At 44.4% G+C, this 72089-nt stretch overlaps 1 protein-coding gene across 1 annotated transcript; it reads right to left on the bottom strand.

The window, feature by feature from the left end:
• Positions 1 to 33004: 33004 nt before the first annotated feature.
• On the bottom strand, positions 33005 to 66686 carry LOC121870489 (protein MTSS 2-like). The gene is made up of 3 exons (XM_042372322.1): positions 66394 to 66686; positions 52718 to 52779; positions 33005 to 33170 (listed from the first exon to the last, which is right to left on the bottom strand). The coding sequence occupies exons 1-3, from the start codon at positions 66469 to 66471 to the stop codon at positions 33020 to 33022; spliced, it is 291 nt and encodes a 96-aa protein (XP_042228256.1). The 5' UTR covers positions 66472 to 66686; the 3' UTR covers positions 33005 to 33019.
• Positions 66687 to 72089: the final 5403 nt, after the last annotated feature.

Genomic DNA, 72089 nt, shown 5'->3' with positions numbered 1-72089 from the left:
ATCTGAGCCCGATGTGTTTATGGCTTCCTGAGATATGAGGTGAAGGTTATCTAGCCTCACTATCTCACCAGACACTCACGACTGTAAACTATACAAGTCAAAAAACGCAAGCATGAACTGCGCTGCTTCCCTAATAGGTGTTGTGATGATTTTGCGTTTCGCCTTATAAGAGTTTATCCTACAAACTAGACCCGGCATCGAGGTAAATCTTAATCAGAAACCTTCCAACTAGTCACACTGACTCCTGCCTCGGGCCTGGCCACCAGCGCCTCCTGCTGGAACAGAGCACGTGCCTCCAGGCAACATCAGCACCTCTTGCAACCCTCACCTACACTCTCGACTCACCTGAACTCAGACAAACACACCTCACCACGACCAGCTCTCCCAAAGGACTGCAGGTATCCACCAGGAACATCAACAGCATACAAAACAAGTTTGCTGTCCTCAAAACTTACGCCCATACCGAGGCTGTCGACGTGCTCTGCCTCCAAGAACACTGTGTGACGCCGCAACCTTCACACTCAGCGGCGACACCTGTGTGAGAGCCCCACCCTCCACACCTGGTATACAAAGCGAGGACATGAACGTGGACTGTATCTCAGTCAGGAAACAAGACCCTTCCACCCTCTGGACCTTCCCCGTGACCCTTCAACTGCCGACGTACACGACATCACAATATTACACTAAGAGGAATGTCCCTCAACATCGTCACTGTCTATGTGCCTCTTTACACCTCCATCGTAGTGACAGTCCTGGTGGCACTTGACATTATTAGGGACCCGTCACGCTTTACCATAAACAGATGAACCTGTACAAGAAAGCCTCCCTCTGTGCACTTATCCTTCCTTCACTACAGGTAACTTAGCGACCCCTCAGGCACTCACACCTCCCGTCATATAAGTGTATGCAGGCAAGCATCAACTCCAAATGCTTCCCTGTTGAGCAGTGTAAGACTTTGTGCAGCATGCAATGAGGTGGACGATAAACTAGCTCCTGCGCCTGTGTAGGACAAATCTGGAAAACAAAAATGTGAATCCAGCCACATTAACCGGGCCATCTCCCCCCCCCTCCCCCTTAACAGTACACAACAAAAGCACCATCTTGTCCCGCCGAGTAGTAAATACCATTATTAAAGTGTCAATATATGGTTAGAGGTGACATTCATTTCTTAACCCCTGAAATAACCTGTGATTTGACCCGACCATACCATTTTAACTTAACCTAACCTAACCTTACCTTACCAATCTACCCTAACCTTAGCATCCTAGCCTAACCTTAGCAACCTAATCTTACCAACCTAGCTTAACCATGTCAATCTAATTAAACTTCAACAACCTAACCTAACCCAAACATAACCAAATTAACCTTACCATTCTAAGGGTACGAACACAAAGAAAACAGGTTACCCGCTTGTGGAATACCAGCGCCAACCGGTGCTAACGAGCGTCATGAAGGTGGCCAAACTATCAAGCGCGGCCGCTCATTTTTGCATAGCACTATCGAGCCAAAGAAAATCTTCGTTAGACGACGAGCTAGACATCTTTACTGTACGACAGCTGAACCACAACTACCAGAGCTGACTGCCGACGCTGGTTGGCACGGCACTGGAAACCAGCTTTCTTTGTGTGGCCACTAACGTAACCTATCCATCCTTTACACCACATGTAGCCCCACAACCCGACAGTTACACACATCGCCTCTAAGTGATCAAGGTACTGTGCGTATTAACAACAATTAATAATTTAATAATCTTATTTTCGTTTCACCTTAAGATTAGACATCCTGATGCTACATGAGGGGTGGGGATGGGTTAGGTTAACCTTAAGGTGAAAGAAGGCGGGAGTCCAATCTTCAGGTGATCCCTCCTTCATTTATACCCAGTAGAATTAGTTGACTGAGGAACCACTGCCCTCCCTTCTCATGAGTGGCGAGCATGAGGGGTGAGGCAGCGGCGGGAGATGAAAATATTGATTCAAACTCAAGTCAGTGGAAAATCAATTCACATCCAACTGTTGTGGCCGGGGAGAGAAAGGTGCTGCATGGAGGAGGAGGGAGGTGGAACAAGAAGAGGAGGAGGGAGGTGGAACAAGAAGAGGAGGAGGGAGGTGGAACAAGAAGAGGAGGAGGTGAGGAGGAGGAGGGAGGAGGAACAAGAAGATGAGGAGGGAGGTGGAACAAGAAGAGGAGGAGGGAGGTGGAACAAGAAGAGGAGGAGGAGGTGGAACAAGAAGAGAGGGAGGTGGAGGTGGAACAAGAAGAGGAGGAGGGAGGTGGAACAAGAAGAGGAGGAGGGAGGTGGAACAAGAAGAGGAGGAAGAGGAGGAGGAACAAGAAGAGGAGGAAGACAATGAGAAGGAGGGAGGTAAGGTGTGTGTTGGCGTGCATCGCAATGAACGGTTGCATGATGAATTATTAATGCATAAAGGGTGAAAAAAATGTCGATATATACTATGAAGTTGTATGTACGTACACACACACACACACACGTCCTAAGTATACATGACAACATTGCCCGGGTGTCACTCACAACACGAACGGCCACAACAATAACAACCACGACCACTTGTGTGTCATATTACTCCGGTCATGAGTATGACACCACATTACACTTCCTGCACTACACCACATGACACCTCCCCCTCCCTGTCACACCCACACACCATCACTACCTACGTGTCACACCCACACATCCTTCCTCCCACCCTGCCACACCCACACATCCTTCCTCCCACCCTGCCACACCCACACATCCTTCCTCCCACCCTGCCACACCCACACATCCTTCCTCCCACCCTGCCACACTCACACATCCTTCCTCCCACCCTGCCACACTCACACATCCTTCCTCCCACCTTGCCACACCCACACACCCTCACTCCCTCCCTGCTACCGTAGTGAACCAGCTGTTTAAGTGAACCAGCTGTCGCAGTAAACCTCTGTCCTGCATGGCAGTGAACAGTGACATTACCCACATGAATCTGACCTCTATATATATAGCTGTTAATGAATATGTTGTATTTCTTTGTGTATGGACCTCTGTCCTGCGTGGCAGTGAGAAGTGATACCACCCTCAGTGTCAAGACCTGACTGAATTACTCAGAATAGGCAAACTGTACTACAAGCTTTGTCACTAAATTTGTTAAACTAAAAAAAAAACCCTGCCTACCTGCCACCCCCACACACCGTCCTTCCCTCCCTGCTACCGTAGTGAACCAGCTGTTTAAGTGAACCAGCTGTCGTAGTAAACCAGCTGTTGTAGTAAACCAGATGTTGTAGTGAACCAGCTGTCGTAGTGAACCAGTTGCCATAATGAACCAGCTGCCGTAGTGAACCAGCTGCCGTAGTGAACCAGCTGCCGTAGTGAACCAGCTGCCACCAAATCATTGATCCGGTCCTTCGTAACACAGGTTCATTCACCTCAGCCAACACCCAGACGCTGTTGCCACCACCACCACTATACTTCTCGTGTACACCCAGACACTGTTGCCACCACCACTATACTTCTAGTGTACACCCAGACACTGTTGCCACCACCACTATACTTCTAGTGTACACCCAGACACTGTTGCCACCATCACCACTATACTTCTAGTGTACACCCAGATACTGTTGCCACCACCACTATACTTCTAGTGTACACCCAGATACCATGTTACTGTTGCCACCACCACTACACTACTACCACCACCACTATACTTCTCGTGTGTACCACTCTAGTGTACACCCAGACACTGTTGCCACCATCACCACTATACTTCTAGTGTACACCCAGACACTGTTGCCACCACCACCACTATACTTCTAGTACACCCAGACACTGTTGCCACCACCACTATACTTCTAGTGTACACCCAGACACTGTGCCACCACCACCACTATACTTCTAGTGTACACCCAGACACTGTTGCCACCACCACCACTATACTTCTAGTGTACACCCAGACACTGTTGCCACCACCACCACTATACTTCTAGTGTACACCCAGACACTGTTGCCACCATCACCACTATACTTCTAGTGTACACCCAGATACTGTTGCCACCACCACTATACTTCTAGTGTACACCCAGACACTGTTGCCACCACCACCACTATACTTCTAGTGTACACCCAGACACTGTTGCCACCATCACCACTATACTTCTACACCACTATACTTCTAGTGTACACCCAGACACCGTTGCCACCACCCTAACGCAAACCTAACCTAATCAACCTAATGCGATCCTAGCCAAATTCCTAATACTATCCTACCCAAAGTTAACCTAATCCTCCCCAGGCAGCGTTAGGGCGTTTAACCATGAAGTAAAATAAGCTGGGTTGTCTAACCTTCCGGTCATTCAGTTCTCCAGCAGTAAGGTGTAAATTTGTGCCAACTTTCGCCTAAATAGATTTAAATTAGGATCGAACAGCTGGTCGTTATATCCGGTTGTGTTGTATGACCTCTAACCTTATATAAAATAACATTAAAATGGTCAAAACACAAAAAAAAAATCAGTTGTATGACCTCTAACCTTATATAAAATAACATTAAAATGGTCAAAACACAAAAAAAAAAATCAGGGGAGACTGAGGAGTGACGAATAGTTGTTTACTGTTTGTAATACGAAGATGAACAAATTAAAGATAAATAAACAAAATCAACGTGGAAAAGAAAAATAATTATTGGCTTTAATTACCAAAATATCTTGGCATAAGAGTGTGTGTGTGTGTGTGTGTGTGTGTGTGTGTGCGTACCCTGCATCTGTGCGTGTCAGAAACATCAATAAATTATACCATATCTCGGTTGGTGTACAATTTTCCCCCCGAATCACAGGTTGGCCCGGCGATATTGACCCTAGAGTGCCAGTGTGCATGTGCCGACCCTACAGTGCCAGTGTGCGTGTACTGACCCCGGAGTGCCAGTGTGCGTGTACTGACCCTAGAGTGCCAGTGTGTGTGCTGACCCTAGAGTGCCAGTGTGTGTGCTGACCCTAGAGTGCCAGTGTGTGTGCTGACCCTAGAGTGCCAGTGTGGTGTGTGCTGACCCCAGGTGCCAGTGTGGCGCTGGCCCAGGAGTGCTGCCAGTGTGTGTGCTGACCCTAGAGTGCCAGTGTGTGCTGACCCTAGAGTGTGATGTGTGTGCTGACCCTAGAGTGCCAGTGTGTGTGTGCTGACCCTAGAGTGCCAGTGTGCATGTGCCGACCCTACAGTGCCAGTGTGCGTGTACTGACCCCGGAGTGCCAGTGTGCGTGTACTGACCCTAGAGTGCCAGTGTGTGTGCTGACCCTAGAGTGCCAGTGTGTGTGCTGACCCTAGAGTGCCAGTGTGTGTGCTGACCCTAGAGTGCCAGTGTGTGCGCTGACCCTAGAGTGCCAGTGTACGTGTTCCTCACCTACCCACATTATGCAACATTATGCCACGTTCACAGATCACCTTTGTTGCAAGAAGAATTGTGTTCAGCTAATCAATATTCGCAAGTTTGCAGTTCACCTCAACTATACATGGAAACTCGCTCTGTTGGGGAGAGGGAGAGGTTCTTATCAAATGACATGTTGATAAGGTAGCGGTGTGTGCTGGTAAAACACACGCACGCACACACAGGAAACATCGAGAAAAATTCGATACTGGCGGCTGACTGAACGGTGGAGGTCACTTAGTGCTTCCGGCTGTGTACACTCCCACACACTCCCCTGTGACTGTGTACACTCCTAACCAGACACACCAATATTAGGTCGTCATACTCTGCCACTGAACATTTTAAAGTACACACAATACGTGGCTCTGTGTGTGTGTGTGTCAACCAGCTTTCCAATTCTACAGGTCTTGACGAACCACTTGAACATTAGACAACCCTGCTTATTTCACCTGATGGTTAGCCACCCTACTGCTAATTTAATTCTAACCGAGCCTAACTTAACACTAACCTAACTTACCACTAACCTAACTTAACACTAACCTAACTTAACACTAACCTAACTTAACACTAACCTAACTTAACACTAACCTAACTTAACACTAACCTAACTTAACACTAACCTAACTTAACACTAACCTAACTTAACACTAACCTAACTCTAACCTAACTTAACACTAACCTAACTTAACACTAACCTAACTTAACACTAACCTAACTTAACACTAACCTAACCCCGCCAGGTAGCGTTAGTTTAAGTTAGTTAAATTAGCATTAAGGTGTTTTAATTGCCAGGTGAAATAAGCTGGGGTGTCTAATCTTCAAATGAAATAACGGAGATGTCGAATCATGAAGTAATCGATTTACAGTTACCAATTTATTGCTTCATAACCACGACAGACCCACAGACGGACGAGTGGCGTGACAAGAGTAAAGCAGACAAAAAAAACACCACAATGAGAATAAATTCGAGGAAGGTTGTGATTTTCTATCCACTATTTTGTCATTTCATTTTAATTTTTTAAAGATATTTTTGTTTTATTTATATGTTATAGATAAATGACATACATTACTTGTTTTGTTATATTGCGTAAGGAAAGGTTATTCGTGTGTGTGTGTGTGTGTGTGTGTGTGTGTGTGTGCGTGCGTGACGGGCACAATGCACGAGACGGGTACAGCGAGCCAGACGGGTACAGTGAGGAATCAATACCACCAGCGGGCCGGAACTACCAAACATTCGTCTAGTGGACGGGACAAAAGTTCACTTTCTCACTTAGTCAAGATACACACCCACAGAGTTAACAGAATCAGCGAAATATATTCAGCTGTCTTAATGATATCTGAATTAAAGATGGCGGAGGAGCGAGGGAGATAAGACAGTAAATATCTATTATTTTTTAGTATAATATAACACAATAAATAAACATTAACTACATTGCCAAAGAGCACCCATGTATTCTCTAACAACAGTTACATGTTACAGTCTGTGAAGTAAAATGTATAACCATACATGATACGCAATACAATTATGTCCATATTAAGGTGGGGGGGTTGTCTGTCGACCCCACACAACTACTGCTGCTTTGCTGTCACTCGGAATCAAGTATGACGATCATCCAGCTATGATACGAGTTATTAAGGATGTCACCTTCGTTGGTGAGCTCTGAGGTGACTCGAGAGGCCGATACGGGATCGGCTGGGCCGTCCACAGATGTTGCACGAGTGGAGGACTACATCTAGTGCGGGAGGGGCGGCGGCAGCGTCTTTCCGACGTTGGCGCTCTCTGCCTCATTATGCAGTCAGGCTAACTCGAAAGTATTGACACCTTCTTGTGTGGTGCTCCTCCAAGCGTTAAGGTGTGGAGTGATTGTCTCCCAGGTGAGAGGGTCGATTTGGCACTTTTTCAGGTTTGTCTTAAGACTATCCTTATACCTTTTCAGTTGCCCGCCAGCTTTACGTTTACTAATAGTTAGGTGACTGTAAATTAGCTGTTTTGACAGTCTACTGTTGTCCATGCGGGTAACATGGCCAGTCCAGAGTAGTTGTTCATGGATAATGGTAGCCTCGATGCTTCTACAGTTGGTGTCAGCGAAACAGGGGCAGGCTGAAAGAGAATCGGAGTCTTACGTACATTCACCTCAAGGCCGAAGTGTGCATACGCATCTACGTAGGTGTTCAGGATCTCCTGTAGGTCGCCTTCAGTGTGAGCGACGATGGTGAGGTCATCTGTATACTGAAGTTCAGTAATGGAAGCTGCCGACACCTTTGTTCCTGCCTGGAGTCGTCTTATGATGAAAAGACCCTTCATCCGGTACTGGATGCTCACCCCGCCGGCTAAATTGGCACAAGTAAAGAAGGCAGCCAAGAAAATAGAAAAGAGTTGGCGCCAGTAGACATCCCTGTTTTACCTTGTTTTTTACACACACACACACACACACACACACACACCAAAACCGGAGTCATGCACATCAATACTGCCACCACTCCAGTGCAAGACCCAGCAGTCACAGTGGGTGCCCATCCTCTCCAGCTGGTGCAGTCTGCCAAACTCCTGGGTGTAACTATAGACAACAAACTTGACTGGAAGGCCCATGTAAATAACACAGTCAAGACAGCCTTGTACCGTCTATACATGCTACGACGACTTAGGTCACTTGGGACACCCACCCCAGACCTGAGGACCATCTACAAAGCCTTTATTCTCCCCACACTAACGTATGCGTCACCAGCCTGGTCGTCTTCTCTCAACTCCACCCAACAACGTCAGCTAGAGAAGGTACAGAAAAGGGCCTGCAGAATCATGCTCAGCGCAGAATACTCCGGCTACACCAACGCTCTCTCCACCCTGGAAATGCCATCCCTCAGTGACCTCCACCACCAAGCACTGGAAAGGTTTGGCAGTGGACTACTGCACCACCGTCATCGCCACCTCCAGCCCCTCACCCAACTCGCGCAGTCCGCCACTACAACAAAATTCAGCCCATAAGAGCCTGCACCGATAGATATAAGAACAGCACCATCCCATCTATTGTTAAAATAATAAATAACTCCTGATTTATGTACTGTACAGCCCTGTAAATGTATTCAATGCATATTATATCATTATGTCTAAATCAAATGTAAGTCTGTATATTTTCAGCCACCGGCTGCAACTTTATTAATAAACCGTTTATTATTATTATTATTATTATTATTATTATTATTATTATTATTATTATTACACACGAGTAGCTGGTATTAATGCATTCTTGTCTTGCTATCCAACTGACCACTTCCTCCTCCTATTCTTTCCCTCCTCGTAGTATCCTCCTCGTAGTATCCTCCTCCTCCTCCTCCTCCTCCTCCTCCTCCACCACCACCACCACCATCGGGGCCCAAGGTTACCAAGGCCCTCGATAACCCGGCGCTGAAACTCGAATCTCTTGATACCCTCCACTCCTCTCACTCTCCCCACCACTTACCTCCAAATACACCTTGCACCACCACTCCACTCTCCTCCACCACTCCACTACTCTCTCCTCCTCCACCACTCTCTCCTCCACCATCACTACTCTCTCCTCCACCACAGCTCGCTTCCAGTATACCTTGCAGAACCACACCAATCTCCTCCAACATACTTCCACCACAACCTGCACTGCCTTGCCTCAATCTACCCTGTCATCTCGCGTCACTTCCAGTCCGCCCAGCTGTAGGTGGTACCTAACTTTATAGATGAGGAAGTCGAGGTCGAGTGCAGTGCTGGCCTACCTGTGTGGCCCTAATGGTCAGCCACACCTAAGGACCCAGTTTAACTATAACCAGCTACAACAACCACAACCTGTTAAAAGTCTACAACAACTACAACCTTTCACAACATTACAATCGAAACCTTCCACAACAACCAGGACCTACCACAATCCACCACCACAACTAAAATCAATCACAAAAAACACAACTAATCACACCCTATCACTAATATTCATAAGCACCCGGACCACCAGATCAAGTTGCAACAGCTCATGGTCCTACGGCAACACGATGGGGGCAGGAGGGGTGCAAGAGAGGAACTTGGGGAGGGGTGCAAGGGGAGGGCAGGAGGGTGCAAGGGGAGGGCAGGAGGGGTGGGAGGGAGCAGGAGGGGTGCAAGGGAGGGCAGGAGGGTGCAAGGAGAACGGAGGGTGCAAGGGAGGGAGCAGGAGGGGGTGCAAGGAGGGCAGGAGGTGCAAGGGAGGGCAGGGGGCCAAGGGAGGGGAGCAGGGGAGGTCTGAGCTGGGGGTGCAGGGAGGGGCAGGAGGGTGCAAGGGAGGGGCAGGGGGGTGCAAGGGAGGGACAGGGGGTGCAGGGGGGGGTGGGGAGGGCAGGGGTCTGAGGGAGGGCAGGGGGGTGCAAGGGAGGGCAGGGGTGCAGGGAGGGGCAAGGGGTGCAAGGGAGGGGCAGGGGTGGGAGGGCAGGGGGTGTAAGGAGAACAGGGGTGCAAGGGAGGGCAGGGGGTGCAAGGGAGGGACATGGGGACCCAGGGAGGGGCAAGGAAATGGGTGGGGCAGACAGGGGTCAGAAGAGGGTCATGAGGGGGTCAGAGAGAGATGCAGGGGGTCAAGAGAGAGGGCGCAGGGGGTCCAAGAGAGGGCACCCAGGGACAAGAGGGCATGGAGGACTGGGGCAGAGATATGCTACGATATAAGAAAATCTCTCTCTCTCTCTCTCTCTCTCCACCTGGACCACCCTAGACCAGTTTTCTTCACTTGATACGCCAGCAGCACTCACCTGTCACCCATCACACCACTCTGTCTACACACCTGTCATCACCTTTCATCAAAAAGTGGTGTGTTGGTGGTGGTGGTCAACAGTCAGTAAGCAGAAGTAGTCAGCAGTCAGTAACGGTCAGAAGGCAGAAGTAGGCAGCAGTCAGCAATGGTCAGCAGTCAGCAACGGTCAGCAGTGGTCAGTAGTAAGGGTGTGGGTAGGAAGGTCTTGGCTCACGCAACCTTTACTAGAGAGCGTGGTGGAGGAGAGGATGCCAACACACTCATACACTGTGAACACCTCTCACCCACGTCAAATTCGGGTCAGAAACGTCAAAGTTATGGTACTATTGTGACCTCTACGGGTGACCTCTGACCTTGAAAACTGAATAAAATAGGGAGGGGCCTAGCAGTTACCTCATAAAATTACACGCGCACACTGGCGCGCGCGCACGCACACACACAGCTCGAGTGGTCATGAGGAGGAGGAGGAGGCAGGGGCGTCGACACTCAGCTTCAAGGTTCATACCGCCCGCCTGCATTAAGGTGCATAATGCTCCATCACTCACCTACTTCCCCTCGCACCGTTACCCTTAACTTACCTGCCATCACCACACCAAAATCCTCACCACACCACCACCACGTCAACCACACCACCACGTCACCACCCTCACCACGCCGCCACCCTCTCCACACCGCCACCACACCCCGCCACACTGCCGAATGAAGCAGTCACTTATCCTCGCTTGCTTCACGGGTTAAAGGCAAGCCACATGAAGCAGTCACTGACCCTCGCTTGCTTCACGGGTTAAAGTCAAGCCACATGAAGCAGTCACTGACCCTCGCTTGCTTCACGGGTTAAAGGCAAGCCACATGAAGCAGTCACTGACCCTCGCTTGCTTCACGGGTTAAAGTCAAGCCACATGAAGCAGTCACTGACCCTCGCTTGCTTCACGGGTTAAAGGCAAGCCACATGAAGCAGTCACTGACCCTCGCTGGCTTCACGGGGTAAATATAAAGTGCAACAGTCACGCCTGAGCTGGTTCATTCATATTTCATATTCAGTCAATACTTGTGTGGTGTGACGGGCAGTCCGTGACCTTGACTACCAGTTTGCCCCGTGACCGGCCACCAGCCCGTGACCGGCCACCAGCCCGTGACCGGCCACCAGCCCCGTGACCGTCAACATAAAAATAACCTAACATAAATTAACTAAAACTTAACCTAACCACTGTAGGTAACCGTTGGGTGGTTTAACTTAAGTAAAATAAGCTAAGGCGTCTAATACCTCACACTAGACAACTTTCCTCTTAGTTTACTCCACACCGCCCCGCTGCCGCAAGAAAGCAACACCGTTTAAGGATCAGGTTAATCAGGAGCGTTGATCAACTCACTCCCACACACGCTGACACACCGCTGCTCACTCTCTGTAACACAAACAAAGACAATTGTGATCTCCACGCTCACACCACCACCTTATGAAGCTATAACTTGGTTTTGTGGATGTTTAACACAATTTAGGTCATTCATAGGAGCTAAATACTGTACGATACTACCGCAAATGTTTCCATCATATTTATACCTACATCACACCGCTAGCAACACCCCCACCCACCACATCACACCCGCCTTCTTTCATTCTGTCATCCACTCCTTCCCTCCCTCACTCAGTCTTTCCCTTCCTCACTCAATCCTTCCCTCACCTCCTCCTCCTCACGTACATCTCGTCACACAAAAACCGTGACGATGCTCACTACGGAAGCAGGATATTTAAAACGGCTTTTTACCTCTGACACTATCAGTTAGCAGGTGTCAGGGCGCGTGCTACCTGCCGACAGTCACCGTGCTACCTGCCCCACCTGCTGACAGTCCCTGTGTTACCTGCCCCCTGCTGACATTCACCGTGCTACTTGCCTCCCCTGCTGAGTCACCGTGTTACCTGCCCCTTTGCTGACAGTCACCAAAGTCACCATGCCCCTGTTGACAGTCACCATGCCTGCCTCCCCTGTTGACAGTCACCGTGTTACCTGCCTAACACATTCAGGAAGACTTAACAAACACACACACAAGGAAATAAACACAATCCCGACAAACACATAAGTGAAAACATGTTACTGACAAAAACACAACCGGGCGAACTGACACACACACCTGACAACAACACTCACCACCACTAAAAAACAATAATAATAATAATAATAATAATAATAATAATAATAATAATAATAATAATAATATTAATAATAATAATAATGTAAAAATAATAAAAATGCGCGAAACGTCAAAGCAGAAAAAGCCAGTCATTCAAGGTAACACAAACAACGACACAAAACATAATAAACAACAACAACAACTAGCAGGCAAGAATAAACAAACAAACAAACCACAAAAACAACTCAACAAACCAAAACAAACATCCGTTATTTAGTTACGTTTTTACTTTCCGTATGTAATTACCGCAATTATGGTGCCAATTAATGCACTTTCCTGCCGCTCTCGCCTCCCCGGGTGTGTGTGTGTGTGTGTGTGTACTTGAACATGAGAGAAAGAGAGTTTTCCTATGATAAAAAGTGATGGAGTGGTAATGGACAAAACATACTTCCAGTCACTACAGCTCCTAGTTAAGTGTGTCGTGTAGTGGGTGTGTTGTGTCGTGTAGTGGGTGTGTTGTGTCGTGTAGTGGGTGTGTTGTGTCGTGTAGTGGGTGTGATGTGTCGTGTAGTGGGTGTGATGTGTCGTGTAGTGGGTGTGTTGTGTCGTGTAGTGGGTGTGTTGTGTCGTGTAGTGGGTGTGTTGTGTCGTGTAGTGGGTGTGTTGTGTCGTGTAGTGGGTGTGTTGTGTCGTGTAGTGGGTGTGTTAATGTGTATTAATATTCAAACCCTGTGTTTTGGTATAACAAGTAGTGACGAGCGACAGGAGTACATCTGTGAGAAGAATCTTGTCGAGTGGTGGTGGTGATTTCAATGCCAGAATTTGCAGAGATGCTGACATTTGGCAGGGAACCATATAGGGAGAAATAGACTAGGCAAGTGTAATCCCAACGACTTACTCCTCCTCAGCAAGTGTGCTGCACACAACCTCACCAATACCGTGTTTAGGCAGGCCGACAAGTTCAAGGGTTCGTGGCAACACCCATGATCCAAACACTGGCATCTCATTGAAGACATCATTGTCAAAGAAAGAGATCGCCGAGATGTCCTCGTCACCCGTGCCGTGAGTGGCTCAAACCACTGATCATCGGCTCGTCAGGGCCAAGCTCTCACTTTACGTCGCCCCAAAACGGCGAAGGCAGCAAGCCCCCAGCGGAGGTTTTAACACTAAGCCTCTGGAGCAGGGGGTTCCCAAGCTTTTTCTAGCACGACCCCATCCAGTGTTGTCAACTATCCAGTGCGACCCCAAATCATTTCTCTAGCAGACCCAAAGGACCCAAGCGACCTCTTTGCGACCCTACCTAATGAGCCTTCCGACCCCAGGTTTGGGAACCCCCGCTCTGAAAGATCCAGCGGTAGCACATGCTTTCAGAGAGCAACTCGAACATGGGCTGATAAACAACCCAAATCCCAGTGCCAAATGGGATATTCTCGACACTTTTATGACAAAAACCTAGAGACCATCGGCCAGATCGAAAGAATACATCAGGATTGATTTGATGAAAATTACCCGGCAATCAATGTACTCGATGATAAACGTGTTGCTTTTACAAACTGGCAGAACAACCCACAGTCTCGGAGCAAAGCAGATACCTTTCTCAACAAGAAAGCGGCGGCCTAGCGGGAACTTCACAGCCTAAAGAACAACTGATTTAAAAATAAAGCATGTGAAACAAATATTTACAGATCAGCACAAGATGCGCGAATTTTTCAATTCCACTATAGCATTTTATGAGCCAGTCACTCGTGACACAGACCCCCTCCGCTCATCCGACGGTAACTCCTCCATAATTAAAGACGATGAAGGCCTCCTTCAGTGCTGGAAAGAGCACTACCATTCACTGATCAACCGAAACACCGAACTGGCTGTCCTGACTACCCAGTGTGTCCCTCAGCATCCAGAGCTGACCCACCTCAGCTATCCTCCATCCCTGGATGAGGTAGCTACTGCCATCAAGCAGATGAAAAATAAGAAAGCCTCAGGGCCTGATGGAATCCCAGCCGAGATGTATAAAGCAGGAGGACCTCTGTTTACCAGCCACCTCCACTATCTCCTGGGGAATATATGGGAAAATGAGGAAATCCCCCAATCTCTTAAATATGCCTCCATCGTCAATACTTACAAGAACAAGGGAGACCGGTCAGACTGTGGCAATTACCGCGGATCTCGCCGCTGTCCGTAGCTGGCAAGATTGTCGCCCGAGTGCTCCTAAACAGACTTCTTCCCGAAGCGGAAAACTTCCTCCCAGAATCTCAATGTGACTTTACATCATCACGTGGCACCACTGACATGATCTATGCTGCCCGCCAGATACAGGAAAAATGCAGAGAACAGCGTCATGACCTGTACATGGCTTTCATCAACCTAACTAAGGCCTTCGACTCCAATCAATAGAGAAGCCCTCTGGTAGACCCTCAGCCGTTTTGGCTGATCCACCAAAATTCATCGCCATTGCAAGGCAACTCCACGATAGCATGAATGACAGTGTCCTGCACAATGGCACCCAGTCTTGAGTTCTTCCCAATCCAAATGGGGGTTAAACAAGGGTGTGTACTGGCACCAACTTTCTTTTCCATTTTCTTGGCTGCCTTCCTTACTTGTGCCAGCGCCAATTTAGCCGGCAGGGTGGACATCTTGTACCGGATGAAAGGTCTTTTCAACACAAGATGACTCCACGCAGGAACAAAAGGTGTCGGCAGCTTCCATTATGGAGCTTCAGTATGTAGACGACCTCACCCTTGTCGCTCACACTGAATGCAACCCACAGGAGATCCTGAACACCTACACAGATGTGCATGCACACTTCGGCCTTGAGGTGAATGTATTTAAGACTCTGATTCTCTGTCAGCCTGCAGCTGGTTCAGCCACGCCTCCACCATCCATCCAGCTTAATGGTAGTCTCACCCTAAAGTTTGTTAACTCTCTAAGCCAGCTATTGCTGCACTGCCTGCTTCAGATGTATGAACTTGAGTCTGTTACTTCGAACCTTTAGATTCATTCGTATCGGTTTAATGTTTTGGTTGGTACCGAGACAGTTTCAAAAATCTGAAACAGGCAGTGCAGCAATAGCTGGCTGGGAGAGTTAACAATATTTTTGGGGAGACTGTACTACCCTCCCTAATGTTACCCACTTTCGGTATCTCGGCTTCCACCTGTCCACCACCGCGGACATTAATGGAGAGATTCAGCATCGGATCAGATGTGCATCTTAAGCCTTTGGCAGGCTCCGAAACAGTGTCTTCAGCTGTAGGGAGCCGAAATTATCTTCAAAGTTACGAATTTATCGAACAGTGATCTTCCCCACCCTGCTATATGGCAGCGAGACATTGGTCACATACAGGAGGCACCTCAAGGCACTTGAAAACTTTCACCAGCGTAGTCTACGTTCCATCCTCCGAGTTCGCTGGGAAAACAAGAGAACAAATACCAGTATTCTTGCAGCCACCAACTGTAGAAGCATCGAGGCCACCATTTTCCATGAACAACTATGCTGGACTGATCATGTAACTCGCATGCACGACAGTAGACTGTCAAAGAAGCTATTTTACAGTCACCTAACGAACAGTAAACGTAATGCTGGCTGGCAACTGAAATAGATAGTCTTAAAGACAAACCTGAATAAGTGCCAAATCGACCCCCTCACCTGAGAGACGATTATTCCACACCGTAACGCTTGGAGGAGCATCACACAAGAAGGTGTCAATACTTTCGAGTTAGCCCGTCTGCATACCGAGGCAGGCAAGCGCCAACGCCGGAAAGACGCTGCAGCCGCCCTTCCCGCACTAGATGTAGCCCTCTACAGTACATGTGTAACATCTGTGAACGATCCTGCCGGTCCCGTATCGGCCTCTTTAGTCACCTCATAACTCACTAGCCTAGGTGACATCCTTAATAATTCGTATCATTGTATCATAGCTGGATGGTCGTCATACTCGATTCCCAGTGACAGCAAAGTAGTAGGTTATGGTGGTGTCTGGAGTAGGCTAAAAATAATGGTGGCAGGTGTTGTCAGGCGTGATTACCAACAACAGGTAGGAAACAATGACCGAACTGACCATATTGGACACACAACAAGGTAGGGGAGTCGGTCAGACTCACCTACCTGGTTAAGGGTCCAATATGGTCAGTTTGGCCAAATACGGAGTCGATAGACTGTACTGCATACAATGACAGTATTATCGTAACATGAGCAGCAGTAGGAAGATGGTGCTGTGGTTGCTGTTTTAGTGGCCAGATGGACAAACCTTCACATGGGTAAGGTTATGTTGCTGGGTTGAGACGAGTTGGGTTAGACTAGGGTAGGTTACGTTAGCTTAGGTTAAGGTACCCTGGGTTAGATGAAGTAAAGTTAGGTTGGGTTAGATTAGATGAGGTTAAGTTAGGTTGAATTACGTTAGCGTTGCGTTAGGTTAGGTTAGTGCTGTGCAGTCAAAATTAAAACCCTCCAAAATTATCGTTAAGAAGGAAACTTCAGTGAAAAAAGAGAGTGGTGCCCTGCGGTGGTGCACTAATAACAGCGTCCCAGGCTGACAGCACACTCGTGTTACTTGACCCTCAGGAAGGCGACCCGAGAGGTGGTGTTGGTTGACGAGGAGAAATAAAAGTCAACACCCCCATCACATACACTTCCTGGAGGCGACAGTTTGAGCCACATAATCCACTCTTTCACTTACCTCAATCAGGGACCGGACAGTCCTACCGACATAATCACCTGCGTTAATGCCTCCAAGATGGACACAACGCGGTGTATTAGTCACTATCCTCCTCTTATATAATATAGTTGTGGCAATCAAACAAAGAAGCTACAGTGTGGTCACCACCACTACCCACCTCGCTAGAATTCTCTTTTATTCTTTATGGTTAGAACCAAAGGCTAGAGTTACCATAGGTAACAGAACACTTCAGTGGCGCCATGGTGGTGTACACCGTACACAACCATGGTAACGATATCTGTGTGGTGTACACCGTACACAACCCTGGTGACACACACCTACAGGTAACAACAATCACTGTATAGTTTACAGTAATTATTCTCCTAAACTGATAATTGTGAATGATGATGACGGCTGTTAGCACTGCCAGGCAGTCAGAGGTGATGAAACAATTTAGAATTGAATTGAAAGTTTATTCAGCCAAAAAAACACAAATACAGAGTGGATAATTATTACAATATTAACATGGCTGAGCCAGTTGAGAACCTGAGCTCTCTTTTCGGCACCTAATATATACTATACATTTATCTCAAAGAAATATTATGTAACATTTAGTATCATCTGGAATAGTACAATAGCATGGTGATAATTAGAACACCTCAATGTTACCACGGTTATCTCTTCAATATTTATTTATTTTATTTATTTATTATTTTAATAGTTTATTTTTTTATTTACATTATAAGTATATACATAAATTACAGTGGATTTGAAAACGTAAGTATAATGCTAACATGGTAAACATAGCTACAGATGTTCTAAAACACGTCGGTATCCACACAAGACTAAAAAAAATATATATCATTTTTACTAATTTTTTTGCAAGATTTACGGGGAAATAACCCAGATTTTGGATCCAGGTGTGGGTGTTCTTACATAACATTTACACCTACGAGTCTAACCAGCAGGTCTAGATGTGGGCAGAAGCGTGGGCGGTCAGCTGAAGCCCACGCCGGAGGAAGGGGAAAGGAAGGGAGGAAGGGAGAAATCACCGTGCCAGGAGGCCATCTTGTACCCCCTGAAGAACAAAAACCAACTGATACAGTACACCTCACATTACATACACTTGTTACCGCCAGCCAACACACTCCTCCCATGAGAACTATGATACGTCAGAATAACTGTATTGCATTTCTCATGACTACTCTGTACTATCTCAAACAATTTCTCCTGGCGACTACGTATTCACTCTCAAGAAATAATTTATCATGATTACTCTGAACCATTTCAAATAATTTCTCATGACCACTCGCTTCTGGCGTTAATAGAATATTAAGAGATTGATGTTTAAAGAATGAATATCACTTGACCATGTGGACCACTTAACTAAGAGGGCCACTTAACTATGTGAACCACTTAACTAAGAGGGCCACTTAACCATGTGGACCACTTCTCCATGTGATCCACTTAACCATGTGGACCACTTAACCAGGAGGCAACTTACCCATTTGGTTCACTTAACTAGGAGTGCCACTTAACCAGGATGGCAACTTAACCAGAAGGACCACTTGATTTGGGGACACCTGTTTATTTGTGTGTTACTTTTAATTAACGATAAGGCGACACAAATGAACCTTTCTCTAATCGATTCAGCTGTAAATAGCGTTCAAATATAGTGTTGAACGGAATACAACCATTTCTTATACAGCCATTTAACCTGAAAAACAAAAACAAAATAATACTAATGAACCAATTCAGCGGTCCAGTCTTTTGTATGTGTGTTAGCGTCATCCAAGGCATATAAACCAAACGACAATCCTCCCTCCCCACACGAAACATGATGATAAAATAAATTACTAATCTTTCTTAATCCCTGTAAAGACCCGGGTAATTTTCTTGAATGTATTTAATATAATCAACAAAATCTCAATCCACTTTACGAGTTTAAGGACCATAGTTATTTATAATGCTTTCATAGAGGAATAGAAGACCAGGCATCACCTCTCCCCGTTTAACGCTGTGTGTGTGTGTGTGTGTGTGTGTGTGTGTGTGTGTGTGTCTTCAATAGATGGTCACTTGGTCAGCCACTCTTGAAGTTAACGTTAAAGTAAAAAAGCACTAATGCAAAGGAAAAGAATAAAGGGAAGAGCGAGCGGTGAAAGTAAACAGTGGCGGTCTCTCACAACCCCGGATAATGCTTAAATCTATCCTGAACCTCCCTGCTGCGGAAGTGAGCAGGAGGAAAGGGAGGGGTCACACGGTAAACAGGGAAGGGAGAAGGGAGGGAGGGTAGCGGATAAGCAAGGGATGTGCAGGAGGTTGTGGGGAGAGGGGGAGGGATTGTGGGGGGTCAGGGGCTGTGGGGAGGCTGTGGGGAGGGGGGAGGCTGTGGGGGAGGGGGCTGTGGGGGAGGGGGGGCTGTGCTGGGGAGGGGGGGCTGTGTGGGGGTGGGAGAGGTGGGGGAGGGAGGAAGCAGTGAGGGTGGGAGGCTGTGGGAGGGAGGCTGTTAGGAAGGAGGTTATGGGAGGAGGAGGCTGTGATGGGGAGGCTGTGGGAGGAGGAGGCTGTGGGAGGGAGGAAGCTGTGGGAGGAAGGCTGTGGGGAGGAGGCCAAGTGGGGGAGGAGGCCGTGGGGGGGGAGGGAGGAGGAGGAGGCCGTGGGGGAGGAGGAGGGAGGCCGTGGGGGAGGGAGGAGGAGGGCCGTGGGGGGAGGAGGAGGAGGAGGAGCCCGTGGGGGGGAGGGAGGAGGAGGCCGTGGGGGAGGAGGAGGCCATCAGGAGGGAGGGAGGCCGTGGGGGAGGAGGGCGGCCGTGGGGAGGGAGGCGGCCGTGGGAGGAGGAGGGAGGCCGTGGGGAGGAGGGGGCGTGGGGAGGAGGGAGGGCCAAATGGGGGGGAAGAGGAGGCCGTGGGGGGGGTGGAGGATGCCGTGGGGGACTGTGAGGCTGGGAGAGGTGTCGTGTGCTCTCGGCAACATACAGAGAGATAGAAGACTAGGACAGCCACACCTGAAAGACATCGTGGCCTTCTGATCCGCCACCTTGACGATACAAAACATGGAACATTAGGAACCCCAGATCATTTTGCTCTGTTTATTTACTTGTGTACGACGGTCTCTCCCCGAGATGAATAAAATCATCTGGCGTTAACCAATAAAATATTAAAAGTGGCGTCCCCGTAATGAAGGGGTAAGTGGAGATAATTTGTTAAACCGTATTATACTAACCTAACCTAACGTAATCCAGCCTACCCTAACTTTATCTGATCTGACCTGACCTAACCAAATCTAATCTAAATTAAACCTAGCCAAACCTAACTTAGCCTAAGCAAACCTTACCTTAGACTTAACCCAGACAAACCTAGCCTAGCCTAATGAAACCTAGCCTAACCTAACCCAGCCTCACGCGAGAATGTGACGATCGCGTTCACCACTATAAAACAAAAGCCGTTTACCAGCATCCTTAAATTGACAGGATATACCAGGATATGATATTGCACAAGGGTGTGGGTGGGTTAGGAGGGTAATGACGTCAGAACGTTGCTAGGGTGAGAGGGTCAAGTGAGGGCGGTGAGGGGAGGGAGTCTCCCACAAGTCACGTCTGGGGTGTTACCTTGTGCTGGCACCCCAGACGTGACTTGTGGGAGACACCCAGACAGGATCACAATGTTGTCTTAAAAGGATGGCAGACAGCTGGTGTGGGTTACACATGTTCTCTCCAACGTATACTGCCCAGCGGTAATGTATACTGTACTGCACTGTACTCTCCAAAGAGCTGGCAAAGAAGACAGTGCTCCCAATTTCATGGAGCCCCACAAAGGTTAAATATAAAAGGTCCTAACCCCACACGGTCACACACTCTTGAGTCGATAGTTCTCTTTAGTTTTTCAGTCAACTGGTGTTAAGACACACTGCAGTCACCCGGTAAGGACGACACCTGTCTTGTGCCTCTTCTTGAGAGGTACTTGAGAAAACCCGCTAGTCTAATGAGGTTCAGGCGCTAGTCAGGCTAATAATATTACGTACGCATATTTTTTTTATCCTGTCACCACCAGGAGCCTCCTAAGGTAGCTAAGACCGTTACACTAGTGGTCGCCTGGCTGGCCAGTAGTCTGGTGAAGTGGGTCTTCACTCATTATGTTCTCAAGGGAAACTTTATTTAACCTTCGAGCTGTCTATTTGCTGCCACGGTGCCCTAGGTGACAGTAGGAGTGAAAAGACTGCCTGATGATCTCATGGGGTGCTAGGACCCAGCTGACAGTAAGTGCCAAGACTGCCTGATGACGTCATGGAGTACCTGGACCTAGCTGACAAGAGTACCAAGACTGCCTGATGACATCATGGGGTGCCAGGACCTAGCTGACAGTAGAGGTGCCAAGGTTGACTGACTACGTCATGTGGTGCCAGAATACCGTAAGCAAGACGCCGACAAAGCTCTTTATATTAAAAGAAGGACCAGTCACTAGATCAATGGATATATTTAACCGTTTTAAAAATGTATTTACTCAAATCCGTTTATATAAGATTATACGAGAAACTGGGAGGAGATGAAACATATCTTAGAGCTGCTGTACATCAGTGTCACCACACACCACAACGTCTCAACACATTGTCTATTAGTACTGTAGCAGTTGTTGACACACGACTCCCCGTAAACAAAACCCATATAATCTTTATAAAGTAGTAACGTGGCGAGACAACAAACACAACATAACCTTATACAGCACTTCTCTTGTTGAGAGAAACACCGGTTTAGTTGGTACCTCATAACAGTGATCTCCAAATTATATCTTTACCAGATATCATCTACAGCAGTTCATGGGTCTATACACAAGTTTAGTTTACGCCACAGATACACGTCGTTTCTCTCCCTCACAATCACCACCAAAATCACATCCTCCATCAACACCACCTGATCACTGGTCCAGACGCGGCAGTGAATCACATCCAGTAGACGTCGTGATAAGCCAAGCACCAATCATTACACGTCTGATCCTTATGCACGTGGGTTCTGTCAAGACTCCTTCCTACCTCCCCACCACCACTTCTTCTTCTTTATCATATTTTTTTTCTCCACACTTCACACACACGTACGCACTTTATTATCATGTTTCCTCTCCCCGCTTCAACCACACACCTCCTCCACGGGTTACCTTCTGGTGTAGCACAAACTTCTATCCTCTCTTTTGCTTATTTCCCCTCACAGCTGCCAACTTCCCCTTCCATTTCCCGTTACCTGCCACTGCTCTTCCTCCCCTTCCAATGCCTCCTCTTCCCCCTCCTCCCTCCCTAACACAGTAATAATCTTCATTTGCCTGTTTTAATCTCACTTCCCCTCAATCGTCACTTCCAGTACCTTCTTCAATCACTTCCCCTCTATTTGGAGTGCAAACACTCTCCCTCTCTCTCACACACCAGTTTATTGATGCTCTTCTTGGTTTCCTACCAGACCACCTCCTCCTCCTCGTCGACCATTCCCCACAACCCTCAAGTCGTCCTCAAACCCACGACCATCTTCCACAACCCTCAAGTCGTCCTCAAACCCTCGACCATCCCCCCACAACCCTCAAGTCGTCCTCAAACCCTCAGATGGTTCCCAGACATGTAATACGTCGCTGGAGGAGGAAGGTGACCCCCCCCCCTGACAGTCGCGCCACTCCAATCATACCCGCCATCATGCCTTGTGAGTCGTAATGTTATCCTGGTAAGAAAGAGAAGACTCGCATGCCTTTTATCCTGACAACTTTTGTGACGTCTTCACCACCATCTTCAAGCCTTTAATATTGCTACTCCAAACGTTCACTTCCCGGGATGGTCGACATATAATATGTACAAGTGATCGCGGGCACCTTCGTGTCCAGTGAAAGTTTGAACGCTCGTGCTTGGCTAGCGTACAGCGAATGAGGGTGCGCCAAGTCCGTAGACTTGCATCGTTTTCCATCGTAAATAAAATGTTTAATTAATGCCTTCCTAAAGAAACCATCGACATGGGACCAGATTTGTTCCACTACCATTTTTTTTGCGATTTTTCCACTAAGTTTGATGAAAAACGATTGTGCCGTTTCGGCTGCCCAGAACAGACAGACAGACAGCTAGTCCTATAGTATAATAGATTAACTAATTACTTCCTTTCAGGACCTTTCATACCACTCTTCAAATCATTTACTTTCATTTAATCTTGTATAAATAACCGGATTATCTGACTTAGTACGAGTGTGAGTGTTGATGTAGCCCACACACTGTCACTACCTTTTCTGCCGCCGCCACCACACTGCTCTACGAGTCCACCTTCTACAAAGTACAGTACAGTTCACCCACATGCAGTGTTGAGACAGCCTTCAATATACTGTATATGTAGTCACTGTGATGAAGTAATCAGTCTGGAGGTTATGATTTGTAGTGTGTGTGTGTGTGTTCAAGACTACTCACGCTCGCGGCGAGTTGAAGGTAACGACTATACCGTATATACTATATAGTTACGGGGCGGGTAAGTTATTAATTATTTAAGTCTGGAAGAGCTCAGCAAATTTGGGTGATCACGTTTGTTTGTAGGGGACAGGGTGGCGGGAGGTGCTGTTGTGTCAACACCTGCACCTCAACACCTGCAACTTAACACCTGCACCTCAACACCTGCACCGTGGCATTCGGTGATATAAGCAACCTTCCCGGCTTGTGTGTCTATAATTTAACTCCACGGACTTGACCTTTGGAATCTTCCGAACACTCCGATTTACCCTTTGTTTGCATCCTGTTTACACCTTTAGTTTCTATTGTTTACACGGTTTTCTGTGGTTTATATAATTTGTTTACATCATCTGGTTACACCCTTTGGAAGCTCTGATTTGAGATATTTTCTTTACTTCCAATGTGGTGATCTGTGTGCGCGAGTGTGGTGACCTGTGTGTGTGTGTGTGTGTGTGTGTGTGTGTGTGTGGCGACCCGTGTGTGTGTGTGTGTGTGTGGTACCCGTGTGTGTGTGTGTGTGTGTGTGTGTGTGTGTGGTGACTGTGTGTGTGTGTGTGTGTGACCCGTGTGTGTGTGTGTGTGTGCATTGACCCGTGTGTGTGTGTGTGTGTGTGTGTGTGTGTGTGCTGACTTGTACATCAATAAAGCGCGGGAAACGGCAGCTGTCTAATCTACACAGTACAGTTCACTTTCCAACAACCCCCTCAAGACTTTGTTTGTGTGTCGCAGGAGTAAGAGAACTTCATCAAGAGAACACGAGTACAAACAAACACACTCGACATAAACAACACCGAGTCACCACTATCTCGTGATGTAATATATCGTAAATTAATGCCATTAACGACAACGTTTTCCCCCTCTACAATATCCCTAAACGCTATGAGGCAAGACGTCAGAGAACAAACATTTAATTACCCCTAACTACCACTTCTCGGCCGTTTACAGTGATCACATCCGCTAACATTAAAAATAGAAAACATTAATAGTGCAGTACATTCTCTCAACATTCACTATCAAGAGACAACATCACTGAGGCAAGTCTCCTCACTAGTACTCATCTCAAGGGAGGCCGTCACAGCAGGTGAAAGTAGTGTAACATGCTGCAGGGGACAATTACCTGCGGGCGGGAGGGAGAGTAGGCAATACGTGGGTGGGTGGGGTACAACCACTCTCTCCTCAGTGTACACAAACACACTCTAATTTATCTATTTTAGAATATCTGAGAGAGAGAGAGAGAGAGAGAGAGAGAGAGAGAGATATTACAGTCCAGCGGCCATATTGACCTTGATAATGTTGCCAGAGAAAAACACACAGGAATAATCGTCACCACGACCGCTGGTATACAAGGGCGAGCTCTAGCCTTATGCTGCACCAACGACTACTGTATTTCCAATAATATCTTTAACTAATAGGATCAAAATAATGATAAAATAAAGAGTATTACATCACCTTTTACCTGATCTTTAACATGTTCTAGGAGACACAATGGTTCGGGTGTGGCTGGTGTTGAAGATGAAGGAGTACATGGGTGTTTACAGTACACAATGTAACGTCTCAAAAGTTCAATAAGACAGCAGCTATTATGGTCTCAAAGGTGGAAGGCAGCTCAGTGAATCACACGTATGGGCGGAAACTGTCCAGTATATAGGTTTGCTCAATATAACTTAATGCTGTGTTCACCAGACTTCCGACCTACATTTACACCTGTACAGTATTCCTAAATGTAAGATCACAGGTGGCTAAAAGTCGAACACGTGATATATCCCCAGACGTACTCCTCAACGCCTGGTTAAAATTAGTTCCCGTGTATTGCTGCCAGGTGTTGGTGTGTATTGCTGCCAGGTGTTGGTGTGTATTGCTGCCAGGTGTTGGTGTGTATTGCTGCCAGGTGTTGGTGTGTATTGCTGCCAGGTGTTGGTGTGTATTGCTGCCAGGTGTTGTGCGTATTACTGCCAGTGTTGGTGTGTATTGCTGCCAGGTGTTGGTGTGTATTGCTGCCAGGTGTTGGTGTGTATTGCTGCCAGGTGTTGGTGTGTATTGCTGCCAGGTGTTGGTGTGCATTGCCGCCAGGTGTTGGTGTGTATTGCTGCCAGGTGTTGGTGTGTATTGCTGCCAGGTGTTGGTGTGTATTGCTGCCAGGTGTTGGTGTGTATTGCTGCCAGGTGTTGGTGTGTATTGCTGCCAGGTGTTGGTGTGTATTGCTGCCAGGTGTTGGTGTGTATTGCTGCCAGGTGTTGGTGTGTATTGCTGCCAGGTGTTGGTGTGTATCCCTGCCGTCTATATAACAATATTTCCCATACGAGTTTGCTGGGCGAGTCTTCCTGGGATGTTGTAGACTAACTCACATCCCTAGCGTGGTCTACCAAGACACCTCATGAAGGAAGTGTACATTATCTTGACACTCGACAGGAACATGGGTGACCCACCTCCCTCCCCGGGGTACCGAGTTTCATTCTGTGTTATGCATGGTGCGTTGTGCTGTGCATAGTGAAATATCTTTTACGCATGTTACCCTTAAGTAGTGTAAATAAGGTATTTTTTTTTGTATTGATGCTGCTAAGTCATACACCAAGTACTGATGCTGGTAAGTCATACACCAAGTACCGATGCTGGTGTGACTGAAATTTCATGAAAGGAAACTGGCCGTCATATCGACAGTTGTAATCGGTTCATGCCTCCATACCAAGTTTCAATTACATCCGTTAATTCCGTCCACAGTTATCGTGTTCACATAAAAGGCACACACAGACACGGTGGAACACACAACCGCGCAATATCCCGTGAAGACACTCAAGGTTATAATAGACACTAGGATTTAAATCAACAACAACACCTGAAAATCACATTAAATTACACAGGAGATTTTCACCGTAACTTTTACCAATAAAGTTCACCGCTAAGACTTGGAGAAAAAATTACTATTCATACAGAATAAAAAGTGACGATAACAATAGAGAAATTAGCAGTCAAAAATTAAACTAGCGTCATAAAGTAAAGAGCTACAACCAAGAAACTCCCTATTACTCATAAATGAAACCCTCATAAACCTTCATAGCCGCGTTAGACAGTGTGGGCTGTGGTCGTACAGTCCACCGATCAACCCCCACCCTGGCTCTCGTACTCGTAATTTCACCTGGCAATACCTGGTGAAATAAGACAGTATGTAATGGGGATTGTGATTGGTGGATTTATTTTCGGCTGTATCACTGTCAGGATAAATGTTAAACAAACCAAAGGTTTGCTGAATCAACGTGAACTTGTAGGTCGAATTTCACTAAATAAATATCCATTATCAACATCACAGTCACTGCTTCAAGGACATTTTTCACGCTTGCATGTGTTAGCACGTGATTACCTGATGGCAAACTTGAAGCAAGATGTACAGGTGGATCCTCTTCCTGTCACCAAGTCCGTTTCACAGTGCCGGAATTAGGCATTATAATGTATAATATCCAAGTGCGTGTGCTCGCTCTCTCACACACAGCACTGGTAGTCGTCAGGTTTAAAAATCAATGTTTCAGTATTAAAAACACACACATTTCCCTTCACTCTCACCTAACGTACCGATCCTAATCTAACCAAACGTAGCTATCCCAACCTAACCTCTCCTGACGTGTGTGTGTGTGTGTGCAGGGAGTGTGTGTGTGGTGTGTGTGTGGAGTGTGTGTGTGTGTGGAGTGTGTGTGTGTGGAGTGTGTGTGTGTAATGAGCATATAAATCAGCAGTCGAAACACGTAGCTGCCATCACCAAGCGAGTGCTAAATAACACTAGCGGTATTACACCCACCAAGAAACATCAACCCACCTTAATGTTCTCCTCAATATTATGTTGGTAAACGGAGTAAAAAAAAAATTCAATAAATCATAGAATACAAGAAACATTACAATAAATGAAGTGAATGAAATAGTTGTGAGGGAGTGGTGAAGTGAGGTTAGCTTGTGGAGATAGTTTCCTGTGAGAAGACTGTGGCACATGTGAGTGGCCTTCCTCAACCGGCCTCCACACAGTAAGTCTACCTCACCTTACACATCCGAGACAACAACTAAACAGACTAACGGGTGTGAGTGGCCCCGCACGCCTCCACTGCCGTTATACTACTAACGGGTCACACCTGCGGCCAAACGGCACAACTTCCCGCCACCACAACAATGACTATTTCTCTGAAACTTATTGACCTTCTGACTGAGTTGTAACACTTATATGACCTTCTGACACATCCCTCACCACACACACACCTCCCTCACCACACATACACCTCCCTCACCACACACACCTCACCACACGCACACACCCCCCCACCACACGCACACACCTCCCCACCACACACACACACACACCCTCCCCCACCACACACACACCCCCCCACCACACACACACCTCCCCACCACACACACACACACACCCCCCACCACACACACACACCCCCATCACACACACACACACCCCCACCACACACACACACACCCCCACCACACACCACACCTCCCCACCACACACGCACACACCTCCCCCACCACACACACACACCCTCCCTCACACCACACACACACACACACCTCCCCCACACACACACACACCTCCCTCACCACAACACACACCCTCACCACACACACACACCCTCCCTCACCACACACACACCCCCCACCACGCACACACACACACCCCACACACACACACCCCACCACACACACCCCACCACACACACAAACACACACACCACCACACACACACACCCCACCCCACCACACACCCCACCACACACACACCCCACCCCACACACACACACACACCCACACAATTCCTCATCACACACACCTACCTCCCGTCACTACACACATCTCCCTCCTCACCACACACACCTCCCTCCCTCCCTCCCTCCCTCACCACACACTTCTCAACCTTTATAATCAGTTCGTGTATCCAATTTAAACAAACAAACACAAATGTATGTATCATATTCTCACCAATACGAATAAATCTCTTTAATCCCCGCAATAGGATTAACTTGAGCGTGGATGGCCAAACCGGATTTAGCAACGCATCCAAATAAACACATACACACAACCATAAAATACACATCCATACACATTCTTTAACAGAAGCACACGTATATAAGCGCGCACACGCACACACACACACACACACACACTTCCTCAGTGACCGACGCCAAGCTGTACGCTTCCGAGGGGCTGTCTCCACCTTTCAGTCACTCACCTGTGGCGTCCCCCAAGGCACCAAGATGGGACCACTCTGCTTCCTTATGCTCAACAATGATGCCCTAAGAGAAACCCCTGCTCGCTGGAAATATGTCGACGACTCCACCATTGGGATCAGCGTCAACAATTCTGCTCCCAACTATACCGCCCTTCAGGATTTATTGAACAGTCTCCAAAACTGGGCCACCAACAACCATGTCACCATCAACCATACCAAGACCATGGTTATGCACATCAACCTCTCCTCCGACATTGTCCCACCTCCTTCCATTACCCTAGGTCCGAACACACTCCAGGTTGTAGATTCCACGAAGCTCCTCGGCGTCACCATAAACAACAAACTAAATTGGAAACCACACGTCAGTGAAGTTGTCAAAGCCTCCAGTTTCCGTCTCCACCTCCTCCGCCGACTCAAGTCCCTCGGAGTTCCTGCACACGAGCTCCTCAGTGTATACACAACATTCATACTTCCCAAGCTCACCTATGCCTCCCCCACCTGGTCTTCCTCCCTAAATGCCACACAACGTAAACACCTAGAAAAAGTGCAAAAGAGGGCATGCAAGATTATTCTCTCCCCTTCCTACTCCACATATCAAGAAGCGCTCAACACACTGACCCTTTCGACTCTCACTGACCATCACCACGGCCTCATCTGCAAATTTGGTAAGAAGCTTCTACACCACCCCCGACACCGGCCCCTACTACCACCTGAGATCCCCTGCCCGAGAATTGCTGTTCGACACCACAACCGCATCCAGCCCATACGTGCACGAACTGATCGCTATAAGAACAGCCCAGTCCCAACCATTGTAAAAATTATCAATAACATGTAATAAATCAGTGTATTCACTCCCAGTAAACACTGCTCCCTACACTGTCACTATGTTGAAATGAACTGTAGTTTGAGCTGATCCCCATCTAAGTTATTATATGTCTTATTTGTGTCACTTATATATTATTTGTAACTCGTAACCCATTCCCCAAATATGTAACTGTATATTTTCAGCCTTCTGGCTGCCAAGCTCTTTCAATAAACCGTTAATTATTATTATTTACTCTCTCTCTCTCTCTCTCTCTCTAAGGTGTGCGTAGGTGTAGTGAAGCTTCCACTCGACCTACCCTGGCAGTAAGAGAACACTTGTACAGCAACAGGTGTGCGCCACATGTACACTCTGCCTCTACACCTCCCCTTCCACCTCACAGTACAGTATTGCTGATCCTGTCATCTGTATAAGACTGCATTAAGAGTAAAACTATTTTCCTCCCACTAATTCATTACGGAAATTATTGTTAAATATTAACAGTGGAAACATTATTGGAATATTATATTTCTCTCCCATGTGGTCAGCTCAAGGGGTTCAGCAAAGGTGTGGGTTAATTAGTACAGGTTGACTATAGGTAAACTCAGGGGCCCAGCACGAGCACAGGTAATTAAATATATACCTTTACTATAGGTTGACAGGTGAACTCGGGTACAAACAGCTTTCAAACTTCTGATACACACACTAGTAACTCCTCACACCGCGATACACCACTACAAATATACGTCACCTCTGAGCATTAGTATGTCCTTCACACCTGCACAAGGGTCGGCTGGCAGTTGGGCACGAACCACACACTTGAACCACTTAACGCGGTTCATTTACCTCTTCACTTGAGAGCGCAGTATAACAGACTAAGAATAATTTCAACCGACTTAAAGTGGAAAAAAATAATTACCCAAACCTCTTTTTGAAACATAAATGGTCAACTTATTCGCTTAAAGATAAAATATGTATATCATGTATACTTATTCATATACACAGGAGCTTCATTTCATTAGATTGGTGACGGTAGGTATAAACACGGTAAAGAGCACTACATATTCACAGTGTGGATAACGCTTACTAGCCTATATACCCTCTCACAGTGTAAACAAACACACCACTCGCCTCTCTCCCGCCAGCCACACAGGTGATGGATATTGGAACAAATTTAAGCTGTAGTAGAGCATGTCGAGAGCGTTATGACCACGTGTATGGCAGGGACGAGGTGTAGGTGTGTGTGTGTGTGTGTGTAATTATACAAAAAAATAAAAGAGGACATATAAACTGTGATAGAGAAAGATGAAAGAGAAAGAGGAGAGAGAAAGGGGAAGAGGAAGAGAGAAAGGGGAAGAGGAAGAGAGAAAGAGGAAGAGAAAGAGGAGAGAAGAAAAATAAGAGGGGAGGGGTGAGAAAGAAAAGAGTAAAAATGGAAGGTGAGAGAATCAGAAATGAAGAGAAAAACGAGGAGGAGGTAGTTAAACCCAGGCGGCGGTCAGTGTGGTCAGCTTGGAGTGTCAACTTTACTGGTGACCTATGTGACTCATAATTACCTCAAGCTTGTGGCCTCTCGAGGTTCACCCAATCAAGGCTCAGTTTCACCAAGCTAAAAAAATAAAAAAATAAATAAAAAACTGACGCATCGGCAAGGTAAATATCCAACTAGTAACTTTTGTAAATTAATGTAGTCACCGCTGAAGACTCTCGTGTCATCGTTTTCTTTAATCTCTGAAATACCCCATGTCCTTAGTGCCCGAACCGTTACCATGGCAACACTTAGTTTATTTTGGCTCCATTTGTACCAAATGTTTACCAAATGATCCTTGTCACAAGTTGATCAAACCAACCAACCACCCACCACCACCCCACACAGACAGACACACCACAGCTGTGGCGTTCAATCCGCCATCATGAGGGCCACTCGAGGCTCCTATACAAAGTTTGGAGGGATGATTTAGTGTAATCTATTTTCAGTATTACGAGCATCGCCAGCACTGTTGGTGTTTTTGACGACACGTTATACAAATTTATCCACACTGACTTAAGATTTTCGTGGCAACCGCGTCAATGTTTATATATTACTACATGAACAATGTCCTCGCTTGTGGTAGACCTCACACAACAGCAACTGAGGACAACGTTGCCGTTGTTAGGTTACGTTACGTAAAGTTAGGTTAGGTTGTTAGGTCAGGTTATGTTAGGTTCCTACCTGAACGTAGCGTCACCTGTATTATTGTGGGTATAACCGACCAAAACATTTCCCACAACTGTAAAACAGCTTCAAAATGCCCAATCCACTTGTCGCATTTGTCAAACATGTACAACAGATGGATTAATGTCCGTTTGCCAAGCCACCAAGTGACAAATTTACTGAGTTTATAATTATCAAGATAATTGACCAGACTAGGAACAACAGTATAACTGCGTTGTCTATACACTATGCTGAACCAACTGAACACTCGCATGACGATTTTATTTAATAAATATGTATGTATGTATATCAATCTATCTATGTACATGATGTGAACACGTATACAGCAGTGTGTGTGTGTGTGTGAGTATAATGCAAATAACTGTCAAAAGTAGGATACAATGAGCCAGGATATTTGGAGAAGTTGCAGGGGTCCACACTGTCAGATATGTGTTTAGAGAGTCAGAGAGGGAGCACCATGACTCACTCGCTCTTAAGCTCAAGCTAGTATACCTGTAGTTGACCCAACGACACAAAGAACCACGTCAGTCCCATGTCATACTGTCAGTCCTCCATTGGTCGCTTACTACCCAAATCCTCGTCCCTCACAATTCTTCATCGTCAGCGATATTGTGGTCTTTGTTCCTACCCACGTGCGGTGATAAGGGGAGGGAGGAGAGGCCAGAGTGATGCGAGAGAGGAGAGGGCAGGGGTGGAGTAGAAGGGGGCGGGGCTGCTGACCGATGTTGACCTCTCCACCACGTTCAGTATTAAAGTAAAGCCTTTACGACAACACAAGGAATGTACGACGTACAATAAAAATTATCGCGTAGAAGGCATAATTGTTATTCAAGGGCGATAAAGTCATTCCGCCCAGATATCTTAAAAGGATAAAGAAAGACAGGAAAGAGCAAAAACGACAATAAGCGCGTGGATTGCCCGAGTCAGGAGTAGTGGTGGGGGCGGCAGCCAAGGTCAGGACGGTAGATCAGTCCCGAGGACAGTGGCAACAAGCATGCACACAGCATACCACCCCAGTGTTTCCCTCTCATCCGTGATGACCTAACACACACAGACACACACAATCAACATCATGTTGAGATAGACAGATAATACAAACAACTGAGCACCTTACTGGGGACGTGAGTGGACCAACACTTACACTTGAGGAAGCAGTCACTACGCACGCACATAAACGCGCACGCACACACGCGCACGCACACAGAGAGAGTTACCTCACTATGGGTGGAGGTTGTGGTGAGGTCCGCCTTTGCCAACTCCAATGACCACGCCCACCTGCCCGTGCCCACACATTCATTTCCAGGTAGGCAACAGGGTATCAAGTCAGCCATATTGCATTGTAGTTTTCACCACAACTTGTACTCATCAACCACATCTTGTAGTCATCACTTAGCTGTACAGTGACCATCTACCTGTACAGTGACCATCTACCCGTACACTGACTTGTACCGAGAGGATGGAGGAGAGAGGACAGGACAACCTTACCTCGAGTGCTGGTGGCGGCGTCAGCAATCTTCTGGAAGGCGTCAAGGAAGGTGGAGAGGGCCACCAGGGTCGCTCTGAAACACACACACACAGATTAGCCAAATGACAGTAGACAGGTGTGGGTGTGGCAGGTAATACTTGGGTAAGACTCCGTCACTTAAGTTTACCTTTTTAAACCCAATCTAATCTAAGCAAACTCAACTAACCCAAACTAGCCTAACTCAACCATACCTAACTTAGCCATATCCAAGTTCAAGTAAGGAGCTATAGTTGTTTGTACTCGAGGGACCACACCTTCCCTTAATTACAATCTACCTGCACGCAGTCCTACTACTTTGCAGTCACTCGGAATCGTGTATGACGATCATCCAGCAATGACACAAAGAAATGGCACCTTCGTTGGTTTTGAGGTGGCTCGATGGGCCGATAAAGGACCGACATTCGTCCGCAAATGTTGCACGAGTGGAGAGCTATATCTAGTGCAGGAGGAGCGGCAGCAGAGTCTTTCCGGCGCTGGTGATTGTACGCCTCAGTCAAGCTCGAGTGCATAAGGAATGGAGGGATCGTCTCCCAGATGAGGGGGTCAATTTGGCACTTTTTCAGGTTTGTCTTAAGACGACCCCTTTCCCTTTTCCGTTGCCCACCAGCATTACATTTACCATTCTTTAGGTGACAGAAGAGTAGATGTTTTGGCAGTCTACTGTCGTCCATGTGGGTAACATGGCCAGTCCAATGTAGTTGTTCAGGGAAAATGGTAACCTCGGTGCTCCTACAATTGGTGTCAACGAGAATACTGGTATTTGTTCTCTTGTCTTCCCAGCCAACTGGGAGGACGGAACATACACCTTGAGGTGCCTCCTGTATGTAACCCATGTCTCGCTGCCATACACTAAATTTAATGTGTGGCCAGACATATGGCCACACACACTCTAACATTACGTCTTAGATTGTGAAAATAAAACTTTTAGGGACAGGTCCAAGAACTCTTTCTTTGATGTTAAGATAAAAAAAGTGTATTCACAAAGTAGGTACTGTATGTCAATTCATATGTGCAGAACTAAACACACTTCATAAAAAAACACTCAACCACTGCAACATCCTGACAGCTGGGATCTGATAAAAACTCTTGTGTCCTCTACTCTGTAATCCTTTATGTGTTACCGCTTACTGGATATGTATGGGGTGCACAGTAAACTAGCCTCTGCACCTCACGCACGCACACACACAGTGAGAGAGAGATCATCCTTATTGTGCGCTCATGGAACAAATGATGGAGAGGGGGAAAAAAGAAGGAAGGTGGGGAGGAGGAGGAAGAAAAGAAGGAAGAAATGGAGGAGAAGAAATAAAAGGAGGCAAAAGAAGGAAGGAGAGAAAGTGCACAGGTAGAGAGAGAAAGTCAGATGAACAACGAACAAGGTGAAGGAGAGAGAGAGAAAACAAGTGAAAGGAGAGAAAGAACAAGAAAAGGAAGAGAAAAAAGTAGAGAGAACAAGAGAAAGTAGCGAGAACAAGAGAAAGTAGAGAGAACAAGAGAAAGTAGAGAGAACAAGAGAAAGTAGAGAGAACAAGAAAATAAGAGAACCGGAGAGAGAGGTGATGAGAAAGGAAGAATAAGGGTGAGAAAGGAGAGTGAAAGGTAAAAAAAATTTTTTTGGGAGAAAATCGAGAACAAAAAAGTGAAAAAGAACAAGAGAAATGAAGAGAAGAAAGAAAAGGGAAAAAAACAAAGAAAAAGAAAAGGAGAAAGAATAAGAAAGGAGACAAAAGCAAAAAAAATAGAGGATATAGAAAAGGAGGAGGGAGGAGGAGGGAGGAGGAGGACAGGAGAAAATGAGAGGAGGCTAGGATCCCCGCCAAGCACAGTGATCACACAAGACTCTCCCTCCCTCACTCTCCCACTTCCTTCACTCTCACTATTCTCACCCTCCTCCTCCTCACTCTTCCCACCCCCTCATTCTCATTCTTCCTCACCTCCATCACTCTTCTCTAACCTCCTCCTCCTCCTCCATCACTCTCACAATCCCTCCCTCCTTTCCTTCCTTTCACTCTATTCTCTTCCCTCGCCTCGACCACTTCCTCTTCCACACCTCATTCACTTTTAAAATCACCAGCTGTGGGGTTTAATCTTCAGGTGAAATAAGCTGGGTGGGTTTAATCTTCAGGTGGCTGGTGGGGTTTAATCTTCAGGTGAAATAAGCTGGTGGGGTTTAATCTTCAGGTGAAATAGCTGGTGGGGTTTAATCTTCAGGTGAAATAAGCTGGTGGGGTTTAATCTTCAGGTGAAATAAGCTGGTGGGTTTACTCTTCAGGTGCATTTAATCTTCGGTGGGGTAATCAGTGAAAGCTGTGGTTAATCTCAGACTGGTGGGTTTAATCTTCAGGTGCTCTTATTTTCTTTAAATGGATATGCGAGAACCCATTCGACAAGTTACAGGAGTTCTAAAGATGTTCAACGTGATGCTATAATGCTATATATGGCTCGTGTGTGCGCGCGATGACGCGTAAATATACCAAGTGCCCGCCAACCCATGCTAATCACGTAAAACGCGTGCTATCAACCAACAGATCGTCGTAGTCAAGTTAGTAATCCTAAGAGACCGTACACAAGAAGGACGTCATCTGGAGGAGTTCGCGTCCAGATGAGCGCCGCGCCGCTTGGGGTTACGTTACTCTCTATTACACACGAGTAGAGTTTTTGGACGCGTTGTTGGGCAGGTTGTACAAAGCGGCAAACATAATTAATGTGTTCACAATACGAATGTAAACATTAGTGAACATTAAACTTGTAAGAGTAGGATTCATAACGCAGGTGTAACGAAGCAACACCTCACACAACACCTAGGGGTAAAAGTACTGCTATTATTATATCAGGATCATGGCATTTGGGCGGTAACATTTTTCTTAAGACTAATACAGTATAATTGCCCGTGAAGGTCCTCCTCTTCACACCTCAACAATACATAATGAGCTGGGTGGTAGGCGGCCCTCCAGGTGTCCCCCATGATGAATATCTCCCCATGAAATTCCTATTTGACTTTACCAAAGGCTGTGACGTATTAGTGGTTCTGGATTCTATGTTATTTATGAAGCTTTCTGGCACTGATGTATGGAGAAATACTAATGTATGAAGGAAGATAACACTGGTACTAATGTATGAAGATAACACTGGTACTAATGTATGAAACACCAAAAGAGAACACTGGTACTAATGTATGAAGAGAACACTGGTACTAATGTATGAAGAGAACACTGGTACTAATGTAGGAAGATAACACTGGTACTAATATATGAAGAGAACACTGAACTAATATATGAAGAGAACACTGGTACTAATGTATGAAGATAACACTGGTACTAATGTATGAAGAGAACACTGGTACTAATGTATGAAGAGAACACTGGTACTAATGTATGAAGAGAACACTGGTACTAATATATGAAGAGAACACTGGTACTAATATATGAAGAGAAACACTGATGTATGAAGAAACACTGGTACTAATATGAAGAGAACTGAAACACGGTACTAGTATGAAGATAACACTGGGTACTAATGTATGAAGAGAACACTGGTACTAATGTATGAAGAGAAACACTAGTACTAATGTATGAAGATAACACTGGTACTAATATGAAGAGAACACTGGTACTAAATAAATAAAGTACAATATGAAAAACTGTATATATGAAGAAACACTGGTACTACGTATGAAGAGAACACGGTACAATAGAAAACACTGGTATTAATGTATGAAGAAGATAACATCACTAATGTATGAGGAAACACTGGATAATGATGAAGAGAACACTGGTACTAATGTATGAAGATAACACTGGTACTAATGTATGAAGAGAACACTGGTACTAATGTATGGAAGATAACACTGGTACTAATATATGAAGAGAACACTGGTACTAATATAGGAAGAGAACACTGGTACTATGTATGAAGATAACACTGGTACTAATATATGAAGAGAACACTGGTACTAATATATGAAGAGAGAACACTGGTACTAATGTATGAAGAGAACACTGGTACTAATGGTGAAGAGAACACTGGTACTAATGTATGAAGATAACACTGGTACCAATGTATAAATAACACTGGTACTAAAGAGAGAACACTGGTACTAATGTATGAAGATAACACTGGTACTAATGTATGAGAAGAACACTGGTACTAATGTATGAAGAAACACTGGTACTAATGTATGAAGATAACACTGATAAAACGGATAATGAGAAGAAAAGGTACCGTATGAAGATAACACTGGTACTAATGTATGGATAACACTGGTACTAATGTATGAAGAGAACACTGGTACTAATGTATGAGAAGAACACTGGTACTAATGTATGAAGAGAACACTGGTACTAATGTATGAAGATAACACTGGTACTAATGTAGAAGAGAACACTGGTACTAATGGTGAAGAGAACATGAGACTAATGTGAAGAAGAAAACACTGGTACTAATGTATGAAGAGAACACTGGTACTAATGTAAGGAAGATAACACTGGTACTAATGTATGAAGATAACACTGGTACTAATGATGAAAATGTACTAATGTATGGAAGATAACACTGGTACTAATGTATGAAGATAACACTGGTACTAATGTAGAAGAGAACACTGGGACTAATGTATGAAGAGAACACTGGGACTAATGTATGAAGAGAACACTGGTACTAATGTATGAAGAGAACACTGGCACTATGTATGAAGATAACACTGGTACTAATGTATGAAGATAACACGGTACTAATGTATGAAGAGAACACTGGGACTAATGTATGAAGAGAACACTGGGACTAATATGAAGAAGAACACTTGCACTAATGTATGAAGAGAACACTGGTACTAATGTATAAGAGAACATGGTACAATAAGATAACACTGGTACTAATGTATGGAAGATAACACTGGTACTAATGTATGAAGATAACACTGGTACTAATGTATGAAAATAACACTGGTACTAATGATAAAGAGAACACTGGTACTAATGTATGAGAAGAACACTGGTACTAATGTATGAAGAGAACACTGGTACTAATGTATGAAGATAACACTGGTACTAATGTATGAAGAGAACACTGGTACTAATGTATGAAGATAACACTGGAACTAATATATGAAGAGAACACTGGTACTAATATATGAAGAGAACACTGCAAAGGCTGGAAGATAACACTGGGTACTAATGTATGGAGGTACGTGTGGAGGAAATAACACGGCAATGTATAGAAGAACACTGTACAATGAGAGAAAGATAACACGGCACTGATGTATGGAGGAAGATACACGGCACTGATGTAAGGAGAAGAACACTGGTACTAATGTAGGAAGATAACACTGGTACTAATATATGAAGAAGAACACTGAACTAATATATGAAGAGAACACTACAATGAAGAACAGGAAATGGAAATAACACTGGTACTAATGTAAAGATAAACTGGTACTAATATGAAAGAACACTGGTACTAATATATGAAGAGAACACTGGTACTAATGTATGGAAGATAACACTGGTACTAATGTGAAGATAACACTGGTACTAATGTATGGAAGAAACACGTACAATGTATGGAAGATAACACTGGTACTAATATATGAAGAGAACACTGGTACTAATGTATGAAGATAACACTGGTACTAATGGTATGAAGAGAACACTGGCATGTTATGAAGAGAACACTGGTACTAATGTATGAAGAGAACACTGGTACTAATATATGGAAGATAACACTGGTACTAATATATGAAGATAACACTGGTACTAATATATGAAGAGAACACTGGTACTAATGTATAAAAACACGGTACTAATATATGAAGAGAACACTGGTACTAAATATATGAAGAGAACACTGGTACTAATGTATGGAAGATAACACGGTACAATGAACAGCACTAATGTATGGAAGATAACACTGGTACTAATGTATGAAGAGAACACTGGTACTAATATATGAAGAGAACACTGGTACTAATATATGAAGAGAACACTGGTACTAATGTGAAGGAAGATAACACTGGTACTAATGTATGGAAGATAACACTGGTACTAATGTATGGAAGATAACACTGGTACTAATGTATGGAAGATAACACTGGTACTAATGTATGGAAGATAACACTGGTACTAATATATGAAGAGAACACTGGTACTAATATATGAAGAGAACACTGGTACTAATGTATGGAAGATAACACTGGTACTAATGTATGGAAGATAACACTGGTACTAATGTATGGAAGATAACACTGGTACTAATGTATGGAAGAGTAACACTGGTACTAATATATGAAGAGAACACGTACAATATATGAAGAGAACACTGGTACTAATGTATGAAGAGAACACTGGTACTAATAAAGGCATATGAAGATAACACTGGTACTAATGTATGAAGAGAACACTGGTACTAATATATGAAGAGAACACTGGTACTAATGTATGAAGAGAACACTGGTACTAATATATGAAGATAACACTGGTACTAATGATGGAAGATAACACTGGTACTAATATATGAAGAGAACACTGTACTAATATATGAAGAGAACACGTACTAATGTATGAAGAGAACACGATAATGTATGAAAGAACACTGGGACTAATGTATGAAGAGAACACTGGTACTAATGTATGAAGATAACACTGGTACTAATGTATGAAGAGAACACTGGTACTAATGTATGAAGATAACACTGGTACTAATGTATGAAGATAACACTGGTACTAATGTATGAAGAGAACACTGGTACTAATGTATGAGAAGAACACTGTACTAATGTATGAAGAGAACACTGGAAATGTATAAATAACACGATATGTATGAAAGAACACTGGTACTAAAGGAAGAACACTGGTACTAATATATGAAGAGAACACTGGTACTAATATAGAAGAGCACTGGTACTAATGTATGAAGATACACCGGTACTAATGTATGGAGGAAGATAACACTGGAACTGATGTATGGAGGAAGATAACACTGGCACTGATGATGAGAAGAACACTGGTACTAATGTATGGAGAAGATAACACTGCACTGATGTATGGAGAAGATAACACTGGCACTGATGTATGAGAAGAACACTGGTATACCAATGTATGAAGATAACACTGGTACTAATATGAAGAGAACACTGGTACTAATATATGAAGAGAACACTGGTACTAATGTATGGAAGATAACACTGGTACTAATGTATGGAAGATAACACTGGTACTAATGTATGGAAGATAACACTGGTACTAATATATGAAGAGAACACTGGTACTAATATATGAAGAGAACACTGGTACTAATGTATGGAAGATAACACTGGTACTAATGTATGGAAGATAACACTGGTACTAATGTATGGAAGATAACACTGGTACTAATGTTAGGAAGATAAAATATGAAACACTGGTACTAATGTATGAAGATAACACTGGTACTAATGTATGAAGAGAACACTGGTACTAATATATGAAGAGAACAGTACTAATGTATGAAGAAGAGAACACTGGTACTAATATATGGAAGATAACACTGGTACTAATATATGAAGATAACACTGGTACTAATATATGAAGAAACACTTACTAATGATGAAGAGAACACTGTACTAATATGAAGAGAACACTGGTACTAATATATGAAGAGAACATGGTACTAATGTATGGAAGATAACACTGGTACTAATGTGGAAGATAACACTGGTACTAATGTATGGAAGATAACACTGGTACTAATGTATGAAGAGAACACTGGTACTAATGTATGAAGAGAACACTGGTACTAATATGAAGAGAACACTGGTACTAATGTATGGAAGATAACACTGGTACTAATGTAAGGAAGATAACACTGGTACTAATGTATGGAAGATAACACTGGTACTAATGTATGGAAGATAACACGGTACTAATGTATGGAAGATAACACTGGTACTAATGTATGAAGAGAACACTGGTACTAATATATGAAGAAGAACACTGGTACTAATGTATGGAAGATAACACTGGTACTAATATGTGGAAGATAACACTGGTACTAATGTATGGAAGATAACACTGGTACTAATGTATGGAAGATAACACTGGTACTAATATATGAAGAGAACACTGGTACTAATATATGAAGAGAACACTGGTAATTAATGTATGAAGAGAACACTGGTACTAATATATGAAGAGAACACTGGTACTAATGTAGAAGATAACACTGGTACTAATGTATGAAGAGAACACTGGTACTAATATATGAAGAGAACACTGGTACTAATGTATGAAGAGAACACTGGTACTAATATGGAAGATAACACTGGTACTAATGTATGGAAGATAACACTGGTACTAATATATGAAGAGAACACTGGTACTAATGTAGAAGACTGGAAGATAACACTGGTACTAATGTATGGAAGATAACACTGGTACTAATGTATGGAAGATAACACTGGTACTAATGTATGGAAGATAACACTGGTACTAATATATGAAGAGAACACTGTACTAATGTATGAAGATAACATGGTACTAATGTATGAAGAGAACACTGGTACTAATATATGAAGAGAACACTGGTACTAATGTATGAAGAGAACACTGGTACTAATATGGAAGATAACACTGGTACTACGTATGGAAGATAACACTGGTACTAATATATGAAGAGAACACTGGTACAATGTATGGAAGATAACACTGGTACTAATATGAAGATAACACTGGTACTAATGTATGGAAGATAACACTGGTACTAATGTATGGAAGATAACACTGGTACTAATGTATGGAAGATAACACTGGTACTAATGTATGGAAGATAACACTGGTACTACGTATGGAAGATAACACTGGTACTAATGTATGGAAGATAACACTGGTACTAATATATGAAGATAACACTGGTACTAATGTATGAAGAGAACACTGGTACTAATGTATGGAAGATAACACTGGTACTAATGTATGGAAGATAACACTGGTACTACTATATGAAGAAGAACACTGGCAATTAATGTATGAAGAACACTGGTACTAATATATGAAGAGAACACTGGTACTAATGTATGAAGATAACACTGGTACTAATGTATGGAAGATAACACTGGTACTAATGTATGGAAGATAACACTGGTACTAATGTATGAAGATAACACTGGTACTAATGAGGAAGATAACACTGGTACTTAATGTATGAAGAGAACACTGGTACTAATATATGGAAGATAACACTGGTACTAATGTAGAAGATAACACTGGTACTAATGTATGAAGATAACACTGGTACTAATGTATGAAAGATAACACTGGTACTACTGTATGAAGGAAGATAACACTGGTACTACTGTATGGAGGAAGATAACACTGGTACTACTGTATGGAGGAAGATAACACTGCACTGATGTATGAAGATAAAACTGGTACTAATGTATGGAGGAAGATAACACTGGTACTAATGTATGGAAGATAACACTGGTACTAATGTATAGAAGAGAACACTGGTACCACGTATGGAGGAAGATAACACTGGCACTAATGTATGGAGGAAGATAAACCACATGTAAAAAACTGATATAATGTATGGAGGAAGATAACACTGGTACTAATGTATGGAAGATAACACTGGTACTAATGTATGAAGAGAACACTGGTACTAATGTATGGAAGATAACACTGGTACTACTGTATGGAGGAAGATAACACTGGTACTACTGTATGGAGGAAGACCGTAATAATAATGTTCCTCAGGACTGGCATCTCATATACTTATAAACACAACACATGGAGGTCAGTCTGTTAGTCCGTCCGTCTCCTCATGTGGAAGATGACGTGTATTGTTATCCGTAAAGAAAGGGGAGGGATATCAGTGCGTAATTATTGACAAGGAAATGATCAATATTCTTCACTGCACCGCCCCCTCTCTCTCTCTCATCCTCCGCCAACACCTTGTCTATCATCCTTCAGCACCTTCCCCACCATCCGGTGTGTGTGTCCCTCCAACACACGTCTGTAAAAATTGTCAGATTAAAACATTTTTGTTTTCCGCTGTAACTATTTTCCTTGTGATAACAGAGGACTCTGGTGGCGCGCGCCCACACACACTTTATTAATACTCATATAACCAGTGACCATGACTCTACGGTGTCGAGTTGCTCTATAACTTCAATATTAACATCAACACGTACTGTAGTATCTCTTTACACAACGGGTCGGCGTCACCTTGACTTCACCAACCTGTTTTATTCCCCCTCAAAATCCTCTCCCCAGACCTTCAACCTCCCTCTCGGTAAAACATTGGTACAGGTTTTCCCTTTACCCCTTCCCCAAACTTACCTTCCCTTTACACCCTCCTCCTCTTCCTACAAATATAGTTCTTCCCGCTTCTCCACGCCACAGCAACCCGCGTCTACCAGCCTCCTACGCCCAACACAGCACGATTTATGCGGACATTATTGGTCCGTGTGTGTGTGTGTGTGTGTGTGGTGAGGGGTGTTAGAAGGGCCAGTTGTGGTGGGGAAATTATGAAGGAGGGGTAAGTTATGATCGACAATGTTGTGAAGGCCAAGTTGTGAGGGAAGGGTAAGGATGTTATCAAAGGGAAGTCCTGGCCTAAGTGACAAGCTACTGACGATGTCCTAAGGTAGGTGTTGTGATAGGCTATCGATGAGCGAGGATATTCCCACAGGTAATCGAGAGAGAATGGTGAGGATGGAGACATGACAGGTGTACGGGACGAGGAGAGAGAGAGAGAGAGAGAGAGAGAGAGAGAGAGAGAGAGGTAGGTCTTGCTGGCGGTACTCAGGTGCTGTGCCGTCTCATAATTCCATGAAGGTATTGTAGGGGATGTGATGGCAGGTTGTGTGCTAATATTAACGGAGAATGTGGAAAGTTTAGAGACGAAGTGGACAGATATATATAGGAAGGTTTTGGTGGTGTTAAAGGACGCGTTGGGGTGCTGGTAGTGAGGAGAAATAGGATACAGCCAGTGACCGAGGTGAGTGAGTAGGTAGGTAGGAAGTGTGGAATACAACAGACCTGGTTATGAGGATAGGGAAGAGGTACAGTATAAAGTGTGAGTTTGTGTGTATGAGTACGAGTGTGTGTGTGTGTGTGTGTGTGTGTGTGTGTGTGTGTGTGTGAGTTTGTGTGTGTGTGTGTGTGAGTTTGTGTGTGTGTGTGTTTGTGTGTGTGTGTGTGTGTGTGTATGTGTGTGTGTGAGTTTGTGTGTGTGAGTTTGTGTGTGTGTGTGTGTGTGTGTGTGTGTGTGAGTTTGTGTGTGTGTGTGTGTGTGTGAGTTTGTGTGTGTGTGTGTGAGTTTGTGTGTGAAATTGTGTGTGTGTGAGTTTGTGTGTGTGTGTGTGTTTGTGTGTGTGTGAGTTTGTGTGAGTTTGTGTGTGTCACAGGTTTTGTCAAGTTCGTGGGTTCAAAGAAGACAGTGGCGACTTGGTGAGAAAGTAGTCGATCTTGTGAGTGGATGTACGTGCTAAAGAGTGGTGTGTGGGGGGCTTTATTAGGGCTGACCCAGGTTTACGACCTAGAAGCTTGAGTCCCATTAAGAGAGGAAGGGCGTGGTGGGGGTCTGACGTGGCGTGGGAGGGCATAGTGTGGAAACCTGGGACGGCCGCCACATTAGGGAGTACAGCAGTGTGGCCCAACTACTACTGCTCGCTCGCTCTCTCTCTCGAAACTCTATAAACCTGATTAACTACAAAGAAAATAACATATGTCTGACACCGACTTCCCTGTCTGTAGTCGTCCTTAAAGACTGACAGGTTAAATCCAGCCCTGTCCTTACCTCTCACATCTGTACAATAGCCACCCACCCGTCCAATCGCCACCCACCCGTCTAATCGCCACCCACCCGTCCAATCTCCATCACTTGACTACTACTTTCCTAGACTTATATGACGGGAGGTGTGAGTGCCTGAGGGGCCGCTAAGTTACCTGTAGTGAAGGAAGGATAAGTGTACATATAGGAGGCTTTCTTGTACAGGTTCATCTGTTTATGGTAAAGCGTGACGGGTCCCTAATAATGTGATGGTGACTTCTATGGAACCTGTAGGAATCCACACCGATTAATCCTCAAATATAAAATAACACTCAATAGGATATACTCTATTATCTACTCTTGTGTATGAACCTGTGTCCTACGTGGCAGTGATAGTATCCCCAGTGTCAAGACCCATTAGTCAACATTGTGTCTAAATCGTTCCAATAAAACGTTAAACTAAGGTATCATTACTCTATCACCAGAACCTTCTCGGTTTAGGGATAAAAAACGAAGGAAGAATAGGAAGAATACGGAGAAGCAGAAGTAGGGGGTAGAGAGGGGGAGAAGGAAGAGATGGGACATGGAAGTAGTAGAAAGAAGGTGAGAAAGGCATGGAAGGGTAATGAGAGGGTAGAAAAGTGAAGGGAGGGAAAAAGAGGTGGTGGTGAGGGGGAAAGGAATGAAGGAGTAGTGAGGGGGGAAGAAAGGAAGTGGTGGTGAGGGAGAAAGGAATGAAGGAGTAGCGAGGAGGGGGAAGGAAGGAGTATTAGCGAGGGGAAAGGAAAGGAAGGGGTGAGTGAGGGAAAGGAAGGAAGAGGGTAGTGAGGGAAGAAAGGAAGTAGTAGCGAGGGAAAGGAAGGAAGGAAGGAGTAGCGGGGAAAGGGAAGGAAGGAAAGGAGTAGCGAGGGGAAAGGAAGGAAGGAAAGGAAGAATGTGAGGGGAAAAGGAAGGAAGGAAGGAGTAGCGAGGGGAAAAGGAAGGAAGGAAGGAGTAGCGAGGGAAAGGAAGGAAGGAAGGAGTAGCGAGGGGAAAGGAAGAGGAAGGAAGGAAGTAGCGAGGGGAAAAGGAAGGAAGGAAGGAGTAGCGAGGGAAAAGGAAGAAGGAAGGAAGGAGTAGCGAGGGAAAGGAAGGAAGGAAGGAGTAGCGAGGGGGAAAAGGAAGGAAGGAAAGGAGTAGCGAGGGGGAAAGGAAGGAAGGAAGGAGTAGCGGGGAAGGAAGGAAGGAAGGAGTAGCGAGGGAAAAGGAAGGAAGGAAGGAAGGAGTAGCGAGGGGAAAGGAAGGAAGAAGGAAGGAAGGGTAGCGAGGGGGAAAGGAAGGAAGGAAGGGTAGCGAGGGGAAAGGAAGGAGTAGCGAGGGGGGAAAGGAAGGAGTTGCGAGGGAAAGGAAGGAAGAGGGGTAGTGAGGGGAAGGAATATAGAAGAGGTGAGTGAGGGGGAAAGGAATGGAAAGGAGTAGCGAGGGAAATGGAGGAAGGAAGGAAATAATAGTAGCGGGGGAAGGAAGGAGTAGCAGGGGAAGGAAGGAGTAGCGAGGGGAAGGAAGGAGTAGCGATGGAAGGAGGAAGGAAGGAAGGAGTTGCGAGGGGAAAGGAAGGAAAGGGGGTAGTGAGGGGAAAGGAATGAAGGAGTAGTGAGGGGGAAAGGAATGAAGGAGTAGTGAGGGGGAAAGGAAGGACGGAGTAGTGAGGGGAAGGGAAAGGAGGAGGAGAAGGATGGGGGAGAGAGAGACTATTGATACTAAGGATTACAGGCAAGACACGTGGGTTTAGGTCTATATTAATCAAAGGTGAAGGTGATCCCTTTCTCACACAGCCAACCAGGCGTGTGTGACCCCCGTCCTCCCACACCTGTTAATTACAAATCTACACCTGAACACATCTGTATGAGTACAGTACAACTGAGAACAATGAAAGGAGGAGGAGGAATAGGTAGAGAAAAAAAGGGTGTTTTTCTGCCATCCTCAACTACACTGATAAAAATCTGGCTTTAGGGGCAATTAAGAAAGATAGAGACAAGCAGGCAGCTAGGCTAGTTAATAATGCAGGTGTCAGCCTTACCTGGGGGAGCTACCTGTACCCTTGGTAGGCCTATGGTGGCGGCTGGTCTGAGGGGAGGTCCCAGGGAAGAAAGGAGGTTTGAGTGAAGAGGGGAGGTTTGAGGGAAAAGGGGGAGGTAGAGAGAAGGGGCGTGGCGGGGCAGGGAGGCGGGAGCAGGACGGGCTTGGGTCACGTCACACTGGAAGAGGAAGCTGGCAGGGGGAGGGAATCTCTCTGTTTTCGCTATATGATGGCGTGGTCGGTGAGGAGTCAAGGGGGAAGGGTCAGGCAGGGAGGGGGAGGGAGGGAAGATAGGGAAAGGTGGGAAGGAAGGAGAGGGAAGGGGGAGAGGGGAAGGGGGGAGGGGCAAGCAGGGAAGATGAGAAAATCTCTCTCTCTCTCGTCTTACAACTATTATGTTTATTGGTCTTTTGTTATGTATTATTTCTCGATTTTGTTTTCCGATTCAATCTGTTTCGGGAGTCTCCATAGCTCTAGTGACAGAGGATGGTGGCGGGGGAGTGAGGGTGGTGGCGGGGGAGTGAGGGGTGGTGGCGGGGGTGAGGGTGGTGGCGGGGGAGTGAGGGTGGTGGCGGGGGGTGAGGGGTGGTGGCGGGGGGAGTGGGGTGGTGGCGGGGGTGAGGGGTGGTGGCGGGGGGTGAGGGTGGTGGCAGGGGGTGAGGGGGTGGTGGCGGGGGTGAGGGGTGGTGGCGGGGGAGTAGGGGGTGGTGGCGGGGGTGGGGTGGTGGCGGGGAGTGAGGGGTGGTGGCGGGGGTGGGGGTGGTGGCGGGGAGTGAGGGGGTGGTGGCGGGGGTGAGGGGTGGTGGCGGGGGTGAGGGAGGTGGTGGCGGGGGAGTGAGGGGGTGGTGGCGGGGGTGAGGGGGTGGTGGCGGGGGTAAGGGGTGGTGGCAGGGGGTGAGGGGTGGTGGCGGGGGTGAGGGGTGGTGGTGGCGGGGTGAGGGTGGTGGCGGGAGTGAGGGTGGTGGCGGGGGTGAGGGGTGGTGGCGGGGGTGAGGGTGTGGTGGCGGGGTGAGGGTGGCGGGGAGGTATGAGGGGTGGTGGCGGGGGTGAGGGTGGTGGCGGGGAGTGAGGTGGGGGTAGGCGGGGGTGAGGGTGTGGCTGAGGGGGAGGTGGGATTGAACCCGCCTGCCTGTGCACCTGGAGTTAACCAACCTAACGCTAACCTAGACTAACATTATGGTGGGTTAAACCTAGGTGAAATAAACTGTGGTGCCCACTCTCTCCCTGATATAAAATATTTATACCTCTTGGGGAGTCCACTAGAGACTTTAATTACACAATCTACGTTAAGTACAGTCATATATCTAACCAACCTCACAATGAAGGGAATAAATGCTGGAATAAAGAATAATTATCAGCAAGCGAGGTTAAGCCGTTGGTATGACTGTTACCCGGAAATTCCAGACATTCAAATACCACAAAATTTTAACATTTTCCTGATACCAACAACACGACTGTAGGCTCCTTGATGTTGATCCTTCCTTTAAGTCACTACCTTTCCCCTCCACGGCCGCCCACACGCTATTACACCCTACTCTCTCTCTTTAGGTGTTTTACTGCCACGGCTGACGATCACACCGTCTTCATGGTCACTCGCCGGAGAACAGGGCATCTACACGCGCGTTTACGGTTCTACCCCTAACTATTACTGCGTAAATAATAACTTTACGAACGTCGAAATGTCTTCCCCTGGTTATTCCCGGCCACCTTCAACAATCACTTCTTAGATTAATCTAATCAACTGGTACCGTAAAATTTGTACGCTTCTCGCGGGAAAAAACAGACTCCGCCACAGCGTGAAACTGCTACGTTCCTCCGCATCAATATAAAAAAAAAATATTAGGCTCGGTTAATTCATAAACAACACACGTGGAACCTAAACCGAAGTCGTAGAAAATAGTGTTGACCCGAGCTCCCGACCACGCATGATATACCTGCCCCAGGGTGAATCGTCGGCGTAACGGGTAAGTTAATAATGACTTAATTTGATAGAAAAACTGTCACGTAGCAAGATGGATTCCCAACCTGACATAATAATTACCAATATAGCAACAGTTACATTGTATATGACCTATTTATGTTATTAACTTATTATCCTGTAAATAACAAGAGCTAGAGTGAAAAAACAATATGGAGTATTTGCAGTATACTCAGCCTTTCACTCGCTCGCCGCCGCGCCACCCTAAAGGTCAGTGACCACGCTCCATCACCAAATGTTATTTAAGATAACGAAAATGCTAAAATACAAAAACAACTTATATTTCTAAGGATCACCTGATGATTAGGAACCCCAGCTTATTTCATCTGATGAATAAAAACCCTAACGTTACCTTGTAATTAGGTTAAGAGGTTACGTTATATTAAAATTGTTATGTTAGTTTTGATTAGCGTTAGATTAGGTTAGGTTAGGTTTCAATAAATTAGATTACATTACATTAAGTTAAGTAACCTAAGCGTTAAGTTAGCGGTAAGGTGGTTAGTAAACCTCACTGTGAAATATGCTGAAGGCCTAATCTTCCGGTAATCCTTTTCAAATACTGTTAATTCTTCATGTATCCATATATTACCTTCACTCCTCGCGTGGACTACGGTGGTCATGGGTTACTACAGCTCCCCTATCGTCGACCCCTACAAAACCCCCTTCATCGACCCCTACATCACCCTCTTCGTCGACCCCTACAACATCCACTTCAATATTTCCTCCCCCACCCCATCTCCACCCTGTGTGAGTGTAGCGTGTTAACTCCCTACACTGGTAGTATAGTAAAGGTGGCCCAGTAACAAGAAGGGTATCCTAGTAGGTGGCCCCACACACCCTTACCTGACCATGGCGCTACTTGGAACTACCCTGTTTATCCCCTTTGGATATAATGACTTGGTGTGTTGTACTGGTGGTAGTGATGATGTGGTGGTGATGTGGTGTGGTAGTAGTGGGGATGATGGTAGTGGCGCGCAAGAAAGGGGGCTTCGTGTGCAGGAGGCATGACGAAGGAACGGATCTCACAGCAAACACGTTAAAGGAAATCCGCCATGACGTCACGGTGGAACTGACCCTATTTCCATTGGACGGTGAAATCTCCATCACAAAACTCCAAACACATCCAACGAAGCCCATGTTAACGTAAGTGTTCGAGGACTCTGGACACGAGGACAGCGAACCTTCTTTGACAAAGATTTTCGACCCCATGGCCGCATGACACCGTAGCCTAGCTCTCGATGCTGCACCTAAGAGGAACGAGAACGACAAGTACAGGGAGTATGGAAAGAGAATTAAAAATGTCGATCAAAGCAGCTTCACTCCTTTGGTGTTCACAACCTCTGGCGGTATGGGACCAAGTGCAAGAAACTGGCCGAGGTGTTTGTTATCCGAACAGAAGCAGCAGACCCAAAGTTACGTGGCAGCCTGGTTGAGATGTCGTCTGCCCTTCTCTCTGCTTAGGTCTGCACTAAACCACTATCACTACCATTATACCACCACCACTGCACCATCACCACCACCACTGTACTACCAACACCACCGTACCACAACCACCATAACTGCACCACCACTGTACCATCATCACTGCACCACCACCACCACTGTACCATCATCACTGCACCATCATCACTGCACCATCATCACTGTACCATCACCACCACTGTACCACCATCACCACTGTACCACCACCACCGTACCATCACCACCACCGAACCATCACCACCACCACTACTGTACCATCACCACAACAACCATTATACAATCACTGTACCATCACCACTGCAACATTACCATCACCACTGTAACATTACCATCACCACTGTACCATCAACACAACCACCACCACTGTACCATTACTACCACCACCACTGTACCAACACCACCACCACTGTACCATCACCACCATCACCGTACCATCACCACCACCACCACACTACTGTACCACCACCACTAATGTATCATCACCACAACAACCATTATACCATCACCACTGCAACAATACCACCAACACTGTACCATCAACACAACCACCACCACTGTACCACCACCACCAATGTATCATCACCACAACAACCATTATACCATCACCATTACTGTACCATCACCACCACCACTGTACCATCAGCACCACTGTACCATCACCACCACTGTACCATCAGCACCACTGTACCATCACCACCACCTGCAGAACCACTCTAGACCCGTCTAACCACGGCAGCACCCGGACTGGTCCACCTTCAGGATCAACTAACTATAAATAGGCACACACACAGGTACGGTACGGTACGGTACGGTACAGTACAGTACAGGCCTCACCACCGCGCCGCGCGTCACCAGACATGTTTCGACTTAAGTTTGAAGAATTGGCCCACCAAAAGATTCTAAAGCCCGGCTTGTTTCACCTAAAGATTAACCACCCTAAAAGTAGTTGGGAAGACGAAGGTATGTTAGGTTAGTGCAAGGAAAAGGTTATTCTTCACATGAAATAGGCAGCGCTGAAGATTCTTCAGGTGATCCGAAAAAAATAATCCACATAAGGTACAGTCGACGACAAAAGTTCGCTCCCCGTGGTGAAAGCGAGTCAGGGGAATGCTGGAGGCAAGTGGAAGGACGAGAGAGGGATAGGTGGAGGGAAGAAAGTGGAGGGAAGTGAGGGAGGGAAGTGGAGGGAAGAGAGGGAGGGAAGATAGGGAGGGAAGAGAGGGAGGGAAGTGGAGGGACGAGAGGGAGGGAAGTGGAGGGACGAGAGGGAGGGAAATGGAAAAGAGGGACGAGAGAGTGGAGGGACATTACATTAACGTCACCAGCTCGAGTTAAGGACATGTTGTGGGTGGCGGTGGTGATAGTAGTGCGAGTGACGGACTGTGTTAAAGATAAACACTTCCGTCACACATACATACCACTACCTATTCCCACCAACACAACAACAGCTGTGATAGCCCCAAATCACAACCTCCTTCACTTTCAACAACTTACACCATAAATGCACAAATACTTCCAATAAAATTTTTTTTTATAAATTCAAGAAATTCTCATGAAGACTTGTTTTATGATTTCCTTTCGTTTTCACAGATCACCTGATGAATACACAGCCTGGCGCTACCTGAATGAGCTTAGGTTAGTGTTAGGTTAGTTCAGGTTCAATTAACTACCGTAAGAGCAGGACAAGTTAGGCTAGGTGCTGAAGGTACTGGGTAGGTGTTGTCTGCTGAAGGTACCGGGTAGGTGTTGTCTGCTGAAGGTACTGACAGGTGTTGTTTGCTGAAGGTATAAGCAGATAGGTTTTGTCTGCCGAGGGTACTGGGTAGGCGTTGTCTGCTGAGGGTACTGGGTAGGCGTTGTCTGCTGAGGGTACTGGGTAGGTGTTTTCTGCTGAAGGTACTGGGTAGGTGTTTTCTGCTGAAGGTACTATGTAGATGTCTGCTGAAGATACTGGATAGATGTATGCTGAAGGTATTGGATAAGTGTTGTCTGCTGAGGGTACTGGGTAGGTGTTGTCTGCTGAGGGTACTGGGTAGGTGTTGTCTGCTGAGGGTACCGGGTAGGTGTTGTCTGCTGAGGGTACCGGGTAGGTGTTGTCTGCTGAGGGTACTGGATAGGTGTTGTCTGCTGAGGGTACCGGGTAGGTGTTGTCTGCTGAGGGTACCGGGTAGGTGTTGTCTGCTGAGGGTACCGGGTAGGTGTTGTCTGCTGAGGGTACCGGGTAGGTGTTGTCTGCTGAGGGTACCGGGTAGGTGTACCAGTACATGGCGAGTTACTTCACCTAAGAGGGGAGAAAGAGAGAAGGGAAACAGGTACTCACTTGAGGGCGTGGTGAAGCTTGCTGGCGCGACTGAGGAAATCCTCCCACATTGGCCCACTCCCCTGTAAACAAACAAAGTCGTCATTATGTTGAAGTCACAAACTTGTACACACACGCACTCTTCCCTCAGTGCACACGAATACAGGGTACACCTCCCACAATTGTATTAAAACACTGACCGGTCACCTCCACCTCTTTCCCCACCTCCTAATACCCCCTCGTCTGTCTCCAAGTAGAGGCAGTAGTATATCGTCCAACAGAGGTGATATAGAGGCAACATATCGCCCAACAGTAGCGATAGAGGCAGTATATCGCCCAACAGTAGCGAGAGGCAATATATCGTCCAACAATAGCGATAGAAGCAATGTATCGTCCAACAATAGCGATAGAGGCAGCAGGATGTCCCTTCACGTGTTACTGGCCAGGCGGTGCAGTAATGCGTGTCGACCGGGAGACGGATGTGAACACATACAAGGTTTGACAGCAGACGTGAGCGGCCAGCAGCAGTGGTCGTCCTCAGTGTCTACGGTGACATCTTATCTTAATGTAGTGCAGATTTATTTGGATCGTTCAATATTTAACAAACCAAGTTTTTATATTGCTTATCGTTATCGATCAAGGACTTACTATACACTAAGGGGGCATATGAAGACTAACACCCATAGCTTACATTACTTAATGATTTAACGCCCTCACTCTAGGCCCATTAATAAGCTTAGTTTGGATATCGGTACGATGCGATGAATAAGAACATAAGAATGGAGGAAACTGCAGCGGGCCTATTGGCCCATACTGGGCAGTCCCATTTACACCGAACCCCTATTGCTCATATATCCATCCAACCTATGTTTGAAGCTATCCAGCATATTCTAGTTAAAGATGATGTCGAAGGCTTTGCTAAAGTCGAGATATACCACACCATAATTGTGCCCCTCGTCCACTGATTCGAAAACAGATGAAAAGAATGTTAATAGATTAGCTAGACATGAACGCCCACTTGTGAAGCCATATTTGGAATCATTGATCAACTTATGCTTCTCCAGGTGATTTCGAATAGAGTTTGAAATGATTGCTTCCAATAATTTGCCTACAATTGATGTTAGACTGATTGGACGGTAGTTAGAGGATAGTGATCTATCTCCGTTCTTGAAAATCGGTATTACTTTTGCTATCCTCCAGGATTCTGGTACTGCACCCGTTTTTAAGCATGTTAAACAACTTTGCTAAGGGCATACTAAGCTCTTCCATACATTCCTTTAATACTTTGGCAAATATTTCATCGGGACCTGGCGACTTAATAGGCTTTAGTTACTAGTTACTACTATCTCGCTTAATTTATTTCTTCATCTCTGTATAAAGTCGGTGTCTCGGGTATCATGTTTAAATTTTCGGTGGTAAAAACTGTTGAAAAATATTTATTCAGATTATTGCTCATTTCTCCGTCGTTATCAGTTAGCTAGCCGGTATCTGACTGTATTGGTCAAATCTTTTCTCGTGTTCTAGCTTGATACATTTGACAGAATCCCTTGGAGTTTGACTTCGCTTCCCTTGCTATCTTCAGTTCAGTATTCCTCTTTGCTTTTCTTATTTCGGTCTTAACCCTACCGGCCAATACCTTGTAATAATCTCGGAGGTAAACTTCACCACGATTTATTCGCCTTCCTTTGTCCAATAATGTTCTTTAAATAATTATTTATCGATTTAGGGTCATTGTGGTTTGAACTGAGTTTTCTGTATGGTATGTTCTGCCTTTGTGCATTAAGTAACTCATTATTTAAATTGTTGTGGAACTGCTCAACCTATATGAATATAGGGTTGTAATATTACATGGTTATTTAGTAATGTTATTAGAAGTTTAGAATATAATGACTTAGTTGTGCATGAAACGAAACATGAACAGAGGCCGTGGTTCGTGCACAACGTGATCTACCACCCCCCAACCCTCTACATCAGGTGCTGGACACTGCTATCAGATCTGAACTGCCATGAGTTAGAAAAGTTGTGGACTCGGGGGTGTTCTTTTATGTGTGACTGTACATGTCTCCCTGTCCAGCTGTCATATTATAAAAAAATCACTACAAGATTAGATACAGCTTATTAACTTAGATTTGTACTTTTAGTTAATGAAAATTAAAACTGTCATCAAAAGTAAGGTAAATTAGGTGCAACAGTTCTACTAAGTAAGAGTCGTTTTTCTCACATTAAACCACTTACTGTACTTGGTGGCCGACACCCTTCCCAACACCAGGGAGTGAGGCGAGACAACAAAGCCTCCATCCCTGCCACCACCACGCATGATGCTCCTCCCTACCAGCACCACACTCCTCCCTACTACCACCACCACCCACCACACTCCTCCCTACCATCACCACCACCCACCACACTCCTCCCTACCATCACCACCACCCACCACACTCCTCCCTACCATCACCACCCACCACACTCCTCCCAACTACCACCACCACCACCCACCACACTCCTCCCTGCCGCCACCACCACCCACCACACTCCTCCCTGCCAACTATCCAACGCCAATTTATTCATCTCAAAAACTGTCTTCTCTCAGTCTACAACCAGCTGTTACACCATCAACTTCTAACCAGTTGCTACACCATCCATGAACCCTAACCTGCTTGAAAGACCCCCCCACCACCCACCTGCACTAAATATAACCTAAATTATAAACAAGATGCCCATATTTACCATAGGTAGTTCAGTGATCCTTAACTACTTCCTACGACCATCCAAACTACCTAAACGACAATTGAAACTAAGTTAGCTACCTAAACGACGATTCAGATTAAGTTAACCTGAACGATCATCCAAATTTAAGTTTACTACCTATACGACCATCCAAACAAGTTAACTATAATACCTACACGAACATCCAAGTAAGTTAACTATACTCGTATACATACATGACCATCCAAACAAGTGACTGTACACCTTCACAACCATCCAAGCAAATTAAACTACACAGTATCTATACCAATTATTAAACTAACCTAAATCAACGACTCACTTTACCAAAATAGAAACGTCACACTACCAAAATCTCATAAATCTCTCACTTCTGCTAGAGTGTTCCTCCTACTGTGCATACATGGCACAGCGTCAAACGATTCCATCTGACTAACACCTTTCGCTTCACATAACAGAGCCTCAAGCACCTACACCACGGCCATCACCATAAACCACACCACACCGTCATCACCCATCATGCATGCTCACCACTGCTACCTGGAGCGTACACACACACACACACACACACACTTTGCCTACGAACACATCATGACACAAGGTAACAACATGTAAGGAAGCGAGCCAATAAGTAAACAAATATATGCCTTGTATATGCTTCAGTGCCGCCGCCACCACCACATAGTGCTACACGTTCAATACAACAGCCTACACTATTCAAGACTTTCAATACAATATCCTGACCAACATTATTCACCAAGCCATACTTCACTACACTCAACACTGCTACACTATGGTACGTGCACCGTTCCCTGGACTTTGCGCTGCGGTTAACCGACTACTAACACCTACTACACCATTTGGGTATACATAGCAACCTACACACATGCACACACCGACTCCACCCCACCACATACTCGTACACACACACACACAGCCAGCCGTATCCCATTAAAACATTCACACGCATATGGACGTCTCCTTAACACATACATACGCACACGCCTCCCAGATGCAAGCACACACGCACAGAAAGCCTTGGTAACGGCATTATAAACATACTAAGTGGTGTGCGTGGTTCAATGTACCACAACGATCACACTTCACACCAACTGAAAAGCGAAACACCAGTCACTACCATTCATTACACCTATCCAAAAACAAAAGAATATCACAGGCTTATAATAAGTCACATATGTACGTAAGAGAAACACAATTGGTTACAGTACGAGGTCAATCTTTGATACTGCGCACAATTATAAACCTCAACCTTGGTTACCGTGGGGTTGACCATAGCATGTATGTCCTTAGATATTTATTCTTTAGTGTTTAAGATAGATAAAATATTCTCCTGTCGAGAGTTCCTACCACTCTCTATCATCCATGAATCTATGTAGCCTCCTTTTATAACTTTCCAGCGTTCCAGCACTTACTACAAAGTTGCTAAGCTTGTTCCACTCGTCCACCACCCTATTTGTGAACTAGTTCCTTCCTATCTCCCTCCTAAACCTAAACTTATCCTACTTAAATCCGTTGCTCCGAGTCCTATCCTGCTCGGATATTATAAGAACTTTATCTATATCCCCTTTATTGATTCCTTTCACCCACTTAAATACTTCTATCATATCTCCCTGCACTCTTCGTCTTTCTAGGGAATGCAAGTTTAGTTTCTTTAACCTATCTTGATATGGAAGGTTCCTAAGTCCCGGGAACTTTGTGCAGTTTCCCAATACTACAAAAGAGTGATGTAGTGCTGACATGCCTCACATTGGGCTGCGACCTGGAGTCTGGCTGAGAAATTGCTACATCTACGATAGACCTTGATCAGTTTTTCCTTCCTTCTCTTCCGGTTGCTGCTTTTCACTTTTTCCGACATCCTCCTCCTCCTTTCTCTCACTTTCTACTTCCTCTTCCCCCCGTTCCTCCTCCTATTTCTTCTCATCTTCCTGTTCCTCATCCTTCTTCCCCTCTCCCATGATCTTTCTCTCTACTCTTTTCTCCACTTCTTCCCCCCTCTCCATCTCCGGTATTCACTCTTCTGATCACCCCTTCGTGCACATCCAACCACGCCTGATATTCCGTCTTCATCATTCATTTTCAATCATAAATGACCAAATTTTGGATATTTTTCACCGTATAAGCGATAAAAAAACCAATATAGTCGCTCAATACAATTATTTATATATCGGGAAGCTAACACGGATATAGCCGAGGTTCAATAAGTACTAAAAGCTCAAATACGCTATAATGCAGAAGCATGTTCAGGGCATCGGCTGTCATTAGTTTCTTTAACCTATCCTGATATGGAAGGTTTCTAAGTCCCGGTATCATTTTCGTCATTCTTCGCTGCACCGACTCCAGTGAATTGATATCCATTCTATAATAAGGGCACCAGAATTGAACCGCATAATCGAGGTGCGGCCTGACTAGGGCAAGATATAGTTGCAATAAGACCTCTGCACTCTTATTACTTACACGTCTAGATATAAAACCCAATACTCTGTTTGCCTTATTTCGAACATTAACGCACTGTTTTCTAGGCCGTAGGTCCGGGCTTACAAGTACCCCTAGGTCTCTTTCACAAGTCGACTTCTCTAGGTTGATGTTGTTAAGGCTGTATACATTGACAGTATTTGTTCTTCCAATATTAAGTAGGCTGCACTTGCTGGTGTTGAATTTCATTTGCCATTTTTCTGACCACTCCTGCAGTTTATTTAAATACTCCTGTAGTTCATTTGAATCCTGCCCTGAATTAATCTGCCCCCCTATTTTGGTGTCATCCGCAAACTTGCTTATGTCACTGCTGATCCCAGTATCTAGATCGTTAATGTAGATTATGAACAAGAGTGGGCCTAGTACTGACCACTGGGGAACCCCACTGGTTACACAGCCCCACTCAGATTTAACATCATTTACGCTGACCCTCTGCGTTCTATCGGTGAGCCATGATTTTATCCAATTTAAAACTTTTCCCTCGATACCACGAGCCTTGACTTTTCTCAGAAGCCTCTAATGCGGTACTCTGTCAAACACTTTGCTAAAGTCTAAGTAAATAACATCGCAATTTTCGTCATTATCTACTACCTCGAAGACTTTCCTAAAAAACGTGAGCAGATTTGTTAGACAAGATTTTCCCTTTGTAAGCCCATGTTGAGAGTCTGATGCTATTTGCTATAATTGATTCAGGAAATTTCCCCACTACTGACCGGCTGGTAATTTGACGCTGATGCTGTCTCCCTTTCGGAATATGGGTACTACATTTGCCTGTTTCCATATGGGTACTACATTAGAACTGTATAGTGGAGGGCGCCAAAACTTTAGATCTACATTAAAGAAAAAAATATATAAACTCATATATACAGTTATTTCCAGTTTTACACAAGTCAACTTGTTACCAGTTACATACTTTTTATATTTACTCTTTCAGGCTGGTTCTCTCTCTCGGCCCTGTCTGGGATAAATACACACGTCCTGTACACGAAAGACTCGGGACAAACGGCAGTCTCTCTCTCTCTCTCTCTCTCTCTCTCTCTCACTAAAGTCGTATCAAGTTATTATATATTTTCATTATTTTTACTGACAAAACACCCCAAATATGTTACAATTTTCTAATAAACCCTTGCGGGCTCCCGCGGACTACTGGTTGGGGACCACTGAACTGTAGCCCCTCTAAGTACTCACTTGATGATTAGTCCCCCAGTGCTCAGGCAGCTCACCTTATGATTTGTTCCCAGGTGTTAACCAGAAAATTAGTCCCCAAGTACTCGCCTAAAGATTAGTCCCTATTGCTCACCTGAAGTTTAGACCCCAAATGCTTTCCTGCAGGTTAGCACTCAAGTGCTCACATGAATATTTGCCAAATGCTCACCTAAATATTAGCTCTCGTATATTCACCTGAATATTCGCCCCTATGTAATCACCTGAATATTCGCCCGCCAGTAACTATACATGTATATGCAGGGGTAAACTAATCTTAACTCTATGCAGTGTAGCTACAGTAGTTTTAAACAAAGCTGGTTTAGAACTGTATATCACATTGACACCAATTAGCATCAGGTTTTATTTTAACGGGGATAATATTTTTTGTTAGCCTCTAGTTCACATGTTAGAAGTTTTTACCCTAGACATGAGACAGCCAGTGAAATGGGGGAGGGCGTATGACGGTTTCTTGACCTGACCCTGGCTTATTCAATTTCCCCATCCCCTCCCCCAAACTCTCTCCTCTGTACAGAACTACGCAATGTATACACACAGCAGCTGCCACATTCCCACACACAACCATCTATAATCTTCACTATAGTAGTCACCCGTCTAAGAGGGCTTTGTTATAGTCACGTATCTACCCACGTTTGACACTCAGGATGCGAGTCTCTTGAGAGCAGGGTGTGACAGTCTGAGAGGCAAAGGTGTGACGGTCTGGGGAGCAAGGATGCGGCAGTCTGGGGAGCAAGGATGCGGCAGTCTGGGGAGCAAGGATGCGGCAGTCTGGGGAGCAAGGATGCGGCAGTCTGGGGAGCAAGGATGCGGCAGTCTGGGGAGCAAGGAACACATGACTGGGGAACACACAACCAGGAACACATGACTGGGGAACACACAACCAGGAACACATGACTGGGGAACACACAACCAGGAACACATGACTGGGGAACACACAACCAGGAACACATGACTGGGGAACGCACAACCAGGAACACATGACTGGGGAACACACGACCAGGAACACATGACTGGGGAACACACGACCAGGAACACATGACTGGGGAACACACGACCAGGAACACATGACTGGGGAACACACGACCAGGAACACATGGAACACATGACTGGGGAACACACGACCAGGAACACATGACTGGGGAACACACGACCAGGAACACATGACTGGGGAACACACAACCAGGAACACATGACTGGGGAACACACAACCAGGAACACATGACTGGGGAACACACAACCAGGAACACTACCATTGGAGAAAAGTTCAGCAAAATATACAAACTGGGATTTTTACAACCATGTCAAATTAGTGTCCAAGTGCAACAACCCCCCCCTAAATCAGCTCGTACACAGTAATGACACCAACGTCCTTACTGTACAGCAAACAAAGCCCTACCCCACGGAGGCTGGGTGTATAAACGAGAATATAAAACACAAATCAGTGGTGGTCGACTTTCTCGCAGGTCACAGCTGTGCACCCCAAACACACCCACGCACCTCTTTATCCCTCCATTATGTTCAACTTCGTCGAGTGCGTCCCAGCGACCTTCAGCTTGTGTCACCGTTGACGATGCGCCACCCTTCTGCTTGATGATCACCCCATAACATATACACAACTTAAATCAGTTATATCCATATCCTGCCCTAACCCAACCTATCCTACCTTACCCTTATTTATCCTATCCTAACCCTACCTATCTTATTCAAACCCTAGCCCAACCTATCCAACCCTAACAACCTAAGCTATCCTAACCATATTAGGTTAGGTCAGCTTCAAGTTAGGTTAAATTCGGTTGTTAGTATTAGGATATGCCTAAGACCGGCTCTAGCTTCTGGGGGGTCCTGTGCAAGATAATGGTTGGGGGCCCTGTGCAAGATAATGGTTGGGGGCCCTGTGCAAGATAAAGGTTGGAGGCCCTGTGTAATATAATAGTTGGGGGGGCCCCAATCCTTAGACAACCCTTCCAGGGTTTCCCTCCCACTGTGCCTAGTCAGTCTCTCACCCACACAATACGTATTTCATATAACATCGTTTTTATAATAGCACACACCCAGAGGCACTTGAAAGAAATCTATCCCATTCTTTGGATATCACTTCGGATTGCTTGCTCTCCTAAAGTTCACCCAGGATGCTGCAGAAGCTAGCATGTAGTAGACTAAAATCCCCACTGCAGTGTCAATAACATCCTTAGACTCTGTTTGTATTTAGATCTAGAAGGTCAACTGAGTGTGCTCTGCTACCCTTTCCTAATGACAGTCGGAATATACCTGGACCTATCTAAAGCCTTTACTGTCGACCATACCAACCTCCGCGCAAAGCTTGAACATTACAGCATTAGGGGCTTATCCCACAATTGGTTTATCTCCTATCTGTCTAACAGGAAGCAGTATGTCTGCTATAATAATCATCAATCTGACGCCTCACCAATTTTGTATGGCGTCCCCCAAGGTTCCATTCTCGGTCCTGTAATGTTTTTGTTGCACATAAACGATATAGTCCACTCCTGCACACTCGTCAAATACAACTTATTTGCAGACGATAGTAATCTCGATGCCAGCAACTCAGATCTCCATTCTTTGATGAGAATTATGAACACTGAATTGACCAAAGTTAGGACCTGGGTAATACGTAATAAACATCGAAAAAATACATTACACAATCTTTCACAGAAGGAAATACCTACCCCTAGGTTTGGACCCCCTGTACCTTGGTAATACAATCCTCAAACGTGAACAAATCTAAATTCCTTAGGGTTATTGTTGATGAGAAACTTAGTTAAAAAAACCACATACAAGCCATTCACAGTAAAGTTAATAAGCAGTAAGGTATCCTTATTACACTCGTCAGTCACTCACTCGTGCAGCAATGAAATAAATTTATTATGACCTTGTTTACCAACACTTGATACACTGTCACACTATGAGGGGCCTCCGTTTACTGAACAGAAGAGAGTTGTGTGGACAATGACCCACATAGAAAAAAAAAATGATCAAACTAACGAACAATTTGCTCAATTGAAAATTTTAAAATTCGAGGATATATTAGCACCTATTGCTGTGTCTGCTTGTTTACAAATATGTCAAATACTTGATTGACAATAATTACTTCGTTCCGGAATAATCGATACAACTTAAGACACCCAGAGCTACTAAGACCCCCCAATGAGCTTTTCTCTATCCCAGACCTCCATAAAATATCATGATGTGAAGGTGTGGAACTTACCCCCACCCATCCGAGCAAAGACTGCGCTTCCTTCCTTTAAATCATTGATTAAAAAATATCTGTTGTTTAAGTATTAATATTCTTGTAAGACCTACTTTGTATTCCTATTTGTACTGTACCACCAAAACCATTATATCATAGATTGTCATGTAGATATAGAAATTACCATTGCAATAATTATAGATGCCAACTAGACATGATACTAACAGCTCTGTTCTCTTGTTCCACCTCAATAAGACCCATGTTATCCTGCTCCCCCCCTTATCATAATTATGTATATCAACACCACTGTAAAATATGTATATACTAAGATTATAAATGTAAAAAAAATATAAATAAATAACGAAGTGATAACCGTGGTAACATTCTGATATGTTCTTATTACCACCAGGCTGTGTGTACTATTCCAGATGATACTAAATGTTACAAAATACTTCCTTGAGATAAACGTACAGTATATCGGGTGCCTTCAAGAGAGCTCAGGCTCTCAAATGGGTCAGGCATGTTAATATTGTTATTATTATCGACTCTTGTTTTTCTGGCTAAACGAACTGTTTCAATATAAATATTCAATATCATTACAAAACACCAAATATATTATATTCAGAAAGGGGTCCCCCTTAGTGATGAGGGCCCTGTGTAGCCGCTCAAACCGCACATAGCTGGGGCCGGCCGTGGTTAGGTTTGGTTTGCTAGAAGTTAGGCAAAATTGTTAGGTTATATTAGGTCAGGACCAATTGAAGCAACATTAGATTAGGTTAGACTTAGTATGAGCTATGTTAGGTTAAGTCAACGTCAATTTAGGTAAAGTAAGGTTTGTGTTACTGTACATTAGTATTAAGCTAGGTGATGTTAGGTCAGATTAGGTTAGAACAAGGTTACCGCTAGCCTAGCGTTAGGTTAGTATAGCCTTAGGTTACGTCAGTGTTAAGTTTGGTACAGTCAGGTCAGGTTAGAGTTATGCAAGGTCAGCATTAGGCTAGGTCAGCATCAAGTTAGGTAAAGTTAAGTCAGATTAGCATTAGGTTAAATTAAGTTAGGTTAGTATCCAGCTGGATAAAGTTAGTGTGGTAAACATTAAAAAGTTGCCAACCCTTATACATTGAGTCCAACAGTACATAGGGAGAGAGAGAAGACTAACAATAATTTATTCTGTGTACTGTATAGCATTCCCATTGGAAATTTACACTTTTCGAGTATTTTAACTGATAAAATTACCAACGATATTACTTGTTGAAAGTGAGCAGGGCTTTGAAGTAGATGAAAAATGTGCGATAAAATACTACAAAAAATGAACTTTATTTAACCTTTAAAAATCCTTAAACTATAAAAAAAGGTTTTACCTTATTCATGTTTTAGGTATTTAGTATGAGATGATGTTTCCTGTGCTCAGATGAGAAGGGATCCATAAACTCGAAAGCAATTCTTAACATTTTTAAAAATTACGAAAGGTTAGGCAAGGTTTTCAAAGATTTGTTTGTTCTTTTGGTAAATTGTTACAAGTTCCCGTAATGATTTTGGACGTGAAACTTACGTTTTTCCAAAGGTTTTTGATGTGTTTTGGATGATTCAGGCTTTCATTTCTAACTCTAATGACTCGTTTTCGAGTTTGACAATTTGGAGACCCGTGGGAAATTGGGGGTTTTGGGTGCGGGAGAGCAAAAACGAGTGAAATGCTATATAAATGACCAAAGTAGTCTCGGATTTTTTTCAGCCCAAAAAAAAAAAAAAATATCCGAGCCCAGTTTTGAGGAAAGCTTATCAAATTGGAATGAATCGCACCAAAACCCATCGGAAAAGCCAAGGTTTCATCTCAAATCAGTTTGCGCTAACTTAACCGTGATTGTTCAAAACATATTATATTACCTAATAACCAAGGGAGGGCTCCGCCCCCAGGACCCCCCCAACAGAGTTCAAATCGAAAAAACTGCTGCCATGTGGCATCACAAAAATTTTGACCAAGTTCCAGGTTGATGATCCGACTTTCTGCCTGATTTACACAATTACGAGATCTCAATTGTTTTTCTTATTTTGACTACACGACATTCACATTTATTTTCTCACTATTTTTTATCGTTCTTTATTAAATTATATATTATATATTTTCATTTAATATATATTTTTTTATGAATTTTTATTATTATTTTGCCCCGGCCCCTGATGTGGGTCATAGACCTGTGCCCGGGTGGGATAATCCCGTAAAAAAAAAGAAAAAAAAGCTCTCTGGGGACACTGGACTTCGAAAATATTTGAGGACTCCCTATCTAATTAATGCGATTTTCTTAGAAATTAATTATTTATGACGGAAACGTTACTAAGACAAGTTGTTATTAGAAATGACGAGAAACTCCTAGAACTTGACCCAAAAATATTATGGGACACACGGGCAACTTAAGACAAAAAATAGTTTGAACATTTTATCCCAAGTATTCCCTCAATTTCAACAACTAATATTGTGGGTAGTTTTATCAGTTAAAATACTGGAAAAATATAAATTTCCGACGGAAACGCTATAACTTTTTACTTTTATTTTTTATCCTCTTCGCCACTGATGGCTTGTTAGCCACTTGGTCAGTTGGTCACGTCTCTGATACGCACTGTCGGCATGCACTGGTTCCTGAATGTACCTGAACCTGGGAGATACACTGAACACTCTGGCAGGTTGTTCCAAGAGTTCACAATTCAAAATAAATTGTTTGTATTATTTTTTCTCTTTTTCCCTATACAAGACTCAATATATAAGTAGGTGTTGGCAACTCCTAAATATTAACCCAGTGTTGTCATATTGTACTGGAGTATAAAAACGTGACCCTCCACTGACACCTCTGTGGGTCATTAAATATCTTGGGTGGCTCATTAACACCATCTGGGGATTAGCGTTCGGTTAGTTAGGGTGTTTAATCTTATGGTGAAATAAGCTGAGAGGGGGGGACTAATTTTCACGTGATCCAATAAAATACTATGGAAATTAAAACTCCTCGACAAAACATATTTGCCGAATTCAGTGAATGATATATTGTACCGTGTGTATTGTAATTTTACTTGCCTCAAAAAATACTCTTCATAATCACAGAAGTGATAACTATTTATTGTAATACCAAGTTCTGGGGCGGATCCAGGAATATTAAAAGGGGAGAGGTCCAAGAAGTCGTGGGTTGGGGGGGACATGGCGAGCCCAGTGAGCCCGCCCTGCTGAGGGAGGGGGGCGGGGTTGCGCTATAAGACCCCCTTTTTTAAATCTGATCAATATTATGGGCATTTTGAAGCCATGTGCACTTGGTATTAGGAAATATTCTAACGCCAATAGTAAAACTTTACTGTACACAAACGCCTGAGTTCATTATTGCATTTAGAAAAAGTATTGGAATTTCTGCTGAAAATGGGGGGTCCGAACTCACAGGACCCCTCTGGATCCGCCTTTGAAGTTAGTAATTCAATCACAATCGTGACGCTCGGCTACTAATGGTAAATGAACACTTTAAATCAATTGGTCAACACAGTACAGTATTATAGCTTGGTAGTGTTCACCAAAATCAGACAAAAAGACTCTAAACGGTATAAAACTTTTAAGATGTCTCAAAAGTTATGAAAAGTTTGACTTAAGGTTAAGGATGATATCCCAAAAGGAGGATACAGTAATAATATACGTAATAAAAGATGTGGAGAATGTTCGCGGCAGCTATCCACCTTGCTGTAAAAATCAATACCATTTGTAGTGATACACCTCGTGGCTGCTCCAGTAGAACGCTCTAACCTTGCACTCATTACATCAAAGTAAATATAGTCAATGGTACGCAAATAAAATTGTACCATAAGATTACATAAGTAAGTTTAAGTAAGACAGCTCATTGTATGTAATGATTGGTGAGGGAGCGACGCAACTATAGGCCTAGCAGCCGTCACTGCTGCTGCAGTATTGACTGGTCGATGCCAAGCTGATGTGTGGAATTTATCAAGTGTCTACCACACTAAAACATTGTCTGTCGAGTTTCAGAAGCAGGGACATAACCTAGCTGGCACAGGTATATCTACTCACCTTCATATCATTGATGACCATTTGGAAAAGTCCTGCCAACGCAGAACAGTCGCGATCCAGTGTCTGTATCACCTCCATGGTGCGAAATATCGACTGCTCACCGTCAACTAAAATGCCCTTAGACCACTAAGAACCCCATTACTCACACACTATAACCCTTAAAATCCCTTGGGAAGACCCAGGGTCCACAGTGATCTTCGTGACTTGCTACAAAAGACTCCTTTTCCTGATGTTTACACCATTTCTTTCACCATGACACAACAAAAGAGCAACAGGACCACCACAAGTAACTGCTACTCAGCCACTGAATCTGTTCCAATCCACCGACGAAGCGACGACCCACGCTACGACATTGCCAGACGCGGAGGCGGGTCATGGAAAACGTATTGTACCAAATACAGTAATAAGCTCTAATGGTACTCATAACCGTAGAGGAACAACACTTTGTTATAGTCATGTGAGGTCTACATACATAATCACTTCTTTGTGTTCATATCTTGATATGATAAATACATTACAGTACTGACCTGATAATGGAAGCGGGTTAACAGCTATATTTAGATTTATTAGCACAACCATTGACCTTTCTAGACAAAAAAAATCGATATTTATTCAAGCAAGTCGACACAAAATTCCGATTGTTTCGGCATTCACATAGGCATAGACAGTACAGAATACACTGACAAACACTAATAGTAACTCAATATAACCAAGGAAGCCTTTAAACGCATAAATCCATTGTATTAAAAAGGAGAGCAGTGGCTAGTAACCTTATACACTCAGGAATACGGGTAACAACGGGAATGGGACTAATCTTTGATCCATCTATAAAGAATATGTCATTTAATTTCAACACGCTGAAACGTAGTCAGGAAATCTGCTTCCAGGTGATTCGATCACAGCTTGCTTAATTAATTTTCAAATTCCGATTCCTCAAACAAAGTTTTAACGAAAATGGATAAGAAATGGAAGTTATACAGAAGTGAATCTAGCGGAGAGCTTATCTAAAAATATTGTTACAACCCTCCTCTTTTCACCACTTACCCAGCTTCCACCACCGGTTATAATATCCGAGCAGGATAGGACTCGTAGCAACGGATCTAAGTTGGATAAGTTTAGGTTTAGGAGGGAGATAGGAAGGAACTGGTTCACAAATAGGGTGGTGGACGAGTGGAACAAGCTTAGCAACTTTGTAGTAAGTGCTGGAACGCTGGAGAGTTTTTAAAGGAGGCTAGATAGATTCATGGATGATAGAGAGTGGTAGTAACTCGACATGAGCTGCCATGCACAGGCCAAATGTCCTATTGCAGACTCCCTATTTTCTTATGTTCTTATATACAGAAGCAGTAGATATCTCACAAGAGTTTTCGAATTACCACTGGCTGTCCCTCCAGTCTCCGGTAATTTGCCGATGATCGGTATCAGTGAACAGACAAACAACGGGAAGGTAGATTTCCACCAGGTCACAGAAACACACTTGTGCACTGTTGTCTTCTTTAATAAGTATAAATTCTTCACGGCTCTGTTAACAGGGTAATGGCTTCACAGCTTGACTACACATTTCGAAGATAAAGTAAGCAAAACTCCCAGTGTACAATTCCTTATTCTTCTCACTTTATATTAATCACAACAATTCCACAATACTTGCACAACAATTATCTTCAGTTGTTCTGCTAGGCTTATTCTTTACACTAGAAACAGATGCGATCATCTAACTCCTGATGATGATGATGGGATGGAGAAAAGAGAGCCGTTTGCTCTGAAGATGGTAGACAGTGTAGGAGGAAAGTAAAGTTAGGAAGTGGAAAATAAAGTGAGAGATTTGATAGCAGGTGGGCTCTCCACTTTGTGGGGACGGGGTTATGTCTGCCATGACAGCATTTCCGCAGATCCATCTCGGCAAGGGAAGACAGGCTAAATTAAGCTAAAAAAATATTCCCTCGAATCTTGAAAGAGTGTAGGGAACAGATTAGCGGACCCCTCGTAAATTTATTTACAAAATCATTAGACACGGGAGTTGTGCCAGACTTGTGGAAACAGGCAAATGTAGTACCCATATTCCAAAAGGGAGACAGAGCATCAGCGTCAAATTACCGGCCGATCAGTTTGACTTCAGTGGTGGGGAAATTTCTTGAATCAATTATAGCAAATAGCATCCGATCGCATTTAGAGTAAGCAAATTAATCTACGACTCTTAACATGGGCTTACAAAGGGAAAATCTTGTCTAACAAATCTGCTGACGTTTTTTAGGAAAGTCTTCGAGGTAGTAGATAATGACGAAAATTACGATGAAATTTACTTAGATTTTAGCAAAGCATTTGACAGACTACCGCAACAGAGGCTTCTGAGAAACGTTAAGGCTCATGGTATCGAGGGGAAAGTTTTAAATTGGATAAAATCATGGCTCACCGATAGAACGCAGAGGGTCAGCGTAGATGGTGTTAAATCTGAGTGGGGCCGTGTAACCAGTGGGGTTCCCCAGGGGTCAGTACTAGACCCACTCTTGTTCATAATCTACATAAACGATCTAGATACTGGGATCAGCAGTGACATAAGCAAGTTTGCAGATGACACCAAAATAGGGGGGCAGATTAATTCAAGGCAGGATGCAAATGCACTACAGGAGGATTTAAATAAACTGCAGGAGTGGTCAGAAAAATGGCAAATGAAATTCAACACCAGCAAGTGCAGTGTATTTAATATTGGAAGAACAAATACTGTCAATGTATACAGCCTTAACAACATCAACCTAGAGAAGTTGACTTGTGAAAGAGACTTAGGGGTACTTGTAAGCCCGGACCTACGGCCTAGAAAACAGTGCGTTAATGTTCGAAATAAGGCAAACAGAGTATTAGGTTTTATATATAGACGTGTAAGTAATAACAGTGCAGAGGTCTTATTGCAACTATATCTTGCGCTAGTCAGGCCGCACCTCGATTATGCGGTTCAATTCTGGTGCCCTTGTTGTAGAATGGATATCAATTCACTGGAGTCGGTGCAACGAAGAATGACGAAAATGATTCCGGGACTTAGAAACCTTCCATATCAGGATAGGCTAAAGAAACTAAACTTGTATTCCCTAGAAAGACGAAGAGTGCGGGGAGATATGATAGAAGTATTTAAGTGGGTGAAAGGAATGAATAAAGGGGATATAAATAAAGTTCTTATAATATCCGAGCAGGATAGGACTTGTAACAACGGATTTAAGTTGGATAAGTTTAGGTTTAGGAACGAGATAGGAAGGAACTGGTTCACAAATAGGGTGGGAGACGAGTGGAACAAGCTTAGCAACTTTGTAGTAAGTGCTGGAACTCTGGAAAGTTTTAAAAGGAGGCTAGATAGATTCATGGATGATAAAGAGTGGTAGTAACTCTCGACAAGAGCTGCCATGCACAGGCCAACCGGCCTATTGCAGACTCCTTATTTTATCATGTGTTCTTATGTTCTTAAGAACTAACTCCCCCTTATATACTCCTCGTCAGGCGCTTCTCGAACATCCTAGAATCACCCAGAGACGCCTGGGAGATTCTAGGACGTTCTACTCTGATCGAGGCTTACAATAATAAGTAAATCAGAACTAACATGATGCAATACATTCTAGAATATTCTTACATAATTAATACATCAATATATACGCGAAAATTTCACCAAACTTGCCAAAATAATTGCTGCATGGGACAGAAAACAATTATAACACCTAGTTTACAAAATTACAATACGAAATTATTCCTCGGCATAACAGTATAAAATAAAAGAGACCGTGTAAAAAAAAACTAGACGAAAAATTAAATGAGAAAAGACATTACCACATGGAAATGTACAGATAAACAAGAGAAAATGATCCCTAAATTTGTTAATAAAATATAAGGCAGCTGTTGTTAGCAAGATAAGAAAATGATAAGACGTGTGTCTTTGATCGCCTTTAAACAGTTTATAAATTAATTAGGCAGGAATGAACCTACATGCGGCATCGAATGACCACACGCGTGAACGCACTACCTTGGTTTAGGAGAGAAACGTGTGTTTTCTTTGATGAATCACACGTAGACGCGTGAAGCTTTCGCGAGCAACCGGGAAGCAGAAACTGGACGCGCGACCCGGAAGCAGCTATCAAATATTTTGATTATTGCTTCCTCAGTCGCGCGAGTCCTCGCATTCTCCACCAAAACGCAAGAAGGCTATACTTCATTTTCCACTGTTAACTCAATCTTGCCAAGAAATAGATCCTTGTGGACTATTAAAGTAGCTGCAAAATGTTTCTCTCACATTCTTCGCAAGCAGTGTTTATTCTAGAGGGTGTGCTGTGTTATTCTCAACTGTACATTCTTGATTTGCATATGACTTTACATCCAGACCCTTTGTGTCGATGATATTATGGGAAAGTGTAGCACACCTTACAATGTCAACAGCAGTATCTACTTTTGTTTCAATAGCTTTATTACAAACGTTTCCATTTATTTGCACAAATTCCAAATGCACTCACTACAACACGCCTGGCACGAGACAATCCGTATATATTCTTTTTTCTATGTTCAGGGCATTATCAGGCATGCCAAACGGGCATTTAATGCATTAACAAACTATCTAGCTCCGTTGCTGTACATTTTGGTATGAAAATCAGTATCATGGGTCAGATCAATTTCTTATATCTATTACTTGCAATCTAATCAGAGTTTAGCTTGCCAGGCAACAATGAAATGGGCGTTAAATGCACAAACTGATAACGTGTTTCTTACGACCTCATCAAAACAAAGACAAGGGCCTACTGAGAGTTTGCTGTTAGATCTTGGAGATAAGACTCATTTTTTTCCGAATATTATTTACTTTCTAAAATATAAAACTGACAATAATTTCAATACAAACATCAGATTCTCTGATGATTGGGAATCAAAATGATCTAACTTCAGCATCAGTTTGGCACTCATGGCGTCCCTAGGGACGGGTCAGGTATTCGTCACTTCTCCTGGCAGACTCTACTCAAACTTATTTGACAATTTTTACTAACAGTAAATACAGTTGAAGCTATCAACTTTACTCACAAAGGGTCTTGAATGTTTCATCTGTAATCAGACATATCTAATTCAATGGAAAACAGGCGTGTTCTCTATTAATTTCAAATCTCTGAACAAGATATGAAGTATTAAGAAATATCAGAGTCTCCGAGGTACACGAGAGAAAACGGAGGATTCAAGCATACTGAAGCGTTGAGAAAATGGATGAATCAATAACGAAGTCATAGCAACACGTTTCATGGGTTATTGAGCGTAATATGAAGCGTCTAAGATTACGTTAACTAACATGTACGACCGTGGTCAGTACGATGATGGTTAGTTTCATTCTCGACATGGAAGCAAGAACTATTTTGGGTCAAATTGCCTATATGTTCTCGCGACCTACTGTACGTGCACCGTATACTACACATGGCTATCCAATTATAAACTGATACGACAGTTTTACGGTGTTATTATAATAGGTTTTAGTTAATCCTTAACATATTCTATGCCATTTTCTTTCATCCGCTATTATAGTCATAGAAAATAATATTGAAGGGGATACGGGGAGAATGTTCCCCCTCACGAGTGCTATACAGTACATACCACAAACAGTTGTTTACTATTTTGGGGCAGGGTAATCTTGTATTTAAGTTATTAAAATCACGAGCGGCAACGGCGAATCAGCGAAATGTCAACAAATG

The sequence above is a fragment of the Homarus americanus genome, unplaced genomic scaffold (assembly GCF_018991925.1).
Source record: "Homarus americanus isolate GMGI-L3 unplaced genomic scaffold, GMGI_Hamer_2.0 scaffold6922, whole genome shotgun sequence".
In the NCBI taxonomy this organism is placed as follows: domain Eukaryota; kingdom Metazoa; phylum Arthropoda; class Malacostraca; order Decapoda; family Nephropidae; genus Homarus; species Homarus americanus.
The sequence above is the reverse complement of the archived record's forward strand: the minus strand, read 5'-3'. Positions and strand labels throughout refer to the sequence as shown.

Bases quoted from the DNA above. Each gene is read 5' to 3' on its own strand.
- LOC121870489 (XM_042372322.1), bottom strand. From the start codon at position 66,471: ATGGAGGTGATACAGACACTGGATCGCGACTGTTCTGCGTTGGCAGGA. The intron at 52,780-66,393 runs GTGAGTAGATAT...GTTTGTTTACAG, and splicing joins TGGTCATCAATGATATGAAG to GGGAGTGGGCCAATGTGGGA. The intron at 33,171-52,717 runs GTGAGTACCTGT...TGTGTGTTTCAG, and splicing joins AAGCTTCACCACGCCCTCAA to AGCGACCCTGGTGGCCCTCT.